Source organism: Narcine bancroftii, chromosome 9 (genome assembly GCF_036971445.1).
Source record: "Narcine bancroftii isolate sNarBan1 chromosome 9, sNarBan1.hap1, whole genome shotgun sequence".
NCBI lineage: Eukaryota > Metazoa > Chordata > Chondrichthyes > Torpediniformes > Narcinidae > Narcine > Narcine bancroftii.
In genome coordinates this window covers 115724463-115796551 of record NC_091477.1, presented here as the reverse complement: position 1 = coordinate 115796551, position 72089 = coordinate 115724463, and the positions used below count along the sequence as shown (strand labels likewise).

General features: G+C 42.4%; 3 protein-coding genes across 3 annotated transcripts; all 3 read right to left on the bottom strand.

Annotated features, from left to right (window-relative positions):
• Window positions 1-4577: 4577 nt before the first annotated feature.
• Window positions 4578-28728, bottom strand: LOC138742674 (carboxypeptidase B-like). The gene is made up of 11 exons (XM_069897405.1): window positions 28562-28728; window positions 27860-27935; window positions 27646-27770; window positions 25875-25977; window positions 21710-21811; window positions 19942-20046; window positions 19743-19853; window positions 18129-18219; window positions 15157-15356; window positions 7377-7461; window positions 4578-5749 (listed from the first exon to the last, which is right to left on the bottom strand). Exons 1-11 carry the CDS (start codon window positions 28633-28635, stop codon window positions 5565-5567), a joined length of 1257 nt encoding a protein of 418 aa, XP_069753506.1. The 5' UTR covers window positions 28636-28728; the 3' UTR covers window positions 4578-5564.
• Window positions 28729-34561: 5833 nt separating this feature from the next.
• cpb1 (carboxypeptidase B1 (tissue)) lies at window positions 34562-55614 on the bottom strand. Its single transcript, XM_069897892.1, has 11 exons — window positions 55395-55614; window positions 53844-53919; window positions 53614-53738; window positions 53345-53447; window positions 51746-51847; window positions 51217-51321; window positions 49167-49277; window positions 46710-46800; window positions 45474-45676; window positions 42576-42660; window positions 34562-34774 (listed from the first exon to the last, which is right to left on the bottom strand). Exons 1-11 carry the CDS (start codon window positions 55463-55465, stop codon window positions 34587-34589), a joined length of 1260 nt encoding a protein of 419 aa, XP_069753993.1. The 5' UTR covers window positions 55466-55614; the 3' UTR covers window positions 34562-34586.
• A 5531-nt stretch (window positions 55615-61145) lies between these two features.
• On the bottom strand, window positions 61146-64297 carry agtr1a (angiotensin II receptor, type 1a). Its single transcript, XM_069897890.1, has one exon. It carries the CDS (start codon window positions 64289-64291, stop codon window positions 63140-63142), a length of 1152 nt encoding a protein of 383 aa, XP_069753991.1. The 5' UTR covers window positions 64292-64297; the 3' UTR covers window positions 61146-63139.
• Between the last annotated feature and the right edge of the window lie 7792 nt (window positions 64298-72089).

Here is a 72089-nt window from a genome sequence, read left to right as displayed (position 1 = left end):
CTCGAAAACCACGTGACCCTCTTAGAACAGCAAACTGCTCTCAGACTGCAGCACTGGATCCATTCTTCCAAGTCCATTCATCTGTTGCTTTCCAAAACAATAATCCATTACTCCACAGCACGTCCAATTAACACCTACTTGTGAAGTCCTTATAGGCATTCTTCAAAGTTTTTGGAAAGGCATCCGGAGCCTGGACTGTCTGGCTTGAGGAGAGCTCTGGCATTTTAAATAAGATCTGTTTTGAAGTGTTTATATCTGTGTGTGACCTACGCTAAAACCCCACACAATTTATCTCCTTTTAAGGCATATCTATATACAATATAAAATATAACATAATCTGTCACACAGGTTGGAGCTGCTTTTATAATAATAAAACCCAATTATTCCCTTGCTGGTCTGAAAAGCATTCTGTTAGAAAGAAATCAAACAAGGGATGTTGGGGGAAGTCGTGCTTTGAGGGGGGGGGCGTCAATAATTTACAGACACACCACAAATTGCAAGCCGCTTGCTTGCTGCATTTGCCATGCACACTGTGTAGAGCTTATTTTTTCACATCATCGTTAAAGTGTTGGAGTCCTCGGCCCTCAGAGAATGCTCAACACTGGATTTAGTAGGAAGCCCACAGCAGAATGTGTGTGGGATTTGGTGGGTGAGTGTGAAGGGGTCACTGAACGGGAGCCTCTGAGGGACAGATGGGTCAAGAGAAGTGACATTGAGCTGCAGAGTGTCAATTATGCCTACGTTCAATGTGCAATTCTGCTCCTAAATAGCATATATGAGCTTGTTATGAGGATTGGTAGATGAGGCACGTGCCCTGGCTGCCATACCCTAGATATACCTAGATCCCCATGCCAAAATTCTGAGGGCCAACTCATAATTAAGTTCAACAGTTGAAGACAGAGGAGCAGTTGATTGTGCAATCGAGTTCAAGTTCAAGACAAAAGGGTTGAAGAAGGAGAGACTCAGCAGATAGCAGTTGATTGGACAATAAAATTCAACAGTTGAAGGACAATTGAGGTCGGATGACCCAAACATCACTATAAAAGTGAGGGTCGGTATAGCAGAGTGGTCATTGTTGGAGTCAGAGAGGAAAGGCTTTGGCTCAAGTGACTTTGGTGAACAAGGGCTGAGGTGATGGTGTAGGAGTTGAAGTAAGAAAGTGCTTACTTCATGGACCAAAAGGGATTCAGCAGGTAGGCACAGGTAGGGGCCAGTTTTAGATATAATTTTTTTCCCCCTCTAGTCATAAATGCGGGATTGGTAGCCAAGGCATGGAAATGCTCCTCTTGCAGAACGTGGGTAGTCAGAGAAGCTAGCAGTGTCCCTGATGACTTCGTGTGCAAGAAGTACATCCAGCTACAACTCTTGACAAGCTGAGTTAAGGAATTGGAGCTGGAGTTGGATGAACTCTGGATCATTCGAGAGGCCGAGTTGGAGAAAGACAGCAGTTGCAGGGACACTATCACACCTAGGAGACCTAGGAGAGTAGATAGATGTCAGTCAGGAGAGGGAAAGGGAATGGATAGGTAGCGTCAGACACTCCAATGGCTATTTGCCTCAATAACAAGTATACCATTTTGGATACTGTTGCAGGGGTGGGGGTGGGGAGGGGGAAAACCTAACAGGGGAAATCAGGTCTCTAGTACAAAGTCTGGTCCTGTGGCTAAGAAGAGAAGGAAGGACCAGAGCTGTAGTGATAGGGGATTCCATAGTTAGGGGGACAGATAAGAGGTCTGTGGAAGGAATTAAGTATCCTGGATGGTATGTTGCTTTCCTGGTGCCGGGGTCTGAGATATCTCAGATCAAGTTCACGCCATTCTCAGGAGGGGAGGGTGAGCAGCCAGATGTTGTGATCCATGTAGGGACCAATGATGTGGGTAGGAAGAGTGAGGAGGTCCTGCAAAGAGAGTTGAGGTGGAAGGACAGAACCTCCAGGGTTGTAATCTCAGGATTGCTACCCATGTCACATGCTGGTCAGGATAGAAATAGGATAATGCAGCTTAACACATGTCTAAAGACGTGGCGTAGGAGTGAGGGCTTCAAGTTTCTGGTCCATTGGGCTCTCTTCCAGGGAAGGTGGGACCTGTTCTGACAGGACAGTTTGCATCTGAACTGGAGGGGGACTAATATCCTTGCGGGAATGTTTGCTTGTGCCAATCCAGTGGGTTTAAACTAGATTTGTAGGGAGATGGGAACTAGAGTGCCAGAGCAAATAGAGGAGTGCCAGAGAGAAATGATGACGTGAAAATTGCATCCACTGTCAACGGGTTGTATGCGGTGGAAATGCTCTCAGGTGCATCTATTTTAATGCAAGGCATATTGTAGGAAAGGTAGAGAAGCTTGGATTGATACATGGAATTGTGACATTGGCTATTATTAGTGAAACTTATAATATAAGTTCACCTCAGTGTTCCGGGCTTCCATTATTTTTAGACACAATAAAACAGGGGGATGAAAGGGGGAGGAGCGGCATTGGTTGTCAGGGAAAATATCACAGCTGTGCTCAGGCAGGACAGACCAGAGGGTTCAACCACTGAGGCTATATGGGTAGAACTGAGGAATGGGAAATGTATGACCACACTCACTGGCTATATTATACACCACCCAAAAGTCAATGATAATTGGAGGAACAAATCCGTAGAGATACCAGACAGCTGTAGATAATAGGAGATTTTAATTTTCCATATATTGACTGGGACTCCCATACTGTAAAAGGGCTGGATGGCTTGGAGTTTGTCAAATGTGCTCAGGAAAGTTTTCAAAATGAATATACAGAGAGAGTGCAATACAGGATCTCCTATCAGGGAATGAGACAGGACAGGGGACAGAAGTATGTGAAGAGGGATATTTTGGGTCCAGTGATTTTAATACCATTAGTTTTAAGTTAATTATGGAGGAGGAGAAAGGATCTAGAATATGTGGTTTGGGAAAAGTTGTTTTCTGGCAAGGATGTGCGAGGTAAGTGGAGGACCTTCAAAGGTGACAATTTGAGTGTACAGGGTTTGTATGTTCCTGTCAGGATTAAAGGCAAGGTTATCAGTCATGGGGAACCTTGGTTCTCGAGGGATATTGGGGGTCTGGTTCAGAAGAAAAGAGAGGTGTACTGCAGGTATAGGCAACATGAAGCAAATGAGGTACTCAAGTATAAAAATTGCAAGGAAAACCTCAAGAAATAAATCAGGAAGGCTAAAACAGGTGGCTTTGGAAGACAATGTGAAAGAAAATCCTAAGGGTTTCTACAGGCATATTAAGAGCAAAAGGATGGTTGATTTAGGATGGAGATGAGGAGGAACTACTTTTCCAAGATGGTAGTGAATCTATGGAATTCGCTCCTCATTGAAGCAGTGACTTTAGAAAACATATTTAAGACCAGGTTGGATAGATTTTGACATAGTAAAGGAATTAAAATATATGGGGAAAAGGCAGGTAGGTGGGGATGGGCCTATCATCAGATCAGCCATGACCACATTGAATGATGGAGCAGGCTTGACGGGCCAGATGACCAACTCCTGCTTCTGTTTCTTGTGTTTCCTCACTGACTTGTCTGTCTTTGGCCTCATCCATTGCCAGTGTGAGGCACAAAATGTCATATTCCTCCAGAAAAATGTGAAAAGCAACAGCATGAACATCAATATTTTTCTAATTTTATGTAACCCTCACCCATATCTGATTCCACTCTTTCCATCTCTTCTTTATCCACTCCTGTTCTTGCTTTGCTCTGATATCCCCACCTCTCCCATTGATGTCTCCCTCTACCTCTCTCTCTCTTCTAACTTGCCTTCAGTATATCACCTCAGCCCCCCCATCTTCTCCCCTCTTTTATCTATTCCCCCCCCCCCACCTTAATGGACTTTAGTTCTGATAAAGAGTCCCTATCCTGAAACGTTGACTACTCCTGTTCTACCCTCGGTTGCTGCCTGACCTGTTGAGTTCTTCTTGCTTCTCATTGTCTGCTTAAGATTCCAACCTCTGTAGATCTTGGGGTTTTCTGCAAAGTTACAAACCAGGGAGAAGCGGGCAGAGGATTGCTTTCCATGGAATTGGACGTGGGATCACGGGAAGGTAAAAAGAAGCTCTGTCTGGAGAACCTGACTGGAGAAATCCAGAAGGCAGCATCTGCAGGACCTTATCCCTTTCCCATGCATCATTTAGTGTCACCATATAATTTGAGAGCCAAGAATTTGGGACTTGTATCTTTCCCAGAGCTGTTGCCCAGAAGAAAATGCAAAGCTTGTGCAACTTGAGTTTACTGTGCTTCCTTAGAATCACTAGAATTACTGAATAAATAACACCATCTAGCTCTTGTCAGGTTTCTGAAAGAACTGCCAATTAATCCCACTCTTCTTGCTTGTTACCCGACACGTTGCAGTTTTCTTAGAAATAAAGATGAATTCTCTTTTGAAAGTCACCATTCCCTCAGACCCCATCTCCCTCATGTATGGGAAGGAAGATATTTACCTGAGATCATTTACTGCTTTCATATGTTTCAAATTATTTGACAGCACATGACAAATTGCAACCTATGCCTGAAGTTCTTATTGAGTGGGTACATCAGTGAGAATGAACTGACAGTGGACTTGAAACAAATAAATTTTATTTTGTGCAAATCATAGAAAATGAATCAGAGACATATTTACAATGCTAATATGAATTCAGTTTTCAAAAGAATGTTGGCTTTCGGAGCTAATAAAAAAAAAATCACCAGTACTTTTTTTTGACATTGGAAATCAAATAGAAAGATTAAAACTGACACAGTGGCGAAAATTCAATACAAGACTGGTCGCTAATGAATCTCCCATTTGCTACTTGCTTAATCCCCATGTATTTCTGTCTCTTGTGAGCTCACTAAAGGAATAGTAAGAGAGAACAATAGGTCAAGTTTGGAAATAAGTTGGAGGGTAGGGCTGAGGTGGTGAGGCCCATGAGGTTGGAGGTAGGAGGTGGAAACATCAGCACAATGGACGTAAAGACTAGCTCGGTTAATGAGAGGGAATTGAGGAGAAAAGATGATGGACAAACTGACCATCGAGCTGGTGGGAAAAGATCAAAAGATTTAATTTAACTTAGACATATAGCATGGTAACAGATCAATCCTGTTGCGCCCAATTAACCTCCAACTCCCATGTGTCTTGAAAGGTGAGAGGAAACCAGACCCCTGGTAATGAAGTGGAGTTAACGTTCTGGTTGGAGAGTGGAGAACTATAGGAGTAAGGATACAAGGTGGTGGAAGAGTCCGAGTAATTGGAGCTATAGAAACAGATCCTCAAGATGGGGCTTTTCTACTGTGATCTTAACTTTGGTACACCACAGGCTCTGTCCATCCCCTGTTCCAGGGAGGAAACGAGCAATGAGACAGGCAGAGAGGGAGATGAAGAAGGAGGAAAATGAAAAAAAAACTGACAGAAAGAGAAACAGTGAGCTGAATAACAGGGAAACGGAAGATAGACTCACATTATCTTACACACCATGAACAAAAGAGAGACAAATCAACCAGAAGATCTCTGAATTCTTCTCTCATGATAAAACAAATGTGCACCGAAGCAGTTGCAGAATTTTCTTGTTCTCTATGGAAGATTGGCAATGTAAGTAGCGATATAGTTAATTGCCAACATGGTTTCTTCACATGTTGGCTTGATCTGGGATTCAGGCAACAGGAAGCCATATTTGCCTGTATCACGGAGCTCAAAAGTAAAAGAGTACTTGACCCCAAAATCAAAAGCCCAGTCATCTGAACCTCCAGCCGAAGGATCTAGAAAGGGTTGGAGTATAAGTATGAATGGTTACAGCAGAGAAGGAGGTCTTCCATTTAGTCTGTACCAGGTAAACACTGAGGTGGATCTGATCCCTCAACTCTCTCCATAACCTTTCTTCAGCAGAGCGGTCAAGATATTCTTACACAAAATGGCTTTTGCAATATGAGATAGAAATTGGGAGACCTTTTTTAAATTTAGAGATACAGATCTTTCTGGCCCGAAAGCCAGCACAGCTATGTGGCCAATTAACCTACACACTCCATACACCTTAAGAACGTTGAAGGAAACTGGAGCACTTGGAGGAAACTTATGTGGGGACAATGTACAAACTCCTTACAGACTAACCACAACACTAATCGTACAACCCTAATCTGTGGGAAAGACCATTTTATTTTGTTCTTCCTTCAGACGAATAATTGTAAAATAAAGCATGATCTCTTCGTTGGTCCCTTTCACCAGATATTGAGCAGAAATGCAAACTGTTGTCCCTGTTACCTCTGTTGGGTAGTGCTAATAATGTGATGGAGCTTTGGTGTCCTCCATAGAATGGTGATCAGGTTTGGACTCTTTCTTGGGAAGGGGATCACTTTTTTATCCAAAAATAAACTTTATTCATGATAAATTGTTTACAAAAAGAAAAGAAAACTGTTCAAAGCCTTTTCACATCCTTAGTGTCATATCCACACACTTCCATCAATGTATTCTCTGTTTAGCACCATCGCTACCACCTTTTCGTTACTCCCACCTCTGTTTTCGGAGGGACTTCCATGGAACCAATGAATATTACAGATCAGAAACAGACTCTTTGGCCCCTTTAGTCTGTGCTGAAATATTTCTCAGTCCATCGCCCTCCATACCCTTCCCAACTTATTCTTAAATATTGAAATTGACCCTGCATTCACCACTTCAGCTGGCAGCATGTTCCACACACTCCCACCATTATCTGTGTCAAAAAGCTCCCTCTAATCTTCCCCTTAAACTTTTCCCCTTTCACCCTTAACCCATGTCCTCTGGTTTGTATCTCATCTACCCTCAGTGGAAAATGCCTTCCTAAATTTACTCTATCCCCCTCATAATTAAAAAAAACTCTTTCAAACCTCCCCTCATTCTTCTATGCTCCAGAGAATAAAGACTTAAACCTGTTTAACCTCTCACTGTAACTCAATTCCTGAAGTTCCAGCAACATCCCAGTAAATCTTCCCTACACTTTTTCGAAGATTTATGAAAGTCAATATGTCAAATGCTCTCTTTACAACCCTATCTACCTGTTATACTACTTTCAGGGAAATATGTATCTGTATTCCCAGATTCCTCTGCTCTATTCTCTCCTCAGTGCCCTACCATTGACCATGTATTGGTTTGTCCTTCCAATATGTAACAACTCAAACTTGTCTGCATTAAGCTCCATCTACTATATTTCAGCCCATTTTTCCAGCTGCTCCACATCCCTCTGTAAGCTTTGAAAGCCTTTCTCCAACACCTCCAATCTTGGCATCATCTGCCCTCAGGGTCTCAGCCCCTCAATGCCCAGCTCACTGGCTTGGTCAAGCAAGCACAGTGCCTCTTTCCAACTGTTTGCTGGCAGGCATGGGCACGTCAAACTGAATAGTTTTCACAACTTACATATTATGAATGCAGCAGGACCATAGGTATATTGGGTTCCATGAAGGTTCTTTAAGGCCTTGACTGCCTTCCTGGCAATGAAATTCTGAAATAAGATCAAAGAAACACAAAGTCAAGTCACCTTTATTTAGAGTTCATACCATGCTCGCCCGGTAAAGATGCCAGAGCGTTTCTCCTGGACCATGGAGCATATTTACATAAATATAAGTTAGAATAGAAGTTAAACACATTAAAATATTTAGACATATACAGTAAAAGACTACAGTACCCTATCCACATCTATTCTGGGGATTCAGGAGTCTGATGGTTTGGGGGAATAAAAACTGTTGCCCAATCTGGACGTAAATGGGCACCTCCTACCCAATGGCAGAAAGGTGAATAGTCTACATGTGGGATGTGTGGAGTCCTTCACAATGTTTATTGCTTTTCGCCTGCATCGAGAGTTGTAGATGTCCATCATGGTGGGAAGGGATCTCCCAATAATATTTTCCATTGACTTCACTATCCTCTGCAGGGTCTTGCTGTCCGAGGTGGACCCGCTTCCAAACCAGGTGGTGATGCAGTTGCACAGGATGCTCTCGATACATCCTCTGTAGAATGTAATGAGGACGGAGGGTGGGAGATGAACTTTCATCAGCCTTTGTAGGAAGTAGAGGCGCTGCTGGGCTTTCTTGGGACAAGAGCAAAATAATAAAAATCGTGAGACGTTTGGATAGAGTAAATGCAAGAAGGCTTTTTCCTGAGGTTAGGTGAGACAAAAACCAGAGGATATGTATTAAGGGTGAAAGGTGAAATGTTTAAATTTCTTCACACAGTCAATGGTGAGAGTATGAAATGAGTGGTGAATATAGGGTCAATAACATTGAAGAAAAAATACTTGGATGGCCTGAAACATTGGTTAGAGGTCTTTACCTCCTCTGGATGTGTAAAACATGTTATACAGCTGTAACAACTTCCCAACTCCCTTTCTCTATGTTCGTTCAAAATGAAGGGAAGAAAGTGTAGGGGAGATATCAGGCGAAAGTTTTTAGTCAGAGAGTTGTGGGTGCCTAAAATGCATGGCTGGATGTAGTGATGGAGGCTGGAAAAATAGGGGCATTTCAGAGACTCTTACACAGACACATGGATGGAAAAAAAAAATAGAGGGTTATGAGGTGAGGAGGGTATATATGGGTTGGCACAACATTGTGGGTCAAAAAGCTTGTACTGTGCTGTAATTTTTAAATTTTAATTTCAACATACAGCATGATAACAGGGCCTTTCACCCCACGAGCCTGTTAATTAACCTACAACACCCAATTAACCTACAACACCAATATGTTTTGAACAGTGGGAGGAAACTCAAGCGCATGGAGGAAACTGACGCAGGCCCGAGGGAGAACATACAAACTCATGTCGCGGTTGCGTACTGACCTTCATTGGGAGCAGTGCTGACCGCCACTGATGACGTAAGCAATGCGATGCGTGGCGGTAATAGCGTGCATGCGTGGGGGTGTTAAGCATAAGTATACGGGTGAATGATCTCAGATGCAGGAGGAGGAGAGTGAGAGTGTCAAGATCACCTGTGTGTCAGTGAGCCAATGAGAAGGTCAGAGGAGCTTAGCTGGATGGTGTTTAGAGAGTTGGAGAAAGAAATGTTGTGCCTAGTGAATAATAAAAGAAAGTTGGCTTCATGGTGTGCTGGAAGAAATGAGTGAGTGTATTCTTTATTTGTTTATAAGCTGTGGTAAATCAGTGCCATCACACTGAGTGCCAGATTCAAACCCCAGTCACTGGTGCTTTAACAGTGTCGCGCTAACCATTACACTAGTCGTGCCATGGAACATAATGTTCTATGTAAACTTTCCATTTACTGTGATTTCCATCATCAGTATCACTTAGTAACACATTCCATCACTTCCTCATTCTCTGGGTGTAGAAAATTCTCCTGATTTGCCTTTTGGATTTATTCCGACAACCATTTACACCCCAAGTTTTGTTAATAGCATTGTATCCTGATGTGAAGCGTTTGGGAAGATGACTTAGTAACTCTCCCAGCGATCATACTGGGAAAGGGGTGGAGTAGAGTCTCGCTTTTTCATTTCTTCCTTACGATGAACAAGAAAAAGGAGAAAAAAAAGAACAATTGTGACACTGAAGGAGGACATCAACTCCATGTTGGATCTGAGCAGAGCAAGCCAATCAATACCATTTGCTTTTTAAAATATTTCCGGTAGCTCCCTAGAACTGTGCTGAAATGCTCTATTTTTTAAACACAAGGAAGGAGAAGTCAGCCGCTAGGCCCTTAATACGATCACAGCTAATTTAAGCTGGTCGCGTCCTCTTTTGTGCCTCCTCACCCCTCCGTCCCTCCCTCCAGAAAATACTGATCCACATCTCTAGAGAATTCTAGGGATTCATAGCTTTCTGCTAGAAGATTTTCAAAAAAAAATTTACAATATGGTAGAAGCTTATTCCAGCCTTTGAGACCCATGATGCCTAATAACAGCCCAATGAACCTACAAACCTGCACGCTTTGGACGGTAAGAGAAAACCAAACTACCTGGGGAAAACCCATGCAAGTCAGGGGGCGAACGTACCATCTCCTTACATTCGAACCTGGGTCATTGGTGCTGTCATAGCTTTGCCCTAACTGCTAACTATGTTTCCCAAATTTCTACCTCTCAGTTTTAAATGATTGTAGGTCAATGCTATCCGTCCTGATCTTAACATTTTACAGCAGCAGAATTGAGAGTGCTCTGTCTGGCTGCATCATTTTCTGGTAGGGTAACTGCATAGCAATGGATTACAAGGCAATACCACGAGGGTCATTAAAAAGGCCCAGAAGTTCTCCCTTTCTCTACTGACAATGTTTACAGGGAGTGTTGATTAAATAGGGCTCAAAGAATGACTGGGGATCCCTACCATCCATCACTCGATACTCTTGTACCTTGAAGAAGGGCTCAGGCCTGAAATGTTTGGTTATATATAGATGGGCAATCGAGTGACTCCATGAGGCAGTAGATCTATTAGCTTAGATGTTAGCTGGGGCTCAGAGAGCATCTGGCCTGGATCTGAGCAGGCTCAAGGTTTTGGGCTGGGACCTTTATTAAGGAATCTCCTGGGAGGGGTCAGAGGGAAGGAAGGGGCACTCCAGGCCAGTACACACAGTTATTACGGTGGTGTAATACCTCATCCTACCACATATATCTTTACCTCCCATGAATGCTGCATGAACTGCTGAGTTTCTCCAGCATTTTTGTGCTTTAACACCGAATCTTTGACCTGCTACCATCAGGAAGAAAGTACAGAAGCATCAAAATCAGGAATTGCAATGTTGAGAAATAGTTTCTTCTCACAGGGTGTGATATTGATGAGTGGTATTGTGCAATCTTGGATTTCTTATACATGAAACTGAATAAAAAATTTTCTAGATTAGTTATACACACTTATTTTATATTTTTTAATGTTTGTGTGTATGTGATTATGTGCTGTGCATTGTATGAGTGTGCACCGTGGTCTAGAGAAATGTTGTTTTCTCTGGATGTACATGCACAGACAGATGATAATGAACTTGAATGCAAAGTTATGTCCCCTTCTTCAAGTTTCCACTGGTGAAAACTTACTAATATCTACCCTTAAGGTCACATATGCTTGAGTAAAGTCACCACTCTTTTTTTTTACAAAAAAACTCCAAGAAATATAGGCCCAAATTATTTTGTCTCCTTTGACAGGACAACTTTTTCATCTCAGTAATTAACATGGTGAATCTCCTTTGCACTGCTTCCAAATCTTTTTTTTTAGTTAAGGTGACCAAAAACTGGTTGTAATATTCCAGGCGACACACCCTCCTCCCTCTCTATTCTGTTTTTAAACTCCAACCCCTTTGTAGGTGTGTTGATACACCACTAGCCTACTGCAGGGGGGAAATCTACCTGCAAGAAGAGGGCAGAACTCACCTGTCTGGCTGTCAATCAGCCAACCTGAATAGACCCAACTCCACCCGGCCGGATGTCAAACAACTGCCCGGGATATAATCCTGAGCTGGCCCCTCCCAAGCCAGTCACTCGGAAGCCACTAGTACAGCTACCATTGTAGCAGAGACTTTTAACTGAATAAAACCCGGTGTACAGTCTGCTTACTGCTCAGCAGTGCATCACAATAGAGAAGAACAACATTCTGCTTTCCTTCATTTGTCAATTTGGTGTCTGTCCTTGTGAGATAAACTGCAATGAAAGGACATCATAGTAGCATATAATATGTTCCTAGTTCTGCTTTGACCGATTTGGCTGCACTTGTAGCATTATGTGCAGATCTGTCCACTGCATGATAGGAAGGATGTGGTTGTGTTGAATGAAATGGATAGGCTGGACTTGCTTTCTAAGTTAAATTTATATTTAGACGTACAGCACGGTAACAGGCCATTTCAGCCCATGAGTCTGTGCCGCCCAATTTACACCCAATTAACCTACACCCCCGGTACATTTCGAAGGGTGGGAGGAAACTGGAACCCCCCCCCCCGGGGGAAACTCACGCCGACATGGGGAGAGCGTACAAACTCCTTACTGACAGCATGGGATTCGAAGCCTGGTCCCGATCGCTGATGCTGTAAAGGTGTTGCACTAACCTCTTTGCCAACCTGGAGTGTAGGGGGCTGAGGGCTGCCCCGAGACAGGTATATAAAGTTACGAGCAGACGGAATCTTTATTCCTGTGGTCAGGTGTCAAAAACAAGAGGGCAAATGAGAGGAAGGAGTTTTAAAGGGGATCTGATGGGATTTTTACATGGAGGGTGGTTGACATCTGGAACATGCTGCCAGAAGAAGTGATAGAGGCAGATACAATGAGTACATTTAAGAAATATTTAGTGAGGCATAGAGGGAACTAGGATTAGTTCTGCAAAATGCTGGGCATGGATTGACTGGATGGAAGGGTCCAATTCAACTGTACCGATGTAGAACATTACAGCTTAGTATAGGCCTGGAAGCCCATGATATTGTGCCGACCTATGTAAACCTACTCAACAGGAATCTAATTTTTCCCTGCCTCTCACCCATGACCCTCTAGTTTTTTTTACAGGCATGTGCCCATCTAAGAGTCTTTTGAATGTCCCTATTGCATCAGCCTCCTCTCTTGAATGCTCATTGTTGGCCCATGTATCTGTCCAAGTCTTTTTGAAATGTTCTAAATGTTCTCAGCTCTACTGCTTCCCCCTGGCTGCTCTTTCCATGGAACCACCCTCCTTCCATATCAAACATGATGAACCTCAGATCCTATTTAAATCTTTTTCCCTTTGACCTTAATCTATGCCCTCTATTTTTTTTTTACTCCTGTACCCTGGGGACTATCTTTGGTCATTAATGTACAGTACAAACTGACCCAAGTTGCCACAACAACCTCATCCAACTAAATCGTGTGTGAAAACACCAGAGGGAACCAGAGAGCCTCAGAGTGGAGATGGATGGGGCCAGGTGATGGGACCTAGATGACTGATTTGGTTTAGGCAAGTTTAGAAGCAAGCGCAGGAGATTAGGAAAGATTCAAATGCGCAGTCTATCAAAGGAAAATGTCGGGCAAAGACTCTGGGGCAGGGTGGGGAAATGTCAGGGAATAGGTATAGAAATGAATGGAGAGCATCATTTTCACCATGGGGTTCCTCCAGGTGCTCCAGTTTCCTTCCACCTTCCAAACACCTACGGGGTTAGTAGGGTAATTGGTCACATGGGTGTGCTTGGGCAGCACAGGCCAGAAGGGCTTGCTACCATGCTGTTTCTCTTAAAATTTAAAATTAAACTAAGATGAGCAGGAAAAGATTTTTTGTTAATCCAATGTTGGAGAGTTGGCCCATGTGGTTTGAACTGGATTTCTCTGCCAAACTATGCAAAAAATACAGATCATCAGGGACAGGTGGTGGTTCCTGGGACTGCACTGGTATTGGGGCCAAGGTTCGAGAGGGTGTTGAGATGAAGGAGGGCTCTCGAAGGGCCTTGGGTGCTGAAAGCTTCCTGATCACATCGGAGCTTTAGATCTAGACTGTCAATGGATTGAACAGGAGTCTCTGCAACTGCAGAGGCTGCGAGAGTGCTGGAGGTGAATTCACGGACACTTAGAGTCGCTGAAGGGTCTCTCTTTACTTCTCTTTCTCATTGTCAGGGCAGCAGGCAATCCTCATGACGACTATTCATTTGTCTCAAAGCAGGTAAAATTTGAAGAATATCATGTGTTATATTTTTGTGTTATTATATGACTATAAAAGGAAAACTTTGAACCTTTTTCATGAAGTACTGAGGTCAACCTGGCTCTCGTACTCATCCACTACTCCCTGAGATCCTAGTGAAGGGAATTCCTCGGGAGGACCACAGAGGCCCTTATGTAGCAGTGACATTGATTGAAGAGAAGCTCGGAGGTTGCTTTGGCTCATCATTGCATCAACCACCCTGCACAAATATCTGCCTCATTCCAGTGACCCAATGGCTGTCCATATGCTTTCTCTTCTTTACATACCATGCCAGCATTTATTCTCCCTCTCCGTCACTCCCTGATCTGGGGTGTCACTGAAGGGAGATGCAGATTCATGCCCTGGAACCCCACCAGGCAAAGATTTCATGTGGCAGGGTTCCTCTCTTTGATCATAATGGGTGTTTAGTGGCTTCCTGGTCAAGACCAGCCAAGATGCATGTGACTTTGACCCAAAATTCCCCAATTGTCTGGTACGGAGGTGCCAATGCACAGGAAAGGAAGAGGCTACAGAGAGTTGTGAGTTTGGCCAACGCCATCATAGATATTAGTCTTCATTAAGAACATCTACAAGAGGCAGTGTCTCAAGAAAGCAGCCTTTATCATCAAGGTCCCTCACCACACAGGCCATGCCCTCTTCACACTGCTATAACCAGGAAGGGGGTACAGGAGCCTGAAGATGAGCACCTAATGGTACAAAAACAGCTTCTTCCCCTCTACCATCAGATTTCTGTATGGACAATGAACCATAGACACTTCTACACTTTTTCTCTTCTTTTGCACTCTTTTATTTATTTTAAAAAATATAATTTATTCCAATTTTTTGCGCCTGTAAATCTGCTGCAAAACAACGAAGTTTGCGACACACGTTCATGACTAAATATTTTGATTCTGACTCTGAACAGTCCACAGTTAGTCCATTACACCCTGGGCACCTGTCCTGTGCTGATGGCTTCTACCTGCTGAATAGTGATATACCACTTCAGAAAGGATTAAAGGCATCACAAGGTACCTGCGCACTGCAACTTTCATCGGGGAAGAGATACAGGAGGATCAGAGCTGCACCACCAGGCTGAGGAACAGCTTCTTCCCAAGGACAGTGAGAACGCTGAATGACTGAAAGAACTGCTCACACTGATCATCTGAGACCCTCATATTCATGAAACAAAATTTATTTATTTGTATATATGAATACTTGTCCTGCATATTTATTGTTTGTCTGTATACGTGTTACGTCTGATTGAGTGTCTACACATTTTGCACTGAGGACGGGAGAACATTGTTTCATCGGGTTGTACTTGTGCAATCGGGTGACAATAAACTTGACTTGACTTGAACGCTCCCATTATGAATGTAATTAAAATGATCACCCTGCATTTGTGATAATGCTTGATGCACATTATCACAGAGTCCTGGGTGCCATTGTGGAATGGTGAACTAACAGTCAAGTTCATCATCATCTGACTGTACAACATTTTTCTGAACCACGGTGCACACACATACCCCCCACAACAATAATCTCGCTGTCCCGAATCTCACAGTAACAAACAATGCTCATCACCTACCAGTTCCTTGTAGTTGGAAGTCAATGAGTAGGTGTAGGAATATGGAAAGAGGCACATTTGAGAGTACGAATGAATTGTGATGTAAGCCTTGATCCCTTTGTATTTACGGATGACATTTGCCACAGCTTTGACCTCCAGCTCAGACTCTGCATGGGACCCACAATATGTCTCATCACATGGGTTCCTTGAGGCACCAACGGCTGGAGATAAGAATGAAAGAGACTTGACATATACAATCCAAAGTATTTTACTGTTAATTAGCTACTTCTGAAACAAAGTTACGGTTACCATGTGGAGTATGTGCTATTTAATTTTATAGGCCTTTCAGCCCAATTTATCAATGATGACCTAGCTAGTCCCACTTTCCTGTGCTCAGCCCATATCTGTCCAAACCGTTCCTATCCCTGTACCTGTCTAAATGTCTTATAACTGATACAATTGTACTTGTCTCTACCACTTCCTCTGGCAAACGTTTCCACATACCCTCTGTGTGAAAAGGTCCCCCTCAGTCCCTTTTTAAAATCTTTCCCCTCTCTCCTTAAATATACAGCCTCTAGTTATAGATTCCCCAATCCTCAGAAAACAACTATTTACCTTTTCTAAACCTCTCATGATTTTTATAAAACCTCTAAGGCAGGGGTAGCCAAACTTTTAAATTTTAATTTAGACATACAGCATGGGAACAAGCCATTTCAACCCACGTGTCCATGCCGCCCAATTAATCTACACCCCTGGTACGTATTCGTGGGCCAAAATGGCCTGTTCCCGTGCTGTATGTCTAAATTAAAAATTAAAAATTAAAAGGTTGGCCACCCCTGCTCTAAGGTCACCCCTCAGCCTCCTGCCCTCCAGGGAGAAAAGTCCCCATCTATCGAGCCCAGTGGTTCCCCCACTCACATACACCTGAAGTCATCCCTATGTGCTCTGTGGTAGATAAGGGATGACTTCAGGTGCTATGTGAGAGGAAAGAAAAATGTTGAGAATTACATCTAGCCTCTCATAATTGAAGCCAAACAGTCCCAATAATGTTCTTGTGAATCTTTTTTTCACCCACTTGACCTTCATGATACTTTCCCCGTCGCTGGTGACCAATACTGCACTCAATGCTCCAAGTAGAGGCTCTACCAATATCTCCTATATTTGTAACATGATGCGTCTGTTCCAGATCACAATGCCCTGACCTAAGCAAACACCTTCTTCACTATACTGTCTCCCTATAATCGCCCGATCTCACATACAGCGCAGAACTGAGTGACCCAGGTATTGGGCTGGATCATTCTTCACCCAGATGCCATGAACTTCTTATTGGTTATGTGACTCCCAAGGCCTTGGTCACACTTTGAAGATCAGGGGGTTCCAAACAGTGAACAGGCCATGGGTTCTGGAACTATTCTCCAGAAATCCTTGTTAGTTTACTTATGTTCTTTCAGTCAGAGCTCTGCCCTCCTGCCACACACTACCTCCAATTACCAAAAAAATTTTTTTAATTCAATCTATGAAAACTAATATAGAACATTACAGCACAGTGAAGGCTCTTCAGCTCACAATGTTGTGCCGACTTATGTAAATCTACTCAATGTTTTCTACGTTTTGAAAATGAATTTACGAAAATATTCATCTTAATAAGTTGAACTTAATTAATTATGGGATGGATGTTGATTAAAATGAAGTTAGCACAAAACAAACCAAAGAGTAAACCCAAGCAATTACACCTTGTTGTAAAGGTGATGGACCAGATATACAGTGACCAGTCGATCAGCTGTGCACAGAGTGAAACACGGATGTTTGCTGATACTGTGGTTGTAATAAAAACACAGAGATGCTGAGGGAACTCAGCTGGTCTCGTAACTGAGGAAGGGCTTAGGCCCGAAACGTCTCTAAGATATCTTTACCTCCTACGGATGCTGGGAGATCGGCTGAGTTCCTCCAGCATCCCTGTGTTTTACAATTCAGCCATCCCCCCTCCTTTCTTTATCCCCCTCCCTTCCTTTCACCTCACATATCATTATGACAGCAAGTCGGATTCGAGGACACAAATCCCACAGCTGGATTTTTTAAGTACTCTGTCTATAGATGCAGATCGCTTAGCGGTCCTCCTCTTTGTGAGTTACAGTGTCATGGAATTTCATAGCACATAAACCGAGCCTTTGGCCCAACTTGTCCATGTTGACCAGGGTTTCCTCTCAGTTGCCGGCACTCAGCCCATATCCCTCTAAACCTTTCTTATCATTGTACCTGTCCAAAGATCAATACTGAGCCCTTTACAGTTTGATTAGGCCCCCTTTCGGCCCAATTGACCTACACCCCCGGTACGATTTTGGAGGGTAGATTGAAATCAAAGCAACTGGAAGAAACCCATGCAGGCACATGGACAAAGTACAAACTCCTTAGAGAAAGCATGGGATTCGAAGCCTGGCCTGGTTGTTGTAATAGCACTGTGCTAACCGCTCCACACCCTTGATCTACCTCGATACATTTTAAGACCTCCAGCATCTCCTCTGTCATGTGGACTTTCCTCAGGATCCCACTATTGACTTTTCCCAGTCCCGTAGCTTCTATGTCCTTCCCTAGAGTAAATACAGATGAGAAATACCCAATTTGGTTCTCAGTATTCTCCTGTGGCTCCACCCCTAGATGACCTCATTGATCAAATGGCAGCAAAGTTAGAATAGCATTTAGTGCAACGTCAGTGACCCGGGGTTCAAATCTGGCACTGTCTGTAAGGAGTTGGCATGTTCTCCGTGACCTGCATGGGTTACCTCCGGGTGCTCTGGTTTTCTCCCACCCTCCAAAAGCATCTGGGGTTTGTAGATTAATTGCTACATTTTGGGCAGGACAGGCTTGTAGGCTGAAAGGGCCTGTTATCTGGCTGTAACTCTAAATTAAAATGAAAAAAAAAGTGAATTAAATCTTTAGGGGGTTCCTATGCTCTTCCAACTGTTTTAACAGGTGATCCTGCTTTGTACACTCACAGCACCACTTGGCATTAAAGTTTCGATTGGCGTCAGTGCCCACACACACAGTGCCACGGTTCCTTGAGCGTGTCTTCCTCCAGAAGCGATCCTGTGGGCGGTAACAATGACAACATTGATCTGCATTCCTCTGGCACCCTTCACTCGCAGAAGTGTCCCAAAACACTTCGCTGAAACGATTATTGAAGAAAGTTTGAATGATAAACCACACAGGGAGATAGAACAGAATACTGAAATCTCCATTCTGAAAGTGTTGAAGGAGATCTTAAAAGGGGAAAGAAGGGAAGAAACACAGAGAACAGAGGTTTGGTGATGGGTGCTATACTGAAAGAATTATGTTCAGGGATGATCCCTTGACTAGAATTTGAGGAATTTAAAAAAAATTATAAGACTTTAGAAGGCCCTTCCCACCATTGAGATCTGTAATGTCCGATTACAGCCAATTAACCAACAAATCCTGTACGTTTTTGGAGGATAGGAGGAATCCAGAGCACAAGGAGGATGTACAAACTCTTTACAGACAGCACCGAATTTGAACTTGGGTCACTGGTGCTGTAGAAGAGTTGTGCTTACTGTGAGGCTAACCATACTGCCATATGTTGATATCTATGGGAAAGAAGAAATTCCAATCACATCTTCCCTCCTCCTTCCATTTCCACCTATCACATTTGTCCTTCACCTTTCCCATCATCTCTATTCTCATTTTCCCTAATGTTCAAATTCTAGAGCTGGTAGGTTTTGATTGGATGTCTCACCCTCCAGCAGATGTCTCCACCTTTGCCCTTCCCTGTCCCATCTTGCTCCATTTGCCTCTTTATTTCTCCCTCTATCTTTGACTGCCTCTGCATCCTTATTCCATCCCTCATTCTCCCCATCTGTCCATCACCCCTTACTGGCCCCTCTCTCACCCTCTCCCACCCTCTGCATGATCAGTTTTCATGACGGGTTTCAACTTGAAAAGTCAACCATTCCTTCCTTCCTTCCCACCATCACCTCTGATAAATCCAAGGATTTTCTTCTCCTATCAGAGAGCAACCATCAGCCCTCTCCGCTGATCACTTCTCAGCTTCTTCCATACCTTGATGAAGGGCTCCAGCCTGAAATGTTAGTTATGTCTCTTTAACCTGCTGATCTTCTCTAGCATTAAGTTTTTACTTGAAATTTTATGACCTTGCCTTGGGCTTCAGGGGACTATTTAAAATGTTGTGCCAAGATCTTACCAATGCCAAACAGAGTCAAGAGTCACCCACTTTCAATTTTTACTTAACTAGATTTTGCATCAAATTCCTAACTTCCTTGATATGCAAAAACAACTTCTTCCCCTCTGCCATCAGATTTCTGAATGGACAATGAACCTATAGGACTCTACCTCTCCTTATCTCCTTTCTTGCCCTAGTTATTTATTTTTTAAATCTTGTATTTATGAAATTGTAATTTATATGAATTTTGCACCTTGTACTACACAATATTGACACTTGTTCATGACAATAAACCTGATTCTGATTCTGAATTTCCATCAAGAGGTTTCAGTGACTACATTTATTCGCAACCCTTGCAAAACTGCCACACTAACTCTCACAGCGTAAATTATTCTGACGAGGACCTGATACTAACCTTGGTCCAACTGTAGATGTAACCATCTACATTGACAACAGGAACAACCAGGAAATCCAGGTTATTCAGAAGGGTGGTCATGGAACAATTTTTTCCATAAGATTCGACTGCCTGTGAAAACATGAAATTATTAAATGATTGGTTCCTCAATCTTGACTCGAAAGTTTCACTCAACAAACTCCAGAATTGATCCACTGACCTCCTTCACAAACCATTGGCAAAAGGCTGGAGATATCCACTCCCTGGCATGCATTCCACAGTCCATGAAGATGGTAGGCTTCGTTGCACCTGTTCTCTTGCCCACCTTTAGTGAGAAATTGGCAGATATAAATTTTAAATTTAGACATATAGTAACAGGCCCTTCCAGTCTATGAGCTCGTGCCGCCCAATTGCACCATTTGACTTACAACCCCCATATGGGAGGAAACTGGAGCACCTGGAGGAAATCAATGCAGCTACAGGGAGAAACTCCTTAAAGACAGCGCCAGGTTCGAACCCGGATCGCTGGTGCTGTAACAGTGTTGTTCTAGCCCGCACACTAACCATGCCACTCTAAGAATATAAGAAAGAGCTGGAGTCTGCCATAAAGCCAGTTGAGTCCGGCTGTGGACTCAGCTCCACTTACCCACATATTCCCTATAATCCTTAATTCCCTCTACTATTCAGAAATCTATGCATCTGTGTCTTAAAGGATGTCACAGAACGCTGGTACAGTGCCAGCAATTGGGGTTTTAATCTTTCGCCATCTGTAAGAAGTTTATATATTCTCCCTAGGTCTGTGTGGGTTTTTCTCTGGGTGCTCCAGTTTCCTCCCACTTTAAAAAATGTATCAGTTACAGGTCAATTGGCTTTAATTGGGGTGGCATAGGCTCGAGGGGTAAATGGGCCTTTTGGCTTGCTGTCTATGTCTTAAGTACATTCAATGAGGCAGCCTGTACTGCTTCCATGGGCAAAGAATTTCACAGATTTACTATTCTATGGGAGAAGCATGTAAAACCAAAGTCTTTCATTTAGATAGTGCCTTTGGATGTCCTCCTCTATCTATTCCAAGCACTTTACTGCTAATAAGATACTCTCAAGGTGAAGCCACTGCTGCGATGGAGGAAATATTGCAGTTTATTATCTATAAAAAGCTCTGACTGACTTTGCCCAGTGACAGCACCTTCCACGGCCACAAGCTCCATTACTATATTGGACAAGGGCAGCACAGGTCTCCCTCTATGTTGGATACCATCAGGACCTAGTTGGCATAGTACAGGTCATTTGGCCTATCATGTTGTTCTGATCTAGATAAATGTACTTCACACCATTCTAGTCCTTCCCTATGTCACACCCATAATTCTCTATTTTGCTTACATCGATGAGCCTATCTAAGAGTCTTTAAAAATTTTAAAAGGCTGTAGAGTAGTGATTCTCAACCTTTTTCTTTCCACTCTCACACCACTTTAAGTATTCCCCATGCCATAGGTGCTCTGTGATAAGTAAGAGATTGCTTAAGATGGTATGTGAGTGGAAAGAAAAAGGTTTGAAAACCACTGTCTTAATCGTACCTCATTGACTTGTTATGTGCATGGTTTCATAACCCTAAAGGAAATGGGCCGATGACAATTTTTCTCAAGCAAAATATTTCAGTAGCAGTTGGGTCTAGAGCAGTGGTTCTCAACCTTGCCTTCCCACTCACATCCCACCTTAAGCAATCCCTTACTAATTGCTTAAGGTTGCTTAAGGTTACTTAAAGTTGTATGTGAGTGAAAAGAAAAAGGTTGAGAACCACTGCTATAGAGGAATACAGGGCCTTCAGCCCAAATGGTCCAGGCTGCCCAAGTTAATTATCTGAGCTAGAACCATTTGCCTGTGCTTGACCCTTGTCCCTCTGAACCTTTGCTCTCCTTGTACCTGCCCAAATGTCTTTTGAATGTCATGTTTGTGGGGACTTCAAAGGAGAAATAGCCAACAAGTGATTTTACCCGGAGGATGAAGATGTTGCGATGCTCGTAACTCCTTCCAATTCTGAACCAAGAGATCAGTCTTGGGTTTTCAGTTGCAATTTTAGCCATCCAGGATTCAATCTACCACAGAGAATTTAGCTGTAAGCTCATCTTTAACATTAACTTTCCAGCATTTGCTGACAACTGTTATCTTAAATATATTTAACATATTCATAATTTTTGAAAATGTTATTTCAGTACGATCAAAGTTAAATCATGTTTTTCCTTTTTCACCAGTGAAAACTAAAGCAGTTCTCCTGAAGACTATTCAAATAATTCTATTCTGTTTTTATTCCTCAATAAGTCTCCAATTTTCAACCATTTATATTTTTATTCGTTTTGCTATAAAAATGCTTCACATAATTACAAGCTGCTGAGTGATTCAAGCCTGAAGGCGAGCACTCTGCGGCACAAGGATGGCTTCTTCCCCGCTGCCATCAGATTCCTGATGACACTGCCTGACTTTTCCTGCACCATTATATTTTTACAGTAATGGTGTAAGATGATTATAATATGAATGTTTGCTCTATGATGTTGCTCCAAAACACTGAATTGCATGACTTGTTCATGACAAGAAACTTTGTTTCTGATTCAGATTCTGAATGCAAGTTTCAAGGTGAATTTCAAATGGACCACAATAGGATTTGGGATCTTCCTTTTCTATCCTCTTTGTAAAGTTTAATTAAGAATTTCCCTACAATGGTTGATTTCTTAGTGATTCTGTACAGGGGCAAACCCTTCCCTCAGTCTCAGGCAACTTGTGCTTTTGAAGAATCTCAATATAGTGAGCGTGGCACAGTTGGCGTAGCAGTTGGTGCAACGTGGTTACAGCACCAGTGACTGGGGTTCAAATCCAGCGCTGTTTGTGAGGAGTTTATATGTTCTCCCCACGTCGTATGGGGTCTCCGGTTTCCCTCCCAAAATGTATTGATGGGGGGGGGGGGTCCAGGTTAATTGGGCATTATTGAGTGGCACTAGCTTGTGGGCCGTGGGCCTATTCCCGTACTGTATGTCTAAATTTAAATAAATAAATAGATAATAAAAAATATATATATATATATATATTCCAAGTTACGAAGGCACAAGAAACTGCAGATGCTGGAATCTAGTGCAAAAATAAGTTGTGGGAACTTAGTGGGTCGGGTGGAATTGGGCGAAGGGATGTGGGCAGCTGATGTTTTAGGTTGACTGGAATAGAAAAGGGAAGATAGCCAGTATGTAGAGGTGAGGAGTGGGCAAAGAGCTGGCCAAGGATTGGTAGATCCAGGTGAGGTTGATTGGCTGATAGTGGCTGGTGGGGGAAGGAAGGGTGGAGATAGGTGAGAGGGCCTGCAGATTATAGAATCTGATCGGAAAGGGAGGTGAAAGGTGGAACTAACTAAGGGAGAAATAGTGGGTCAGTGGGAGGAGCATGTGGGTGATAGTAAGATGGAGTAAGTAGGGGAAATGTAAGAAGCTGTGTTTGTCTTAATTCAACTTCAGGGATTTTACAGTCCTCTCTAAGAGGACCTAGTTTGTGCATGTATTGAGCGATGTAATTGATGCCAAGTTCTGACCTGCACGTCCCTCTGGCTGCAATGGTTTACAATCAGGAAACAAAGAAAGGAACAGAAGCAAGATTCAAATTTCAAGATCCAAGATTCAATAGATTGTCATGTAATAAAACAGTGTCACATTACACAAAATTGCTTTTGCCTGCTGTAAGGCAGACAGATTTGCCATCGGCAAAAATTCCCTGAAGCGCATCATTACTGTCAGAGAAAAAGAAGCAAAAGAGAGAGGACCCCCCCCCCCCCACCGAGTCACCGAATGTCCGTGGATTTGCCTCCTGCACATCCGCAGCCTCTGCAGTTACACAGAGACGAGTCCAAACTATTGGTGACCGGAGTTCCAGATCCAAACCTCCAACACGATTAGGAACCCTTCAGTGCCTTCGGCACCCCCTCGCATCCCGGTTCAGATACCTGGTGCCCCTTCAGCCAGTTTTGAGCCAGTTTCCAGCGGTCCGCAGCCCGGTGCGAGTTCCCCAACAGCAGCAGCGCTCAACCCTCCGTGGGTTCCTCGCTTCGAGTCGCCAGCAGCCCGCCGCATGCATGGGTCTTTCAGCCGCAGAACCCCCCCCCCCCCTCACTGGTCCACCGCTCTGGTCACCATCCCATGGGCCGTCTCCTCTGCTTCTCTTTCTCAGATGGGGGTTGGCCTTCCCGTTTTCTGTGCCAGTGCTCCGCTCCTCTGGAGTCTGCTACCCCACATGGCTGCTGCCAATCATGGGCACCGGCATCTTGGGCATAGACCTCGTGGGTCGATAAATAAAACTACAGTCGGCTCCTTTAATGGGCTGAGAGGAGCTGATGGCAGTTGATTGGGTGGTTGGACATACGAGAACGCTGTATCTCCGTGGGTCCACGACAGCGCTACCATTACAGTGGCTCTAGCAGCGCCACCAAATAGAAAGAGCTGTCCTTCTATACTCTCAAACCTACTCCACCACAATTATGCAAGATTCTCTGCCTCAAGCCTACCTTGTGATCTGATAGCTAAGAAGAAGGTACTGGAAGATAATTAAATTTAGATATACAGCATGGTAACAGGCCCTTCTGGCCCACAAGCCCATGCCGCCCAATTAGACCCAATTGACTCTCAACCCCCATAAACTTTGAAGGGGGGGAGGATATCAGAGCACCCGGAGGAAACCCATGCAGTTATGCTTTCCTTAGACATAGCAAATTCCTTCCAGACAGTACCGAATTTGAACCCAGGTCGTTGGTGCTGTAACAGCGTTGTACTAATCACTACACCAACCGTTCCACCCCATAATGATTAAGCACAGTGAGCTTCATTCTAACCCTGTATTAAGACATTTCTCCTGACCACAATTCCTAATAATCAATCCCTTATCCTGAGACTCTGCCATCTAGTTCTATGCACTGTGGCTGGAGGAAATAGTCCCTCAATATTTGGAGAATCTTGGCCTTGTATTGGGCTACTGAACCTGTGCACTGTCTAGTTAATATCCTAATAAGTAAAAGGACAAAAAATGATGGAGGAGCTCAGCAGGTCTTGCAGGGTCCATAGTAGGTACAGATATACAAGCAACATTTTTGGGCCTGAGCCCTTCTTCAAGGTGTGAGCAAAATGTAGGCAGGCAGCTGGATAAAAAGACTGGGGGGAGGAGCACAGGCTGACAGAAAAAAGAGCAATAATTGGACATGGATGGGAGGATGAGAGAGGAAAGGTGAGAATGGATTGGGGGAGGGTAGTGGCTCTGTGAAATCAGGAGGCTGGCGGAAAGGGAATGAGAGAAGGAGAGAGAGAGAGTGTGAGAGAGAGAGAGAGAGAGAGAAAGAGAGAGAGAGAGAGAGAGAGAAGGAGACAGGGAAAGGGGAAGGGGAGAGACAGGGATAGGTTCCTAATGGAAAGTGGAGAAGTTGATGTTAATGCCATCTGGTTGGAGGTGGCCCAGTTGGAATATGAGGTGTTGCTTCTCCATTTTGTGGGTGTTTTCCCTCTGGTAGAGCATGAGACAATGGACAGACCTGTCGGCATGAAAATGAGAAGGGAATTGAAATGGGGGGAGTTAATCTCCCAATTTATGATTTGTTGAAGATCACAGCCTCTGGGTGGGGTGGGGAAATCTGAAGCAGAGCTGATATATCAAACAAACCTATCTGAGTCAGGTAGGTTTAACCTGACCAGCAAAGGGTTCCAGAAGGCACATTGGAAATGTTCCTCATCATTAAGGACCTGCAGAGAGCACGGAAGTGGTGTTGTTCCAGCCACCTTTCGACAAACCACGGAAAGGGCCGGGACAAGAATCATGGTTTTTGTAACCATGTGGCATAACTGCCGCTTTTGTTCGTTTCTTTTTTGTTCGCTGGATTGCAAAACGGCTAAAATCTGGCACTGCTCAATTCAATTTTCCTTGTTTTTTGTTCACCCAATTACTGTAGATGACAAAAAAAAAACTAATGCCTGAAATGATAAGCACATTAACAAAATGATTTGCCTCACTAGGAACATTGAAGAGGAAAAACTTCCACAAATGCATTTCTCACACATAATCTTTAACATTAAAGCTCTTCCCATCAGAATGGGCTCACTCATTTATAATCTTGGGTTTTTTTGTTCACGGTCATAGTTTTACCTCAATCCACTCATGATATTTTTCATAATTGTAGCGTGTTGAACTCAGATCCACTTGGTCAAACTGTTTTTCCATCACAGTCTTCACATCATCAATTAACACACTGAAATAAGATCAATGAGGCAACAGTATGTGTGTATTGCAAAGATTAAAGGCTACAGTTTTCATTAGTTTCACAATTCCCCCAAAATTATCCAGACAAGTGTGATTTCAGGGACATGTCCTATGGACTATAACTAGATTTCCCCCAAACTGGCTCTGGACTAGGATTAACCAATTAATCACTGATTAATCGGAGTAAATCCAATAGTGATTACCATTAATCAGAACTGATTGCCAATTAATCATGAATAATCATTCTTTAATAAAGCTTGATTTCTGTAATGAGCCATTGATCATTGAACTGACTCCACAGGAGGGTCTAGGAACAAAAGACTTTCTCTTAAGCACAATGGGCATGACAAGGCCCCACTTAACTTTACTATAAAAAAAACAGACCTTACACCAAAAATTCTGCATTTTTTTCAAAGTAAACAAGATTTTGGAAACTAAATTTTGAGGGATGTGGATAGTGTCGACTTTTTCCACTAAGCTTAGGCGAGATACAAACTGGAGGAAAAGGGTTAAGGGTGAAAGGGGAAAAGTTTAATGGGGAAACTTTTTCATGCGGAGTGCGGAACAATCTGTCAACTGAAATGATGAATGTGGGCTTAATTTTAACTCTTAAGAAAAGTTTGAACAGTATGGGAGGGGGAGGATAGTGGGCTATGGACTGAGTGCAGCTCAATGGGACTAGGCAGAATGATACGTTGGCACAGACTAGAAGGGCCAAAGTGCCTGTTTCTGTGCTGTAATGCTCTATGGCTAATTTGCAATTATTTAATTGTGCACAGGGAGTTAGATACTCTTGTTATATTTATTGGGATAATTCCATTTTCAGGATTCTTAATGAAATTATAATTGAGTAAAGACTATCTTTTTGTGGATGAAAATTATATTGCGTCTGAACACTTCCTACAGCCATGCTGTCTCATGAAAGATTATATGCCTGTTAAAAAGCAAAAGAGTTTGAAGGAATGGGGGGGGGGCACAGTTGGTGTAGCAGTCAGCGCAACGCCTTTATGACGCCAGCGATCAGGACCAGAGTTTGAATCCCGTGCTGTCTGTAAGGAGTTTGTACATTTTCCCCATGTCCACGTGGCTTTTGCCCAAGGGCCCTGGTTTCCTCCCACTGTTGGAAACGTACTGGGGGTGTAGGTTAATTGGGTGTAAATTGGGGAGCACAGACTCATGGGCCGAAATAGCCTGTTAAATTTAAATTTAATTTTAAGTAACAAATTCCCCACTTATTCCCCATCAGTGGTCACCCAGTAATTTGATCATGGTTCCCTAATCCCTAATAAAAAAATTTAAGTTGAACCGGAAGTAGGCTTCTGTTCCTCTGGGATCTTTCACCCAAGGGCCACTTTATAATTTTTCTGCATGTCTTGAGTCCCTTAATAATACATTTAGTACTGAGCCTGCACAACCCTCGAGAATTTCAGGAAATCACTACCCTGCATCTCCTTGTCTCCATCCCAAATGAGTCTGTGACCCATTTCTCCACAGCCAGCCAGAGGAAACGTCATCCTTGCATCAACAATGTTTACCTTGAGAAAAACAAATGAACTCTGGCAAACTAATGCAGCTCTGGGCACTATTGGGAACTGGATTTATGCTGTGTGTGATGCAAAGATTGTGCCCCCGAGTCAAATATAAATCGGAAACTAACTCGTGCTTCAATCCAGTCTTCTCCAACTGGGACTGAATGTCGGAAACCCAGCCTGCAGGGACCCTGAGATCCACACTGCTGTTTGTAGTCACCAGCTCGAGGGACGGCGGCTGCCAGAAATCAATCTGTGTGCACATCAAAGACACAATCAATCATTTGCTTTAATTAACGATTACTGAACATCAGTTTCCTTGGTAGCAACCAGACTTCCTACCTTTACAGTGTGAGCCACCTCTCTTAAAAACTGCAGCTGCTGTTCATTTTCTGGTTTCAGACGCAAAACCTTGTCCCTTTTAACGAGAATTAAATTTGAGCTTTATTACACGTGGTACCCAATGCCAGAGCAGTATAATTACTGGTGTTTTTACAGAGATAATATATCATGAAGTAACAGGTGGAAAACATCAGACAAGTTTTGATACAGAGCTAAAGAAAACATGGAAGATTCTAAAGGATTGATCTAAATGATAAGAGCAGTAAAACCCCTGTTATCTGGAATTAGAGCCTCAAGCAACTGGCAAAAAAAAAATCATGGAAAATAAATAGGTAAAAATTACAAGTTTAAAATTGATGCTCCCACCTCCGGCGGTTAGTTCCGCCATCACACGACACACAACCTCAGACAACTGGAAAATTCGCTGATCTGGCATCTACCAATCCCCATTGGTGCCAGATACCAGGAGCTTTACTGTATTAAGAAGCATCTTAAAGTGGGGGAAAGAGAGAGACAAATGTGTAGGGGAAGAACTTGTTGGCTTTTGAGCCTGGATGGAGTTGTGGAAGAGAGGAGAGGGGAGTACATGGAGGGCCAGAATTGGAGGAGCAAAAATGTGGGCCAAAGAAGGGGGAGGGAGGTTAGTGAGGAATTGAACAAGAGAAGAAAAACATTTTGTTAAGCAATTTAGTTTTCTCTCACCCAGCATATTGACCACCAGGAACTGTACCGACAACAACTGCAACAAAGCCCAGAAGCAAAAGGGCTTCCATCATGTTCTCTGGATTGTACAGGATGCCCAGTCAAGATCAGGTTCATTTATTCTTTGTGCAGTATCAGGAGCTGGTGTCTGCCAAGCAACATTCTTTATTTTGGGTTTTTCCATGAAATGTGGTGTGTCATATCTTTTGCAACATGCTTCTAAAGGGTCATTTCCTCTGATCAGTTATCTTTGAAGCAAAGATAACCATAGCTAAATAAAGGCATAAGTGCTCTGTTCCACAGTGTGTCATTTGGCACTCTTCCCCATCTATTCTTACAAATTCCTCCCATCTTGCGATTTCGTAGATGTACTGTAACCCGCTAAAGATTTCGTGTGCAAATAGGGATGAGGGATCACGAATGCACCCCTTTTTTGCAGGAATTATTGATTCTAGGTCTATTGCAGTCTCCTTCAGTCCCACAATTGATTAGTAACTGCCTCTCCATCTCCCATTTCCAGTCTCCAGTTAAAGTGCCATGCAATCAATAGTCTTTGCGGATTAATTTACCAGATTTTTTTGTACCAGAATTACTTGATGATCATGTCCTCATTCAGTCGTACTAGTTAACTGTGTTCATGAAGCTAATACTATTATTGGGTAGTTGATGTCAGATGGGTCATTCTAACTTCATCAGTCATGCCTGTTGTCAATACTGTTGGAATTTCTTTCACTCTCACACCAAGAGAATTATTACATCAGTTGGCAACGCAAGTAAGATTTCTGAGCTTTCATTCTTTAATACCAGTTAATATTACTTGTGGCTAAATGGAAGAATGTTTTATTGTCATATACAGTAAAACCTTTGGTATTCAGCCCCTAGGGGGATTGGTAGATGGCAGATAACTGTATTTTCCGGATACTTGAGACTCACTCTTACAATACCAACTGCATTAAGAATAAACAGTTTTAAAAAACAAAAGACAAGAATACTCTTCTGCAGTTAGACTGAACAAACTTTACTTACATGAATCTATAAACCTTAAAGCATTTTAATTTATTTTCAGACATATTCTTTGAAAACATTTAACTGTCGCTGCATCTGCAGGTTCCTCCCCCTCACTGGAGCTGCCCGAAAGACGAACAATCACATTTTAGATAATTAAACCCCCTCCCCCATCTTGACAGATAAAGCCTTTGACTGGGAAACTCTTGCTAAGCAAGGACGAGGAGACACTTTAAGCGAGTCACTCCAACAGTGTGCGGCATCGACTAGCTCTTCATCCTGGGCAGCACCTTTTTATTCAAACTTTTTTAAAATAGCTGTTATGAGCAAAGCCTGACCATAGCCCTCCACTGGCTGAATATTTGCTTCCATCTTCACCAAAGGTCTATGTGTTACTTCAGAGAAAATTTACTTTTACAATTTTAAACATATATATTAATTTAATCTTATTTATTTAAATTTATTTTCTTTATTTTTTTTGCTGGTTGCTTGAGGCTGCCGGTTGCATAATTTTGGATACCGGAGGTTAACTGCACTCAAAACATTCCAAAATCTGATGATTGCAGCTTATAACGTTTGTACCCTGTGAAGCATATAACTATATAACAAAGCGGAAACAGGCCATCTCAGCCCCTCTAGTCCGCACCAATCTAAGTGATCTCTTCTAGTCCCACCTACCTGCTCCCTGTTCCTAACCCTTCAATCCCCTCACAGCCATGCACTTATCCAACCTTCTCTTAAATGACAAAACTTCTGCAACCACCTCTTCTGGAATAGGTCTTAGTTCAGAGAGACTAGGAAATTGAGCAGTTGACTTGTATTTTGCTGTTAGGGCCACATTTGCCTCTCTGAAAAATTGGCCTCATCATCCAGGAATGGACCTTTCTTACTGCCTCAGAACTTAGTGATGTAAGTTTTACTGGCAGCCAGGCCTCAATGGAAAAGCGCCCACTTGGGCCTCTCTCCAAAACCTGAGACAGCTGGCAAAGACTTCCCTGTATCTTGGACAAATTGAAAATAATGGGATTTTAGACCCTCTGCCAGTTCTAATCTGTCACGGGGTCCAAGGTAAATGGTCAGTGGTGTCTGATCTTCAACGTTCGAAGTTCCGATTTATTGTCAAGGTACATACATAACAATTCATACAACCCTGTGAATGAGACAGAATTGGCAGTGGAAAAACTCTACTGAAAATGCTACGTATACAAGAAAGTAAATAAATAAATGTAAACAAACTGACCAAGCAATAGACAGAGGAAAAAAAAAATTAAAAAGCGCAAAAGTAAGAGTCCTTAAATGAGTCTATGAGTTTGTTGTTGAAGCTGGGGTAGCAGCTGTCCCTGAACCTGGTGGTGAGAGTCTCATGGCACCTCTACATCTTTCCTGATGGAAGTAGTGAGAACAGAGCATGTGCTGGGAGATGTGGATCCTTGATCATTGCTGCTGCTCTCTGATGGCAGCATTCCCTGTCGATATCCTCGATGTTGGGGAAGATTTTACCCATGATGTCCTGGTGTGTGTCCACTACCTTTTGCGGGGCTTGCTGCTCAGGGGTTTTGGTTGTCCCCGTACCAGACCGTGATACAGCTGGCAGTGCACTTTCCAGCACACATCTGTAGAAATTTGCCAGGGTTACTGATGCCGTACCAAACCTACACAAATCTGCTTGATTTTAAAGATATGCCTTCAGCTATTGGTTAGTAAGTTTGCAACCAGCATGTTTGTCCATTCATCTGTTTGTACACCTTTGAGAAATGAATGTATTGTGTGGTGTGACTTCTAATTCACAGTTGTCCTTGGCATCAGTTGTGAGTTAATAAAGTCTGTTTTGTTGGTGATTTACTTCTGCACTTTTCTTTTGGGAATGGTGACACTAAAGGGCCGACAGAGTTTGCAAAATGTATAGAACGAAGTCCAGGGGCTTCTGGAATAAACCACCATGGGTCATTGATGGCAAGATTATGAGAGGCAAGGATAGGGTGGACAGTCAGCACTTTTTTCCCGTGGTGAGAGTAGCAAACACCAAGGGACGTCTGTAAAATATGAGGGAGGAATGTTTAGGGGAGACATCAGGGGTATGTCTTTTACACAGAGGGTAGTGGATGCCTGGAATGCCTTGCTGGGGGTGGTGGTGGTGGAAGAGGCTGGTACAAAGACTATTTGAAAGACTATTAGATAGGCACATGGATGCAAGTTAAAATAGAGGGTTATGGGTCAGAGGTAGGGAAGATTTAGCTTGTTGAGTAGATTTACACGGGTTGGCACAACATCATGGGCTGAAGGGCCTGTACTGTGCTGTAATGTTCTGTGTTCTATGACTCCTGGCAGAGTGATAATTATTCCTGACATATTACCCTTATATCCTAGTCTGTAAACATTGGGCCTTTCCTTTTAAAACCTTGCATTATTTAGAAAATATGGTACAAAAATAATGAGTCTCATGGGGAGAAGCCTGCTACAAATTAATATACAGTACAAAAGTCCAAAAATCCAGACGTCAGAAATCTGGACCACCCGAGAATTTGGACGTCTCGAAAACTTCCGGCTTTTGCGCACGTGCATGAGTCAGCGCCACAGACGCACAGTGGCAACAAGCCACCAAATAAAAGTTGAAGAAGTGTAAGATAAGAATATTTATTTGTTTTTTTTATGTACTTTGTATTTTGTATGAAAAAACATTTCATTAATAAATAATACAAAATCTACCTGTTTATTCTCCTTAAATTTGAATTTTAAATACTGCCTGAGAATGTGGAAAATCCGAAAATCCGAACCAACCCAATCCCCGAGCAGTCCAGATTTTAGGATTTTTACCAAATGGTATATTATTGACCATGAGTTATGCATTAACATGGTCTTGTAAATGGGACTCTGTCTGATATGCTTCAGAATGGAAAGCCCATCCAAGCAGTGTGCTGGATTTCCACTAAGTTGGGTAAACGCATGAATCTTCAAGGCACAGTCACCACGGACAGATTGGTGGTCAATGGGACAAGTACTTGATTATCAGCATGGATGGAGTGGGCGGAAAGGTCTGTTCCTCTGCTGTGAGAGTCTGTGACTCCATGACTATAATTTGACAATGAAACCTGGCACAGAGCCAAATGGTTAAATGTGAAGAGGATGAGGCTGTTTGTGATACCGGAGTTGGTGTTTAGTGGTGAAGAAAAAGTGTATGCTATGTACAGATAACTTTGAAGCTACTGTCATAAATTCCATAAAAGTGCAGATATTAAATTGTTCTAAGGATTGAGTCAGATACTTGTATTTCTTTATATCTTACTTAGAACCATAGAAAACCATAGAAAACTACAGCCCAGAAAACAGGCCATTTGGCCCTTCTAGTCTGTGCTGAAACATAATACCATTAGTCGCCCTGACCTGCACCGATTCCACTACCATCCAGACCTCTCTCATCCATTTATCTCTCCAATTTATTCTTAAAACTTAAGTGAGCCAGCATTTACCACTTCAAATGGCGGCTCGTTCCACACTCCTATCACTCTCTGAGTGAAAGAGTTCCCCTTTCACCCTCAAGCCATTGTCTCTTGTATTTATCTCTCCTAATCTAAGTGGAAAGAGCCTACTCGCATTTACTCTGTCTATACACCTCATCATTTTCTAAACTTCTACGCTCCAAGGAATAACCGATTTAATCTTTCCCTGTAACTTAACTCCTAGCAACATCCCAGCAAATCCTCTCTGCACTCCTTCAATCCCACCGACATCCCTCCTGCAGTCTGGCATCCAGAACTGCACGCAAAACTCCAAATTTAGCCTCACCAATGTTTTACACAACCTTTAGAGATGATCAGTTGGATGTCCACCCCCCCTGCCACCCCAACATGATCTACCGGATCATTGCCTGAAGAGGATCCTTTCCAGCCTGCACACAGCATCTTTCAGCTGCTCCCGCCGGGAAAGAGATACAGGAGTATCAGAGCCAGAACCACCAGGCTGAGGAACAGCTTCTTCCCAGGGGCAGTGAGAATGCTGAATAACTAAATGAACTGCTCACACTAGCCTTTCGAGATCCTACTATTTATAAAGCAATACTACTTATTTTTATATATGCATATTAGTTCTGCATGTGCATTGCTTGTCTGTATGTGCGTCATGTCTGGTTGTGTGTTCACATGTTTTTGCACCGAGGATTGGAAAATGCTGTTTGGCCAGGTAGTACTTGCGCGATCGGACATGGAGGATACTGACCTGGCGCAGGGGGAAAACATGATTTGTGTTGATGTGGAAAGATGGGCTGAAGGGTTATTTCTGTGCTGTATGGTGTTGACAGTATTACTCAAATTTTTCCTCAAACCTGCAGATTCCAGCCCTGGCAAGTTCCTTGTCAATTTCCTCTCCTCCCTGTTCAATCTGTAATGTGGTTATAAAGTCATACAGCGTGGAACAGGCCTTTTGGCCCAACTCACCCATGCTGACCAAATTGGTATTCTGGGCTAGTCCCATTGGGTGCCATTTGGTCTAGATCCTTCCAAGCCCTTTCCATTCTTAAGTGTCCAAGCAACTTTTAAATTGTGTCTGCTTCCTCTGGCAACTTGTTCCTAATAAGGATTACCCTCTGAGTGAAAAGTTTGCTCCACTCAGGTCCCTGTTAAATCTCTCCCTTCTCACCTTAAACGCATGATCTCGAGTTGTAGAATCATCTGCTCTGGGAGAAAAGAGATCACTTTTTCACTGCATTAATTTATCCATGTCATAAACCTCAAGATCACCCCTCAGCCTCCTTCGCTCAAGGGTATAAAGATCCAGCCTATCCAGCCTCTTCCTTTCACTCAAGACCTCTAGCCTCACCAACATCCTGTTAATCCCCTTTGTACACTTCCCAACTTGTTGATATTGGTGGGCAACTATAACTGGGCTCTCTTCCTCTCAGTGTGGTCTCACCACCACCAAAGGTCTCACCACCACTGACCCTGATAATGTTGACCTGCTTGTGACAATAATAATAAATGAAGGATTGTCAAATTCCTTTATTTTAATTGACCATTTGGTCATAATTTCAATACAAGTGTTTGGTAATATAGTCAGCTATGTATTTAATGGCCAACATTGTTTCTTCACAGGTAGGCTTGATCTGAGATTCGGGTAACAGGAAGCCATGTTTCCCCGTGTCACGGAGTTCAAAGGTGAAGGAGTACTTGATACCCTCATCGTAAGCCCAGTCATCTGAACCACCAGCTGCAAGGTCTGTAAAGAAAGATCACATGAAAGAACTGTGAAGGCGGCCCACTAACACTTCTATTTTCTAAAACAGTGGTTCTCAACTTGCTTTTTACCCCACTCTGTGGTTAGTCAGGGATCACTCAAGGTGGTATGTGAGTGGGAAGAGAAGGTTAAGAACTACTGTTCTAAGAAGTCTGAGATTTCCTTTTTCAATATTTTTATTATTAACATCAAAAATTACAGAGTATATAAGGATATATGTTAAAAGTCAGAAAGATACATTGCACTTAAATCATATCATTTCATTCAAGGAACCCCACATTTTCAATCAAACAAATTGCTTTTTATTAATATTTTATTATAAATAAAGAAAATCTAAATCCACTACCAAGAAAAAAGCCAAAAAAAAGGCAGAATTCTTATCAGTGATAAATGACCTCCTCATTAGTCAACACATTCTACCTTCACCTACACGCCTTCCACCTTCTCCACACCTCCCCTCCGGCGCTGTTGTCCCCTCCCTCCCTTCTCCACCAATCATCTCCTGCCCTGCCATCCACCCCTTCCCCTCCCACTCTTTTATTCTGACGATCACCGACATTTTCTCATACTTCGATGAAGGTCTCAAGCCTGAAATGACAGTTCTGTAGCTCTGCCTTTGCTAATAAAGGACACTGTTTGACCTGCTGAGCCTTCCCAGCGTTGTGTGTTTTTACATTCTACCTTCATATCAAATTGAAGATTATGAAAGTAATTCAAAAAGGGTCCCTACAATGTTTGAAAATTTGAATTCAAATTGGAAATTGAACATTTAATCTTCTCTAAATTTAAACATGACGTGACATCACATAGCCACTGAACATGAGTAGGTGGAACAACATCCTTCCATCTGCCTGTCTAGCCATGAGAAATAAAGGCTAATACATGCAAATCAGATGCCATTAAAGTTATGCCACTCTCTCCAACAATACCAAACAAGGCAATTAAAGGATTAAGCTTAAAATTAACTTTAAACAGTACATAAAATGTTTGAAATACTTCATTCCAGTATTTCTCAAGGCTCTGGCATGTCCAAAACATATGAATTAATGAAAGATCTCCATTGTGGGGGGCGTGGCAAGATGGTGTGGAGGGCAAGCGTGTAGTTCCATCTTTCCCCAGTTAGACTTCTAAATACCTGATTTTAAAAGTTGTGAAAGTAGTTAAAAATAGTATTTATAGACTTTGGAAAGTGGAGGATTAATATAGCTACAAACGTGAATAAATCAAAAACTCAGTTACGAAAGAAACCACCTTATAAAAGTGTTGAAGAATTGAGGCCTACCTACCAAGTTGAAGCCATTGAGTCGCTGACTGGAGTTCCCAAGCCTCAAAGGACCCCTGCTCAGATGAGTATTACACCGGCGCCGATCGCGCATCTGCAAGATGGCGCCGGTTCTGTGATGAGCTCGGCTGGCACTGACTCGCGCCCCCGTGAATCCAGGTGCGCAGGCAGATCAGCCGAGCGGGGATAGACGCCCGAGCCCGCAGTTGTGCCTGGTGGTCTGGGGGAACGCAGTGTAGCGTCAGAGGATGCACCTGCGCGGTTGACGACTATTCCGGGCATGCGCGGTGCGTCGCAAGTTCGGGAGCTGTTGGAGAAGGTGTGGGTTGTGGGGGAATCCAAAAGACGGTGGGCTGGCGAGGTTGGCATGCTGTTGATGGGTATCCAGGCCCGCAGCCACACTGGAAGAGGATTTACTGTTTCAGAAGAGGAAGAGAGCCCAGCGTTATTGGAATTAACACAGGAAGAATATATGGGGGCTGGGACCAGAGAAGGTAGGCCTCAAGGGGAAGTGATGGAACTGGACTGGATTCTGTGTTTACAATATTGGAAGGGAATGCTCATCAAATGGAAAACATGTCAATGCTGATGTCTACTCAGATAAATCAACAATTTATGGAAGTGAAAACTAAAATGAACAGTATGTGTGAAGAGATGACCTCTATGAAGAAAGATATGACTGTAGTTAAAAGTGATGTTAGTAGATGTATAAAAACAGTAGACACTGTACAGGATAATTTTAAAAAGATTGAAGAAGACTTTTTTGAATGTAAGAACCAAGTGGAGCGTAATAAAGAAAAAAATGGAAAAAGTGAAGTATTCTTTTGTGGATTGGGGGATTCAGAAGAAGGAATTATTGAAGAAGATTGATTCATTAGAGAATCAAGGTCGAAGAAATAATGTAAAAATAGAAGGTCTTTCAGAAGATAAAAGGTTCAGATCTGGTAAAGTTTTTTAAGAAATGGATTCCTGAGGTACTGGGCGAGGATTTTTTTTCGGATGGTTTGGCGTTAGATCAGGCACATAGAGCACTGAGGGAAAAACCATTTCCAGGTCAACCACCAAGAGCAGTTTTGATTCATTGTTTGAAATATCAGGATCGAGAAATGATACTGAGAATTGCGGTGCAGAAGGCGCGGCAAAATCAGGCTCCAATGATGGTTCTAAATAACAGTTTTTCTATGCTAATTTGAGTAATTGAGTCATTGAGTCATTTGAGAAATTATTAGAAGGCGCCGAGAATTTAATTCCGCTAAAGAAGTATTGTGGCGAAAGGGATATAAATTTGCTTTTAGTTATCCGGCTGTATTGAAAGTTTTTTTATGGGAACTTTCAATCCCAATTTTTTGAAAATGATCATGATACATTAATTTTTGCAAATTTGTTGCCAGATTTGCGAGGAACTGGATGGTCATCACCATTGTCACCTAAGAGGAGGGTAAATGGAAATGGAAATGGGAAGAATGCGAAACACGGAAAGAATGGAAAGAAAGTTGAATTGACGCAAAGTCTTGATATTGAGGACCTGGAAACATCACTGGGACTGGAATCACTGGGTTGATTATATTTGATTAAGTACTTTGTGAAAGTCTGACTGGGGTGGGGTGACACTGAGATCTTTAGTCATCTGCCACTAGTGGGTTTTACCACACCCAGATTTTTAGGGAGCTACTACTTTTTAGTAGTTTGTTTGGGGATTGTATTTTTTTTTCTATTTCTTTGACGTTTTAGAATTTTATTGAGGGGGAGGGTTTAGAATATTAATGGAATTAGAAAGGGGAGCAATATTTTATAGTAGTGTGATATATTATTAGATTGAAGAAATGTCTAATTTGAACATTTTTAGTGTCCAGGGTATGAATAATCCAATTAAGCGCAAACGAGTTTTGGCTTATATAAAAAGAATGAAAGTTGATATTGCTTTTTTGCAAGAAGCACACTTGACTGAAAAAGAACATTTGAAATTGAAGAGATAGTGGGTTGGTCATGTATTTTCTTCTTCTTTTAATTCTAAGGCGAGGGGTGTAGTGATTTTAATTCATAGGAAATTACCGTTTGAATTAGAATCATTTGAAGGAAATGCCGGGAGGGTTCTGATGGTGAATTGTAAAATTTTTGCTGAATCATGGACCTTGTTAAATATTTACGCACCTAATGTAGACGATGAACGGTTCATGTCGGAAGCTTTTTTATTGTTAAATCAGGCCAATGACAATATATTGGTTGGAGGAGATTTTAATTATGTTTTGGACCCTTTATTGGATAGATCTCTGAAAAGTATAAGGAAATCAAAGGTGGCATACAAATAGGAGCTTTGATGAAAGACTTGAATTTGGTTGATGTTTGGAGGAGAGTAAATCCTACAGAGAAAGACTTTTCTTTTCATTCGTCTAGACATGATTCATTTTCTAGAATAGAATTTTTTTGGTTTTAGCACACTTGCAAGGTAGAGTACTACAGGCTGAATATAGAAGCCGGGTTATATCAGATCATTCCATGTTGTTTTTCTCCTGTGTATGTCCAGAAGTGGTACAATCGTCTTATAGATGGAGGTTACAATGCTACTGAAGAAACCAGAGTTTATTACTTTTGTTAAGGAGCAGATTACTTTGATTTTGGCTGAGAATGTTAATTCAGTATGTAGTAATTTTGTTCTGTGGGATGCTTTGAAAGCATATTTGCGAGGGCAAATTATTAGTTATACTACGAAAGTTAAAAAACAACATGTGGTGGAAAGTTTAGCATTGGAGAAACAAATTACTGAGTTGGACAAGGAATTTCAGAAAGATGTTACAGAAGATAAAAAACTTTTATCGAAGTTGAAATTACATTATAATACATTACAAACATCAGTATGAGTGTTTAATTTACCAATCTAAGCAACGTTATTATGAATTGGGTGAGAGAGCTCACAAGGTATTAGCATGGCAATTAAAAATGGAACGGACATTGCAAACTATTAATGCTGTTAAAAAGAATTCAACAGTTACCTATAAACCTCAGGAAATTAATGATCAGTTTTAATCACTTTATCAAAAACTATATACTTCAGAGGGAAAGCAGGACGTTGGTTCTATTGAATCTTATTTATCTAAATTGAAACTACCTGTTTTGGGGAGGAGGAGGTTAAGGAATTGGAAGCTCCATTTTCGGATTTTGAGATTAAAGAAGCTATACAGTAGATGCCGAATGGGAAGTCGCCAGGGGATGATGGATTTTCAGCTGAATTCTATAAGGTATTTTATGAAGATTTGTCCTCTGTATTTGGAGATGTATTGCAGCAAATAACTGAGGATCAGTTGTTACCAGAATCTTGCTTGAGTGCTATAATTACGGTGATTCCACAGAAAGATAGGGATCCATTGAAAGTATCTTCGTATAGGCCTATTTCTTTATTATATGTAGATTATAAAATTATAGCGAAAGTGTTAGCAAATAGACTTGCTAAATATTTACCTCAGTTGATACATATAGATCAAACAGGCTTTATTAAAAATAGAAATGCATCGGATAATTAAGGGAGAAATTTGATATATCTGTAAATTATTTATTTGTGTATTATCAGCTTAGAGCTTTGATAAAAGATAATTATGGTAAAGAACTGAATTTACCTATGTTGACGAAATTTGAATCTTTGATTTCCTCTATACCAAAGAAAGGTTGTATTTCAGATATGTATCAATTGCTACAAGAAAATATGGATAAACCGAAATGGGAGAAATCTAGGACTAAATGGGAAGGTGATTTAACTTATATTTTTTCTAAAGATAATTGGGAGGTTATGTGTCACGACAGTGTAACTAAAGTGACGAATGCACAATATGGAATGGTTAATTATAATTTTTTACATCAGCTATATTTGACTCCAGAGAAACTGAAAAAATATGGGTTTAGGAATTCGGACACTTGTTTTAGATGTGGATTATGTATTGGAACTTTTTTACATGCCATTTGGTCTTGTGTTAAAGTACAACCATTTTGGGAAGGAATTAGGCTGGTTTTGGAAAAATTATTTAAAATTAAATTACCATTAGACCCATCAGTTTTTTTTATTGGGCTTTATGGTTTCTTTGAAGGGATTGGGGTTGGATAAATTTCAAATTGCATTTGTACGTTTAGTGCTGTCTGTAGCACAAAAATGTATAGCTGGTACTTGGAAAGATAATCTGGAGATTAATATAGTATGTTGGCCTAATGAATTGAGGGCTTGTATTATTATGGAAAAAATTACATGCAACTTGCATGCTAATTATTCCTTTTTTGTTAAAAAGTGGTCTTCTTATTTGGAGTATATGAATTTGGAAATACTTTGAAATACTGTCTATATTCTACTTTTTATTTTTACATTTGGCTCCCCTTAAGGGGGCTGGGTTTAGGAGTGGGAGGGTGGGTGGGGTTTTTAAAAAATTTTTTCTATATACAAATTTTTTTTCTGTTATGTTTGATTGTAAGTTGTTTAAAAATTTTTAAATAAAGTTTAAAAAAAAGATTTCCATTGTTGCATCTATCACAATGAGGAGATACACCCACATAAAAAGTTAGATAGTTTGATTTTGGCATGTGAAGCCTATGCTCTACTTTAAATTGTAGGCGAGAGTGGCAGGCACATAAAGACGAGGTATTAATCAATTTGAAAATTGCATTCCAAATTTCTTCAGAAATTAAAAGCTGTAGGTCTGAGGAGATTTGGTATGTCATCAAAACAGATGCACTGTGGAAGGTGTACTGATTGGTTGCATTACTGCCTGGTTGTGTAGTTTGAATGCTCAGGAGCAGGAAGGTAGCAAGCATAGCCAGGTGCAACACGAGCTTTGGCCACCTGCCCATTGCAGACACTGCCTCAAGAAGGTGGCCAACATTTATAAAGGGCCCCATCACCCTGGTCTCAACTGCCTTCAGAAAGAAGACCATCATCTCTAGGATGAAGAACAGTTTCTTTCCAACAGCTATCAGGATCTTCAGAATTAGAATCAGGATTTATTGTCATGAACAAGTCAGGCAATTCGGTGATTTACAGCAGCGTCTTAGTACAAACATTCATATTATAACCATCTTATGACATAACTATAAAAAATAAAATAAAATAATAATATTAGCGCACGGAAAGTAAGGCAGTGTCTTTGGTTCATTGATCATTCAGGAATCTGACTGCATCGGGGAAGAAGCTGTCCTTGTGCCGTTGAGTGCTCGTCTTTAGGTTCCTGTACCTTTTCCCCGATGGTAGCAGAATAAAGAGGGCCTGGCCTGCGGGGTGGGGGTTCTTTGAGGATAGATGCTGCTTTTTTAAGACATCACCTCCCTATACTACCAAACCATAACACTCCTCCAGATATACCACTAAAAAAATCTTTCTTCCCTTTTGAAACATCACTTTTTTGTTTCCACTAACTCTAAATATTTCTTTACCTTTTTTGTTTATTATCCATTTCTGTCACATGGTATGTTGTAAAAATGCAATGTGAGAGAAACTCAGCAGGTCAAACAGTTTACTCTATATTGCAAAGATAAATATCTTTAACCAACATTTTGGGGTTGAGCCCTGCATCAAGGTATGACAAAATCTGGACAGGTACCTGAACAAAATGGTTGTGGAAGGAGTGGGGAGGAGCACAGTCCCACACCAAGAGGTAATAGGTGGATAAGGGAGGGAGGGCACAGCAGCAAACAGGGGATGGGGAGATGGCTATGTGAATGGAGAGGGTAGGGGGTGAAGAGCTGGAGGAAAGAAGACAGAGGCAAAGGGAAAGGGAAGGGAAGGAAAAAATGGAGAAGCTGATATTAATACCATCTGGTTGAAGAGTGCCAAGATGGAAAATTAGGTGTTGCTCCTCCAATTTACGAGTGGTCTTGGCTTGACAGTGCATAAGGCCATGGACAGACAGGCCAGCATGGGAGTGGGAAATGGCTGGCCACTGAGAGATCCCTCTCACTGAGGTGGACAGAGCGAAGGTACCCAATGAATTGATCTTCCAGTCTGTCCAATCTCTTCGATGAAGAGAAGGCCACAATAGGAGCAGTTGAGGACTCTTCCAGATTCACAAGTGAAGTGTTGTTTCACTTGAAAGGACTGTTTGGGGCCCCAAATGGTGGTGAGGGAGGAGGTGTGGGCACAAGGAAAAGATGCCAAAGTGGTGATTAATGGGAAAGGATGAGTGGACAAGGGAGTTTATGGACTGCAAAGAGGGGAGGAGATGGGAAAATGTGTCTGGTGGTGGGATCAGAAACTACAGAGGATAATGTGTTGGATGTGCTGGTTGGGTGGTAGGGGAGGACAAGGGGAATCCTGTTTTAGCTGTGCTATATAAAGTACACTGTTTGGCCTGCTGAGTTTCTCCAGCATGGTGTTTTTACTTCAACCACAATTGTGGTAATTTATTCTTTTATAATTATGTACCTTGCCTGCTTGTGTGGCTGCAGTGAGAACTTTAGACCTATTGTAGATGGTACTTGTGTATATGACAATAAACTCTCACACTAATACTCAGGAAACAAAAAGCTTACAGATGGTGGTTGCTCCAGGACCGTAGGTGTACTTCGTCCCGTAAAGGGACTTCAGACGGCTGGTGGCTTCTTCAGCAATCAAATTCTGAAATACAGGACAACAAATACTTATTCCCTCTAGTCATTTACAAAGGAATCAGAGTCAGACACTAAGTAATTTTCCTGCTTCATCTGTTATACTCAGTACTAATTAAATGTCCCATGAATGAAGGGGATTCAAGAACTCACTGCTTGTGTGACCATTCTTTTTCTTTGTAGGGGCAGCACCTTTAGCATAGCGCAATGCTGTTATAGGCCAGCAATCGGGAGCGGGGTTCGAATCCCACGCCGCCTGTAAGGTGTGTGTACATTCTCCTCGTGTCTGTGTGGGTTTTCCATGGGGGCTCCGATTTCCTCCCACCCTCCAAAATGTAGTGGGGTTGTAGATGAATTGGGTGCAATTTGGCGGCACAGGCTCGTGGGCCATGGTGTATGTATAATTCTACTAGGAAAAAAAATGTTTTATTTTTGAAAAAGAAAGAGATCGCACAAGCAATGAGTTCTTGTGAACTTGTGGCTGGAGTCAATGCCCTTCATTCATGTGATATTTTGTTAGTACTGTCCATAAGGGACAAAGTAGGGCAATTACATCCTTTTTCATCCTTAGTGACATATCATTACTGTACATTTTAATTTGGAGATACTGCAGGGTAACAGGTCCTTCCAGCCCATGCACCCACGATGCCAAACTACACCAATGTGACCAATTAACCTACAAACCCCGCTCATCTTTGGAATGTAGGAGGAAACCGAAGCACTCGGTTGAAACCCACGCAGACACAGGGAGAACGTATAGACTTCTTACAGACAGCTCCAGATTCGAACTTGGGTCATTGCTGCAGTAATATCGTTGTGCTGTCGGCTAGGCTAACTGGGCCGCCCTTTTCTGTATGACCAAGAGTCATGCAGTTTTAGAGCATAGATATGAAATATTTTAAATGACTTTGACCCCATGAAACTCATGCTGCCCAATTTCACCCAATTAACCTACCAACCTCATATGTTTTGGAGGGTGGGAGGAAACCTGAGAGCCCAGGGATAACCGGCGCAGGACAACGTACAATCTTCTTACAGACAGTACTTGAAATGGATCTGAGTTGCTGGCACTGTAATAGCGCTGCAGTAAGTGTTACACTAACCATGTCTTCCATTGGAATCAGGTCCTTTGGCCCAACCTATCAAGAGCAACTGCAGGTGCTGGGGAAGTGGAGCAATGCACAATATACTGGAACTCAGCTGGACAGACAGCATCCATGGCTAGAAATGGTCAGTCAATGTTGGTGGCAAGGTTGGTGTAGCAGTTAGTGCAATGCCTTTATAGTGCCAGCAATCAGGACCGGAGTTCAAGTCCTGTGCTGACTGTATGTTCTCTTCATGTCTGCATGGGTTTTTTCCGGGGGCTCCGGTTTCCTTCCACCATTCAAAACATACCAGGGGTGTAGGTTAATTGGGCAACATGGACACATGGGCAGAGATGGCCTGTTCCCGTGCTGTATGTCTAAAAAAGAATGTTTCAGGTCTGGATCCTTTATTGAGACTAAAGTGTAAAGAGTGTGATTTTACATTTTGTAACACACAAAATGCTGGGAGAACCTCAGCAGGTCAGGCAGCATCCATTGAATCAATGTTTCAGGCCGAATACTTCATTAGGACTGGGAAGAAAGAAGGTAGAAGCCAGAATAAAAGGGTCGGGAAGGGGAAGGAGCATGAACTGGCAGGTTACAGATCAATACAGGTGGGAGGGGGGAAAGAAGGAGGATTGGGAGTGGTGGTGGGGAATGGGTTAAAAAAAATAAATCAGGGGGTGATTGGAGGAAGATGCAGTGCAAAAAGGAAGAGACATTATGGTAAGCGAGAACAGTAGATGGTGAAGAAAAAGGTGTGGGTGTCAGACAGGTTGAGAGGGAAGGGAAAGAAGGAAAAGAGAAGGAAGAATAGGGTCAGAGGAAATAGATCAGGGAAAGCGGTTGGAGGGGGTAGAAAGCAAGTGGGGACAGCATATAAGGTATTGCTCTTCAAATTTGCACGTGACTTTATATTGGCCCCCATCCCTCTAAACCAGGGGTTCGCAACCTTTTCCTTTCCACTCACATCCCACTTTAAGTATTCCCTATGCCATCAGTGCTCTGTGATTAGTAAGGGATTGCTTAAGGTGGGATGTGGGTGAAAAGAAAAAGTTTGAAAACCGTTGTTTTAATCGTACCTCATTGGCGCGATATGCGCACGGTTTCAGAACTCGAAAGGAAATGGGCCAATGACAATTTTTCTCAAGCCAAATATTTCAGTAACAATTGGGTCTAGAGCAGTGATTCCCATCCTTCCCTTCCCACTCACGTCCCACCTTAAGCCATCCCTTACTCATCACAGAGCACCGATGGCAGAGGGATGACTTAAAGTGGGATGTGAGGGGAAAGAAAAAAGTTGGGAACCACTGGACTAAACTTTTCCTACCCATTTACTTGTCTTTTAAACATTCCTCCACCACTTCTCCTGGCAGCGGGTCATGCATGCCCTCTGTGTGAAAAAGTTACCCCTCAGGTTCCTTTGAAATATTTCTTTCTCTTTTTTGAAAGGGTGGGGAAAGAAGATGCAGAAGGATCAAGAAATGGAGCTTTTCCTTCCCATCCCTCTGTCCTTGCAAAACATAACTCATCATATGATCTTTGTCAAATGGTGTTGTGATGGGACAACGAGTAGCAGAGGCAACTGGCTTCATGATAGTGATGAGGAGACTTGGTAACTGGAGGAGAGTGAGGCAATTCAGCGTGGAGAGCAAATGAAGAAATGCTGCTTCCAGACCACCAGCGATCATACAGAGGAGTTAGGCTTGTAGCCATCATTGAAACTTGTGACACTTACCAGTTCCTCGTGATTCACAGGTAAGTCATACGTGTAGGAATACGGGTAGAGGCACAACTGAGAGTACGAGTGGATGGTGAGATAAGCTTTGATGGTCGTCATGTGGGAACGCATGAAGTCTGCAACAACCTTGACCACTTTTTCAGATTCTGGTTGAGGGCCACAGTACGTATCATAACACGGATACTTTGATGCACCGACAGCTGTCAAACACAATGGGACAGTTAGTGTGTGTGTGTGTGTGTGTGTGTGTGTGTGTGTGTGTGTGTGTGTGTGTGTGTGTGTGTGTGTGTGTGTGTGTGTGTGTGTGTGTGTGTGTGTGTGTGTGTGTGTGTTCTTGCTCTCTAACACAACCCTCGCATTTGCAGTAAATACTGGCAGCATATGAATGGTCAGTCAGTTTCCCTGATGAGAGGGGTGATGTTTCCAGCAAAATATTCCTGGAGGATACAGGTGAACCTCTCACAAAACCATCTACTATCTTTTATTTCTCTCCTCTTTTTTTTTAAGAAATGGGCTCTTTGACATTGCGTTTGGTTGCTACTTTAATATCTCCTTGTGGGTCCTTGTGGGATCCTTTACTGCATTAAATGTGCTATAGAAGTTCTTTTCCTTGTTGGCGAGTGCACATGTGGATGATCGGGCTTCTCATTCAGCACCCATAGTGGACAGCGAGAAAGGCTTTTAATGCTTGCAGCAAGAACTGGACCACCTGCAGACAAGTATGAATTGTTGCACTCTGGGAGGACAAATCAGGGCTGGATTTATGGTAAATGGTAAGACATCGCCGAGTGCGGGAGAACAGAGGGATCTGGGAATGAAGACATATAGTTCCTTAAAAGTGCCATCACAAGTAGATACAGTCATAAAGAGAGCTTTTTGCACACTGGCTTTCATAGATCATAGAGTACAGGAGTTGGGACATTATGGTAAAGTTAACTTAGACATTAATGATTAAAAGTTTTTACAAAAAACAGGAAAGAAAAAGAAACCTATCTGGTGTGTGTGTGTGTGTGTGTGTGTGTGTGTGTGTGTGTGTGTGTGTGTGTGTGTGTGTGTGTGTGTGTGTGTGTGTGTGTGTGTGTGTGTGTGTGTGTGTGTGTGTGTGTGTGTGTGTGTGTGTGTGTGTGTGTGTGTGTGTGCAGGTCTGCATGCCTTAGGAAGGCCCTCAATCCTCATGCTTTCATACCCAATCCTTTTAGCCAAGCTGTGAGATGAATGCTGTAAAACACTTACTGCACCATCCAGCATCCCAGTTCCTGTTTGGGTCAGCTCCTCGGCAGTAGCTGCCAGCGATCCTCGATCTGGTTTTTCTCCACATGCGATCCTTCAGTTGAATGGGTAGCAGACAGTTGAAGGTTAAAGATGACAGATCTTCCATTGTCCATCAGGATACTCAAAGGGGAAGCATTTGTAGGTCATTGAGCAGAGCTTCACTGGGCAGCACTTGCCATGCATTGACATGGATAATGAGGCTGAAAGGCCTCTGTTTGTGCTTTGTGAATCCAATGGGAATTTCCCAGGATTTGATAAGATAAATGTTGAATATGGAAAATGGACACAATTTCCGTGCAAGTCATGGGAAACAAACTTTAAATCAGGCAGCAAAGTACATGGTTGCTTGTCAAAGGACAGCAGTGGCTGTGACAGCAATGGACTGTTTCCACATAAGTTACCTGAAGAATCTTGCAAAGCACTGTACTTATCTGATTAATATTCATGTGTGTGTCTTGAACTGCCATTCTCAACCACCCCAGGGGCCGCAGCACATTTAAAAGCCTTGTGATTTTTTTAAACCTCAAAAAAAAAAATTTTTTTCTGCTTAATATCTAGTTGGTTGGAGAGAAGTTTGGAAAAAACCAACTGAACTTGACTGCTTCACAGGGAAGAGGGCCCATAAACTTTGAAGAGTCCTAAGGGGGACATAAGCAAGAAAAAGATTGAGAAAGGCTGGTCTAGGAACCTTTTAAGTGCTACCATTGTGTCTGCTTGGACTGTGAGACCTTGCAGAGGATAGTGAAATCAGCAGAAAAGATCACTGGGGTCTCCCTTCCTACCATGAAGGACTTTCACAACACTCGATGCAAACGAAAGACAATAAGCATTTCTCCCTTCTGCCGTCTGGTAGGAGGTACTGAAGTGTCCAGATTGGACACTTGAACTCCCAGAACATTTGGGGATGGGGTACTGTGGACTGTTAATGTACAAATCTTAAATATTTTAAATGTGTTGAACTTCTATTCTAACCTATATTTATGTAAATATATTCCATGGTCCTAGAGAAACGCTATCTCGTCTTTACCGTGCGAACATGGTTTGAACGACAAAATAAAGGTGACGACTTGCTTCAATAACTATTCCCAGCAAATCTTTGCAAGCATCCACCACTCTCTGTGTAAAATGAAATGACCCCACACATCTCCCTTAAACCACAACCCCCTCCCTCACCTTTAAAGGCCCGTCCTTTAGGGTGAGGTGCTTTTATCCTGGGGAAGAGATTCTGAGAGTCAACGCCTCTCATTATTTTATAAACATTTATCAATTGGCCCCTCAGGCTCTACTCTCCAGAGAAGACAAAGCAAGTGGTTGACCTCTCTCCAGAATCATACCCTCCAATGCAGACAACATACTGGCAAACCTCTTCTGGACCCTCCCTCCTGCAATAGAGTGACCAGAATTGCACACAATATTCCAAGTGTGGCCCAAATAAATTTTACATGACTTCCTTACTTTTGGACACAAGAACCAGGAGAACCATAGAACATTACAGCACAGAAAACAGGACCTTTGGCCCTTCAAGTCTGTGCTGAACTATTTTTCTGCCATAGAACATTACAGCACAGAAAGCAGGACCTTTGGCCCTTCAAGTCTGTGCTGAACTATTTTTCTGCCTAGTCCCAATGACCTGCACCTAGACCATAGTCCTCCATACCTCTCCCATCCACCCACCTGTCCAAATTTTTCTTAAATGTTAAAATTGAGCCTGCATCCACCACTTCAGCTGACAGCTGGTTCCACACTCGCACTACTCTCTGTGTGTAGAAGTTCCCCCTAAACGTTTCCTTTTTCACCATTAACCCATGTCTTCTACTTTGTATCTCACCTCATCACAGTGGACAAAGCCTACTTGCATTTATAATATCTCTTTTTTTTCTTTGGCTTGGCTTCGCGGACGAAGATTTATGGAGGGGTAAAGTCCACGTCAGCTGCAGGCTCGTTTGTGGCTGACAAGTCCAATGCGGTATGATATCTATACCCCTTATAAATGTGTCTGCCTCTATTAAAATTCCCCTCATTCTTTTACGCTCCAGGAAATAAAGTCCTAACCTGTTTAAACTTTCCCTGTGACTCAGTTCTTAAAGTCCAGGCAACATCCTTGTAAATCTTCTCTGCACTCATTCAGTCTAATTGCTATTTTTTTCCTGCAATGAGGTGACTAAATTTGAACACAATATTCCAAATTTGGCCTCATTATGTGTGTGTACGCGCGTGCGCTACTCATCCTCCTGCCCTATTGATAGAAGAGTCTGCATTGAGGTCATCAGTCACCTCAGAACATTGAATAACTTTTGAAGAAGTATTGACCAAAGAACTGTTACATCTGTGTTCCAAAATATCAGGGCCACATAATAAGTGAGGCAACTTAATAAAACTTTTTGCATCTTGGAATATTGTGATGGCAGTTGAACTTACCGTTGACCAGCTATAGGAATAACCATCAACGTTGAAAACTGGGACGACAAAAAAATCCATGGTGTCCAAAATGTGGGTCATGGTGGGATCCGATCCATAAGTGTTGATCGCCTAGGGTGGATGGGCAAGTCTTGCATCCATTAAATACATCTTCACACTGAATAGAGTATTAACATTAAATTGCCATTTATCACCTATACTGATTAATAATTATTTCATTCTCAAAGCTTTCTTTTGCTAGAAATAACTCGCTGTGTGAGACAAACAGCAAGTTTGAATTTTTCAGTTTAAAAAGGTGTTAACACCACTGGCTATAGAACTCCAGTTGGAATAATACCCTCCATCCTTAGTCTGCTATGGCTAAGCCAATTTTGAAAGCAATCTACGAAGTCACAATGGATCCCTGAAACCTTAATCTTTTGGATCAGCCTAACCTGACGGATGCCGTCAATCATTTTACTTAAGTCTACGTTGACACCATCTACTTCCACTAAGATGTCCCATTCAGTTTTGCGAAATTAAAGTCACATACTATTACAATCCTGGAGTTAAACAAGAAAATCTCCTGATGCTGAGGTCAAGTGCAAGACCAAATGTTTCGGAGAAACTCAGAAGGTCAGGCATCATCCATAGGAATTAAATGGTAACCAACATTTTGGGGCCTAGGTGCTTCATCAAGAAGGCCGTATTTCCTGACAGAGGGCTCGGGCCTGAAACTTTGGTAACCCTATGGATGCTGTGTGAACTGCTGAGTTTCTCCAACATATATGTGCAGTGTGCTTTTGCAATCCTGCTGCTTTCACGTCTTTCCATGATCTTCTGGCACATTTGTTCCTCCAGCTCCCTTTTGCTATTGATTCACAACCCCACCAAGCAGGATCTGAGTACCAACTCACAACCTCACTTCACAGCATTTATGTTGTGATCTCAGATACTGCATGCGAGGATCTCATTAGTTTTGTAGAGACAAATGTTGCTCACAACCTGAACATCCTCTGGAAGGTATGTTTCTGAGTTCAGAACTCATAGTTATGGAATGTAGCACATTACATTAGAACATAGAACATTACAGCACAGAGCAGGCCCTTCAGCTCTCACGCTGTGCCGACCTATATATTCCTACCAAAAAAGTACTACCTCATAGCCCTCTATTTTTCTTTCATCGATATGACTAAGAATTTATTAAATGCCCTTGATGTTTCAGCCTCCACCACCTTTCCAGGCAAGGCATTTGAGGCACCCCACAACTCTCCGAGTAAAAAACTTGCCCCTGATGTCGCTGCTAAATTTCTTCCCTTCATTTTTTAGTGATATTCTCTGGTGTTTGCTATTCTTGCCCTGGGTAAAAAGTGTAGGCTGTTCGCCTTATCCATGCCTCTATTAATCTTATAGACCTCCATCCTTCATTCCAAAGAGAAAAACCCTACCTCTGTTAACCTTGTCTCCCAAGATAAGTTTTCCAATCCAGGCAACATCCTGCTAGATCTCCTCTGCACTCTCCCCATAGCTTCCATATCCTTCCTGTAATGAGGTTACCAGAACTGAACACAATACTCTAAGCATGGTTTCACCAAAGATTTGTGGAGTTGCAACATGACCTCTCACCTCTTGAACTCAATCCCTCTATTAATGAAGCCCAGCATCCCATAGGCCTTCTTAACTATCCTATCAACATGTGCGGAGACCTTGATCGGTGTCTTGATTTGGACACCAAGGTGCCTCTGTTCCTCCACACTTTTAAGCATTTGACCATTTACCCTGTACTCAGCCTTCTTGATTGACCAAAATGCATCACCTCACGCTTATCCGGATTGAGCTCTGCATCCTGTCAACACTCTCCACAACTACAAAAACTGCAAACATGTTAAAGTGAATTCTGTTGATCTGGTAACAGATATGATCGTCTACAGAAAAATATTTAACTGCTGCATTAATATTATATTGAAAAAAAAGCTGACAATCTTGGACAAATAGAGCAGTTATATCATAAATCATCATATTATTTTTCACATCTATATACAAATTTAAATATCTAAATATTTATAGTAACCTCTTTCACAAACCACTGGCAAAATGCTGGAGAAATCCACTCTCGAGCGTGTATTCCACAGTCCATAAAGATGGCCGGTTTAGTTCGACTTGTTTTCTTGCCAATCTATGACAAGGAATGAAATAAACAGTCATTTCTTTTCATGCCACAGAAACCTGTCAACCTTGCAGTTGGCAACGAAGAGTGGCTCTCTTCCCTCCTCCAGTCCCATCTGCCCCCATTTTTTTTGGTGGAGTAGCACCAGCAAGGTCACCCCAACCCTTCCAATGCCTTGCCCACCTGCCATGATGCTCATTCTTCAAAACGCTGGAAGAATCATTTCATTGAACATATCAGTTCCACTCTTTCCAGCAATACAGGTATTAATATCATATATTCTTGGATTGGTTCAGATACTTGGATTTTCCTTTATGGGACATGGATTTTTTTCCATATATTTTTAACAGCTTAGATTTTCCCCACAAAATTTGATCTCTGTAACTTCTGCATTGATGATTCTCTCTAAAAATATTCACCAAAATAATTCTACCTTGATGATGTGTAAAGGCCGTCCTTCATAGCTGGTTTCATTTAGTACAACAGACAACAGATTTGGGTTTCTTTGAACAGTGTTGAAAATCCAGGCGTTGATCTGTTTTAAGATGAAAATAGAACTTTTTAAAAAGCAAGGTCAAGATATAGACATTAGCCTCAACACTCATTATCTGACATTCCATACACAATTCAAATACTTTTATAAAATGTTAATAGATAACTCTTTATAACCATATAACAATTACGGTATGGAACCAGGCCATATCAGCCCTTCTAGACCACACTGATTTAAGTGAACTCCACTAGTACCACCTACCTGCTCCCTGCCCATAACCCTCCAACCCCTTCACATCCATATACTCATCCAACCTCCTCTTAAATGAGAAAATTGACTCTGTTTCAACCACCTCTTCCGGAAGGTCTCTTCCTGTCCATGCCGCCCACTCAGCCACCACTCTCTGAGTGAAGAAGCTTCCTTATGCGTTACTTCTAAAGTTTTGTCCCCTAACCCTCAACTTATTACCCCTCATTCCAATCTCTCCTACCCTCAAGGGGAAGAGCCTATTCACATCTACTCTATCTATTCCCCCCATAATTTGATATACCTCTATCAAATACCCTTTGCTCCCTGATTGTGGAGTCAAGTTCTATGCCTAAGATTTAAACATAACAGTTAACATTAGAGAAAGGGTAGAGAGGAGACAAAAGAAACGAGTCTTGCCTTTTGATCTACAACACGATAGAAGCCGATTCCAGTCATTTAAAGATGTGCCACTCAATTTTATTTATTTTTTATTTAGCCGTTCAGCACAGTAACAGGGTCTTCCTGCCCTTGCCGCCCACTCACACCCAAATGACCTACAACCCCCATACGTTTTGAAGGGTGGGAGGAAACTGGAGCACCCAGAGGAAAGCCATACAGACACGGGGAGAACGTACAAACTTCTTACAGACATCATCGGATTCGAACCCTTGTCACTACAACCCCGTCCCTTTTCCTGAATGACATTCAAGATTCAAGATGTAATAGTATGCTATTACATGAAATTCCTTTTTGCCTACCCCAGTTGTTCTCAGCTTTTTTCCCCCACTTGCATACCTCCTTAAGTAATCCCTTACTAACCACAGAGCTCTTATGGCATCTTATGGCACAGAAATAGGTCTTTTGGTCATACTTGTACCTACCGACCAGTTGCCTACCTGAGTTACTCCTATCTTCGTCCAAATTTCTCAAACTTTTCCCTGTCCAAAATGTCTTTTATGTATGATCATTCTACCTTGTTCTCCTATTTCCTTTGATACTTTGGTCCAGATACCTATTACCCTCTGTGTAAAAGATTGTCTCTGAGAGCTCTTTAAATCTCACCCTTTTAGTTTTGAACTCTGCTATCCTGGGAGAGGGTCTATGCCCCCTGTGATTTTTTTAAAACTTCCGTAAAGGTCAACTACAGCCTCTTACACTCCAGGGAAATGTCCCTGTTGATCCAGCCTTTCCTTATGAATCAAGCCCTCCTATCCCAGTAATTTCCTCATGACCTTTCCTGGACCCTTTCTAACTTAAGTACATCCTTCTAATGAGCACATCAGAACATACCGTTTGCATGTCATTGTACTTCACGTAACTGTGCGCACCATCTGAACGCTCCTTGTTGTCAAATTGCTGTTCAATCATTGTTTGGACATCTTCAATTAAAACTCTGGAGATGGGTAGTGGAGAAGGTTGGGTGGTAGTGGATGGGAAAGAGGGAGAGGTGGTCAGGGAAGAGAAAGAGGATATTAAATTGTTACAATTGTGACAGGCATCCACAGTGGGACTTTGGTGACCTATGTGGCCTGAAACATTGGTTGGTCAAAGAAACATACTCATATTCGAGCCCGCTCTCCTCCAGAAGATTTTGAACCTTTGCTGCATCCTTGGCGCTCACCCGGAAATCCACAGTGGCATCCACAGTCACTTGGTCGAAAGAATCTGGTTGCCATAAGTCAATCTGGAGAAATAGAGTAAGAGAAAGAGAGGGAGAGATTGAGATCTTTAAATCATTTCCCCCCCACCGAGAATCACTTTTGCAGAGGTTGAAAAGTTGATGTCATACCGTGGCAAGGTAAGCCAGACCTCTCACAAAGCCCACACTCTTTTCACTTGTTGTCTTCAGGCGAAACACCTTCTCCCTTTGCAAGGGGAAAGAAAAGGCAGTTACATCTGGTGAGAGAGAGTCCGGAAAACGGGAGAAGTAGGGTAAAGGGCTCTTCATGTCTGCCCAGCTTTTCAGTACCTATGGGTCAGCCAGTGTCTTATCTGATCACTGGGCTCCAAACTCTATTGGTCTTGGAGTTAAACAGGAAAGTATGCAGATGCTGGGGTTGAGTGCAATACACAGAAGAACTGGAGAAAGGTGATGCAGCATCCAGAGGAAGAAAAGAGTGAACAACGTTTCAGGCCTGGGCACTTCGTCAGGTTACCCTTTACTTCCTAACGATGGTGTTTGACCTGCTAAGTTTCTCCACCACTTGACCTACAGCATCTGCAGGCTTTTTATAAAAAAATTAAATTTAGACATACAGCACAGCAATAGGCCATTTCGGCCCATGAGTCCTTGCAGCACAATTTACACCCAATTAGCCTACACCCCCAATACCTTTCAAATGATAGGAGGAAACTGGAGTCCCCTGGGAAATCACATGCAGACATAGGGAAAACGAACAAACTCCTTACAGACAGCGTGGGATTCGAACCCTGATCCCGAATGCTGGTAATATAAATGTGTTGCGCTAACCACTACGCAAACCGTGCCACCCGGTTAAATGCCATTCAGCTGTTCCACTGCAAAGCCTCTTTGAGGGATGCCTTACCCTGAACACATTCTTATACCTGACGAAAGGCCCAGGCATGAAACGTTGGTTACCCTTTACTTCCTAAGGAGGCAACATGACCTGCTGCTCTGCTCATTATCTGCTGGTTTCTGCCATAGAGATCCACTTCCTCCTTAAGTAAGGAACTCAGCAGCATCTCTGCCTTGATTTGTCCACTCCTTCTCCTGGAAAAGCGGCCTCTCAGTGTCTACCCTGTCGATCCAGCCAGAATCTTCTTGAAGATCTCCATGTGACCACCTCATCCAGAGATTATGAACCAATTCTGTTCAATGCTTTCCCATGGGACAACCTCCACATGCCAAGTGGTTCAGTGCTTGTGACTCCTTCCCTGGATTTGGTGGCCAAAGTGGCACTCCAGGAGTGGCCTCAGCAAAGCCCTGTATAATTACAGCCAAAGCTTCCTTGCTCGTGCTTGAATTCCCCTCCCCCTCCCTTTCAGAAGAGGCCAAGTCTCAGAAGCAAAGGGGAATTTCGCTTAGCCCAGTCATTCTCAAAAGGGTCACAAGGAGACTAACACCCACCCCACCCTCACCCCGTGGCCCACACCACATCTAATTGAAAGCCTGGTTTGGTTTTCACCTCTTGTAACATAAATATTTTTTAATGCTTTTTACGTAGTTGGTCAGAGAGAAGTACAAAAAAATCTTGACTTCTTTCCTGGGGCAGGGACCTGTAAACTTTGAGCAGAATCCGAGGGGGCCCATAGCCAAAAATAAAGGTTGAGAATCGTTGCTTTAGACCAGTACGCTCTTTCACTGATGAAATGTACTTACCCATCGAATCTTTGTGAACGTGGACCAGCCAAGACGGCTGTAACCAGCCCAAAGAGGCAAAGAAGCTTCATCTTCTCACAATCCAGCCCAGCTTGTGCTTGCCTTTTTATATGTTGGGGTTTCGCAGGTTCATTCAGCTGTTACCTGTCTTATCAGTTTGCTATTTGCTGACATGGTGGAAATTATACTTGCATGTCCTTGAGATTTATTTTGCTGTGAGGATTAATGTCCCTAATCTTCATAATGGGATGGAAACTGACACCTCATGGGAGGCATAGTCCCTCTCTCAAGATAGCAGAGTCCAAAACTAAAAGGGTGAGATTTAAAGAGATCTCAGAGACAATCTTTTCCACAGAGGGTAATAGTATTTTATCAGCTTCTGTCTGGGTAGCCATTTCACGCACACGGGATGGAAAACAGGCATGGTTTAGCTGCAAGGTGCACTTTTGAAAAGTTCTTCTTTCCAGAGGTTTCTCAGACCAAACTGACATCCATTGAAATGCATATAAAATACCCTGCAGATGCTGGAAACCCGTAACAAAGCCAGAATGTGCCAGGAGTACTTGGCAGGATGGGCTGCATCTCTGGCAACGGAAGCTGGGTTAAGGTCTCCATCCAAGACCCTACGTTGGAACTGAACAGGAGACAGAGGAGGCTTAAAATTTGCAAGGAGGGTGGGGAAGGTGGACATTTCTGATAGGGTAAACCTGGAGTGACCATGGGAATAAGTTCTAGACAGTGTTTCTGATCAACAAGTGAGTGGGAGAAGGAGAACAGAGACAAAAGGATATGGGAGTTGTGAAAGGCAGAGCAGGAGGACAGGTCATTCTGGATATGTCCTTGAATCCCAGAGAAGAATGAAAGGAAGTTTTTTGGGGAGGGGAGCGGTGGGGGGGGGGGGTGTGGAAAACAAGACAACCAAATACTAGAGATGAATGATTACTACAGATCAAGAGACCAAGATATCTGATGTTATTGAATTTAATGCTGAGTGCAGAAGGTTGCAATGTGTTAGATGCAAAATAAGCTACAGCTTAGGAGGCCACAGACCAAGAGGTCAGAAGAGGATTAGGGTGAGCCAGGCAATGGGAAGCTCAGGGTAGCACTGCCAGACTGAGATCACCTGCCAATTGGAGGAACAACTCCTCATCTTCCATTCTGGGAACCCTTCAACTGGATGGCATTAACATCGACTTCTCTGGTTTCTGTTAAACCCCATCCCCCACCACTTCTTCCCCCTGTCGCCTTTCCCTTAGGTCCATCTCTCTTTCTTTTCCCTTTTCCCTCTGTCTCCTTTCACAAAACCACAATCATTACTCACCTTTCCTCTTATCATATCCTCTTGTCTTAACACCTTTTGTTGGTCCAGTCTCCTCCCCCTCTCATTCTTCAGTCTTCATTCCAACGCCTTCCTGCTCTTTGCTAGTACCTTGAAGAAGGCCCCAGGCCCAAAATGGCTGAGTTCCTCCAGCATTTCTGTGAGTTTTTAACTGAATGCAGGTGTTCCACAAAGCAATCAGCCGATTAGTGTTTGCTTTCCCCAGCGTAGAGGAGACCACATTGGCAGCAGTTAAGACTCAATATTGAATCAACAACTTAATTTGAGGGGGTTACTAGGCAAATTGATGATTACAAATTGGTCGCTGTGCTTTAGAAGGGTTTTTGGAAAGGTTCCACACAGTATTATGGTTCAGAAAGTTAAAGCATGTGGTATCCAAGGTGTTTTGGAGAACAGGATCCAAAATTGGTTTGGTGATAGGAGCGTTGGAGGGGTGTTTGTTTGACAATAACCAGTGGTGCAACTGTCGGGATACATGCTGAGATTTACATCATCGTTGTGGTACAGGTAATATGGTATAGCACATTTCCTTAAACAAGAATGAGATAACATTAGTTAGGGGAAAACTATGGTTTAATTAATCTCATCTCTTCTCTTCTAAAAAATGCCACAGGGTTCTATGTGTCTTTTTGTCAGGCAGGAGGTTTCATCTGAAACGTGGCATTTTCGACATTGGTATATTCCTGTAACTACACAAATTTAGTGAGATTTTTCAGGCTTGAATGGGAATTAAACTCACGGTCTTTGATCCATCACTGACACACAGAAGCAAGCGAGCTGGAGATTATTGCTTTGGTGCTTCTCTTAACACTGGCAGTATCAGGTAACTTTCTGGGCATGACATCTTGCTTGCACCTATCACCCTCAAAATCAATTCAAAATTCCTGATGAAGGGCCCAGGCTCGAAACATTGATTATTCTTTACTTCCTAGGGATCCTGTGTGATCTGCTGAGTTCCTCCAGTACAACTGTGTAGTGCACTGCATTTTCCACAATTCCCCTCGGAGAATATTTCGTTGCCCAAAGAGCTTTGGGTCATACTCCTGAAATTTGGTGGATAAATACAAGGTCTTTCTTACAATATGGAGCAGAGGAACTCAAATCACAGAGGCAGTCCAACCATTCACAATTGTAGCACAAATAATTATTTTTATTGACGATAACTGGTGTTAATAGGAGGACAACTTTATTTAAGAGCAGTGTACCTACAAAAAGACGATATTGACCTGGCGTGAGAGATGATCAAATAAGCCAGCTTTATACGCAAGTAATTAACAATGCCTTGCTGTTGAAAGCATTTTAAATGGCAGAGTGTACTGTGGTGAATAATGCTACATGGCGTGAACATTGTAAGATTACATTCTGTAAATCCTTAAGGTTTTGTCGGGTGATTTCCCCAGATCAGCAAACACATTGACTTGTTTCTATTGATGCAAACGTTATCAGGAGTGATAATAGGACTACAGTATTGAGTTGGATGGTTGGAGCGAATAGTGGAGCAGGCTTGAAGGGCCAAATGCCCTCATATTGCTCCAGTTTACTGTTTCTCTATATATTGACATAATATCGTGCATACATCATTTTCCTCACTATTCATTCACAGGCCATGACCTTGCTAGTGTTTATCATATGCTGTTAGACGTGGTGTTTTTCCAATGGTGGATATGTAATAGAGGGCATTCTTTAGGGGGGCGGAATTTACAAGCCCACGTGCATGCAGGCAGGATTATTTTAATTTAGGATCATGGTTGGGATCGCAGGCTGAAGGATTGGTTCCCATTTGGTACTGTTGTGTGTTCCATTTCTGGGCAGAATGGCTTGCGCGGCAGTCAGGGCCTGCTCCTGCTGTTCGAATTTGGTGCTGCCTATAAAGATTCTGTGCTCTCTCCCCATGTCTATGTGGGTTTCCTCCAGGTGCTCCAGATTCCTCCCATCCTTCAAAAAATACGTACTGGGGTTATAAGTCAATTGGGTATAAATGGGCAGTACAAGCTCATGGGGCCGGAAGGACCTGTTACCGTGCTGTATATCTAAGGTTAAAGTTGTTCCTCATTTCTTTGGCAGGGAATGAATTTCGGGAACTGTAGCTCAGAGAATTGGCCGATAGACAAAACCTGTTATCCACTTGGATCTGCTTGATGAGGCCAGCCGACAAATCAGCTTGCTGCTTTCAGTTGTTTTTGGAGGAGAGAAGAGCGAAAAACTAATGTCTTTAACAAACTGTTACATTCTATTCCCTTTCTATTGTGGAATGTCACACAACTTTAACTCACATCGGTATGATGTAACCATGTCCTTTGAGCATGCAGACATAGAGATGAGCAGAGTGGCCTCCTGTGATGTGTCTTTAATGGATGAGCCTGGCAAAGCTTCCAGCAGCACAAGACTGTTAAAATTCAGCCACATTTTACATGCAGAATTTGTATAATATCTAATAGAAGAGCTTTCCCAATCTTGCTACCAGAAATGAGAGCAATTGGTTTCCTGTGTTTTTTCCATCCTGGATATTCAGGCCACCTCTGGGATTACTGGTACAAGTCAGACGAGCCTGCCTGAATGAGTGGCTTCACATTTACTCTCATTTATTTCAACAAATTACCTGCTCGGCTGCAGCAAATAAGAATTTTGTTGCATAAACTTGTGTAATCGTTGATACTGTGTAATAGTCGACCCCCTCTTTTCTGGGTCCAAAATCGCGTGCTCATCCGAGCTCCCGACGTCCCGACTGCGGATCCTTGCCCGGGCTGCCCACCCAACGAAGCTCCTGACACGCCAATTGTTGAACCTCACTCCAGCTGCCTGCCCATCCGAGCTCCCGCTACCCTAGCCATAGACTGTCTCCAAGGCCCCAGCTGCCCTCTGATCTGAACTTCCGATGCCTTGAAAGACAAAGGTGCTTACCGTGATCAAAAATATAACCTGTGTAAAAATCGTACCCCCAAATTTGACCTGAAAAATGCATCCAAAATTTTGATGGTTACACGTATGGAATGTAGATTGTACAGTTTATATGACAATAAACTCATTAAGGCTAGCATAAGCATTCTTGTTATTTTCATAATAAAAACAAGGTTTTGCAGGTTGCGCAGGAGTACATTTGGAATTCTTCAAGAGTACTCGTGATCCCAATGGAAATTAAACATATGGTCGGTTTTAAGTTCCCCATGCCATCGGTGCTCTGTGATTAGTAAGGGGATCGCTTAAGGTGGGATGTGAGTGGGAAGGGAAAGTTGAGAACCACAGCTCTCGACCCAATCGTTACTGAAATATTTTGCTTGAGGAAAATGGTCATTAGCCCATTTCCTTTGGAGTTATGAAACCCTGCACATAACGAGTCAATGAGGAACGATTTTAAACAGTGGTTTTCAAACCCACATGCCAACTTAAGCAGTCCCTTAAGAGCACCGATGGAACAGGGAATACTTAAAGTGGTATGCAAGTGGAAAGGAAAAGGTTGAGAACCAAGGAGTAGATGATCACATGGTTTCCATTAATTTAAACTGATCTCATTGATGATGTAACATCACATAATGTCAGAGAACGATATACTGAAGGCAGAGAAGAAGACTGAAGACTGAACACAGAGAAACATGACCTCCTGGAAACACAGGACTTGTATTATCTTTATCACAGGAGATTCACAACATAAGTGGGATTTAAATAAGTAAGACCACTTCTGACCTCCTCTAAGAAGTAAAATTTCCAAATCCTCTGGATTTGAGTCTGTGTTCTTCTTATTAACAGAAGGAACACCCAGTGGTATTTTAAAAGAAGATAGCCACTCTAACTGGTCTTTTAAGAAAAGAGAGGCAGCCTCATTTGTGCCAGAAGGTGGTCACTCCTGTTTGAAGAATATCTCTCTGGAAGACATTTCATCAAGAAACTTGTGTGCTTTAAGAGATCTGAAAATATAATGTTTAAAAGTGCTTCATAATCACTTCTGAACTGCAATTTAAAAGGATCCTGAAGCCGACTAGATGATCGAAACTGAAGTTTTAAATGGACTTTCAGAATTAAATTGAAACTGAAACTGTAACTTTAATACATGCGCGCGCGCGCACACACACACACACACACACACACACACACACACACACACACACACACACACACACACACACACACACACACACACACACACACACACACACACACACACACACACACACATTTGCACATAGTGGTTTTTTAAAGATGGAGATAAGTAAAAAAGACTCTCCCCCACTCTTTTGATCAGAGAAAGAAGCCTTTTCTTTCCCACTCTCATTTTTCCTGTTTTTCCAGTTCTTCTCCCCACCCAGCCATCCCTCCTCCCCCTCATTGCTGCTGTCCCCTCCTTCCTCTCTCCACCTATCTTGTCTTGCCTTTACCACCCCCCCTTCCCCCCCACCAACACTGTTGTTTGGGCGCTTGCCAGCATTTTATCATACTTCGATGAAGGGCTCAAGCCCGAAACGTCGATGATGTATCTTTGCCTTTGCTATACACGAAGGACACTGTTTGACCTGCTGAGTTTCTCCAGCATTTTGTGTTTTTTACTTCAACCATGGTGTCTGCTGAATTTTGTGCTTTACCAGTAAAAAATGTTATGTTATTAATGGTTGAATAAAAACTATTATTTTGAATTTACTATTGTCTGGTGAATCTTCCATTGCTGTTTACTTGTTAGTACTAATAAGGTTTTATTAGTTCGTAACAGTTAGGCTTTCCCCTTGGGGCTCCACTTTCCTCACACATCCCAAAGATGTGAGGCTTGGCGTAATGACCGCAAATTCCTCCAGGTGCAAAAGAGTGGCAAGAGTGTTGCCAGGCAGAGAATAGATTGTGGGGAAATGGGAATAATGGGAATGCTCTGAGCTTCAGCAGGAACTCAGTGGATTGAATGGCCTCCATCCATGTTGTAATGTAATTCGAGAATATAATATCTGCTTAGGCAGTGTAGCGTCAAATTTTGTCTGCCAACGTTCCTGTGAATCATCTTGGGATATTAATATTTTGTTAAATGTGTCATGTAAATACAAATTTATCGTCATGGTCAGTTAATACATTTCAACAGCAACAAAAAAAACACCAAAGACCAGATGGAGTGAAACAGAAACATCTGCAGACACTGTGGTTGCAGTAGAAACACAAAAATGCTGGAGGAACTCAGGCAGCATCCATCGGAGGTAAAGATGGCCAACATTTTAGGCCTGAACCATTCTTCTAGCACGCTCATGTTTTTTTCCCCAAGGACCTTATCATATTCTTGAACCAAGTTTTCTGTCCTTGGGCTCCTGTATTTGGCAAATAGTGAAAATGCTCAATACTTTCTTTGTCCACATTTACATGGGCGTCACCACATATTTTCTTTGGAAGGATCAGAGGCCAAGATGCTTGCAGACTTGTGTAAGATCTGCTCAGTAATGCAATCTTAAGTCCTGGGAGCAACCAGGGTGATGATTGGTGAATGATCACTCCACACTACGAATGGTCCTGGACCTCTGGAGCAGAATGTATGAGATTGAATCCATGGAGGGAACCTTTGTAATCAAGGCCACCATGTTACTTTGCGATCAGTTCAATCTCGCCGTTAATCAGTGATGGAATATGAGCGCCCTTTGAATTCCTGGTGATGTCCCTTGAGGGAAGGCAACTTATGCCTCTCTGATAGAATTTTGCTGGCTGAAGAAATGCTGCAGAAGGTTCTGGATTGCGATGGTTCCATTAATTCACACGCTGGATCATTATGAACGATGGGAGAGCTGAGTGCATTAAGATCCAGACTGGTAACTACATAATTGCCCTTGAGAAGATGATGATGAATTTCCGATTTGAACTGGTTTTGCCCTTCTGATGAACGCTCTTCCACGGTGCTGCTGGGGAGAGAGTGTATTGTCACGGAGCCAGTGACAATAAAGCAATAGAGACTCATCTCTTAGTCCAGATGAGGTGCAGCCTGGAGGCAAACTGGGGTGAATTAGTTAGTGTCCCTAAGCACCTCTTGTTTTGTTCTTCCCCTTTAGAGAGGTCAAGTGTCTGAGAGGTGCTGTGAAGGAGCTCATTTGAAAATAATTTTGCAAAGAGAAACAAACATCCTGCTTCCCATGGCAGATACATCACTTCAAAATATAGTTAACATGCGCTGATGGACTTCAACCTCCAGTTACACAGTCAGGAATTGGCTGTGGACTAAGTGCTACAGTTTCTGTTTCTCCTTGCCACTGTGGCTGGATTGACAGCTGAAGGGGTTAGTGGTAGCCATTTTTAGCAGCCTAGCTTTATGTATGAGATTGAATCCAGGGAAGGAATCTTTGTAATCCAGGGTCACCATGTTGCTTTGTGATCAGTTCAATCTCGAAGTTAATCAGTGATGGAATATGAACGCATTCTGAATTCTTACTGAGGTCCCATGAGAGAAGGTAACCTACGCCTCAGTCGAGGCGTCTATCCGTTTTGTCATTGACTCTATAGTTCGATATGACAAAGAGCTCACTTTGGTCGATAGACTGGGGTATCGCTTGATCTGCGGGGGAATGCATCTCAAGAAAAGGAAGAGATGTTCTCTGAAGTTGTGGCCAACACAACTGTAGAGGATAGGGTTCAGGCAACTGTTGAAGTAAGCGATGCAGATGGTGAAGGGGATAGAGGTATCGACAATTTCTGATATGTGGCAGTCTTTAATGACCCGTAAGCGGGAAAGAGTATCCAAGAAAGTGAAAATTTGGAATGGAAGCCAGCATAAAATAAATGACACAACGACAGCTACAATGAGTTTAAATGCTTCATTTCTTGCTGGCTTGCTTCTTCTAATCTTGTAAGTCTGCACCAAACTCTTTATGATTAAGGAATAGCAGAGCAAAATTATGAAAAGTGGTATTAGAAAGCCCAGAAGGGTTTTCAGCAAAGCCATGCCAAAGATCCACTGGTTGTGGTACTTCTGGGGGTAGTCGAACGCACAAATGGTCCGATTCAAGCTGTCGTAGTGAAAGACATTGCGGTAAAGAGTGGCAGGTAGGCTGGAGAAAGCCGCCAGTAGCCAGACCCCGACGCAAGCCACCCGAGCGTGGACCAAGGTGCGCCTGGTCCTCGACCTCATGGGGTGGACTATGGCAAGGTAGCGGTCCACACTGAGGCAGGTGATCAGGAAGATACTGGCGTTCAAGTTCAACAGCACCACGGTGGCGCTGGTCTTGCACAGGAAGACTCCAAAGGTCCAGCGATACCTCAAGGCAGTGTAGGCCGCCCAGAAGGGCAAGGTCATCACGAAGATCAGGTCGGCCAGCGCCAGGTTCAGCAGGAAGATGTTGGCGACCGTCGTCAGCTTCAGGTAACAATATATAATGATCACGACCGTGCTGTTCCCCAGAACTCCAACCACAAAGATGATGGTGTATATGATGGGGATCATAAGGAAGATGTAATTGTGCCTTCCTCCTATCGGGCAACCAGTGGCATTGGCCTCCATTGAGATAGACCCCAGCGAATCATTGGACAAAGTTTCTCCCATGTCGCGGCCAGGGTTGGAGAACAAGCTGTGAACGATGCTGGTATTTTCAGTCATCTGTAGCCAACTCATGCCCTGGACCTGCAAGGAGAACAAGACTTCATGTAAATAAATTCTTAAGGATGAAGGGAAACTACATTGACAGCCTTCCTAAAGGCAGCTTCCAAAGAGCAAAGAGAAGATCTTTGGTGTGTAGTGCCAGCGACCGGGGTTCAAATCTGGCGCTGTCTATAAGGAGATTGTATGCTCTCCCCATGTCCCCATGTCTGTGTGGGTTTCCTCTGGGTGCACTGGATTCCTCCCACCCTTTGAAACATAATGGAGGTGTAAGTCAATTGGGCAGCATGAGCCGAAAGGGTTTGTTTCCGAGCTCTATGTCTACATTTAAATTTAAAAAAACCAGCTACTCATTAGTCAGAAGGGCGCAGCGGAGCCTACACTTCCAAAGGAAGTTGAGGACCCCACCTTGACCATCTTCTACAGGAACACATTTGAGAGTGTCTTGTCTGGCTGCATTGTTGGGTGGTACGGTAGCTGCAAGACATTGGACCAGAAGTCTATGCAGAGGATCATCAGGAACCATTGAGCAGTTCACTGGGATCTCCCTTTCCTCTATTGACAACATTCACCAGGAGCATTGCCTAATTAGGGCTCATCACACAGCCTCTTTGACCCATTACAACTGAGGAGGAAATAGGAAATAGAGGAGCATCAAAATCAGGATTCTAGGCTGGGAACTAACTTTTTCTCACAGGCTGTGAGATTAATGAACAGTATCCTGTAACTGAATAAATCATCCCAAAATATTTATATATTTATTTTTAATTTTATCTTTACGTATTTATGTTATTATTATGTACTGTGCAATTCAAGCTCATTTGTCATCCAATTGTACGAGTACAACCCAGTGAAACAGTTTCTCCGGTCCACGGGGCAGAACAGTGCCAAACACATACCACGCACGCAGACAAATGATACATATGTACATATATTAAAATAAATATTCTTAATAGATAGTCAAGCCACAGAGAGTTGTTCAGCAGTCATTCAGTAATCTCACTGCCCGAGGGAAGAAGCTGTTTCTCAGCCTTGTGGTTCTGGCTCCAATACCCCTGTACCTCTTCCCCGATGGGAGCAGCTGTATTGAGATTTTTGTGAACCCTCTTTCTACATGGATGTGGGTGGAGGACGACCCCAGTGATCCTCTCTGCAGTTTGTTGTGTATGTGTGTGCACTGCGGTCCAGAGAAACGCAGTTTCTTATGGTTGCATAAGTATAGTCAGATGATATTAAACTTGAACCTGATCTGACTCGATTTGACTAAGTATGCACCAGACTCAATGGGTGACACAGTGGCAAAGGAGTAAAGCAGCTGCCTCACAGTGTCAGCGTCCTGGGTTCAATCCTGTCCAGCAGAGCTTTCCGTGTGGAATTTGATAATGATCGTGAGTTTCTTGTCATACACATTGTACGAAATCTTACTTGCCAAACTGGTATTTGCAAAACAAAATTATAATGACAAATTTAATTGGATTAAAAAGAAAATAAGAACATTACATAATAATACATATTCGAGGTAATCCTCGTGATAAAAAAAATGTGACATCACATAAGGACTGCCTTCATTATTACAAGTGGTGTTAGAGCAGTCCCTGATTTGTGTAACAGGGGGAGGTTCAAGAGCATGATAGTTGTTGGAAAGAATCTGTTTTTAAATTTAGACATGAATTTTAAATTTAATTTTTAAATGTAGACGTACAGCGCAGTAACAGGCATTTTCGGCCCATGAGCCCATGCCACCCAATTACACCCAATTAATTTACAACCCTTGGTACGTTTTGAAGGGTGGGAGGAAATCAGATCCCCCTGGAAAAACCCACGCAGACACAGGGAGAACATACAAACTCCTTACAGACGGTGTGACATTCAAATCCCGGGCCCGATCACTGGTTGCGCTAACCACGTTCTTGAACCTAGAGGTGCTGGTTTTCAGGCTTCTGTATCTTCCACCTGAAGGTAGCAGTGAGAAAAGGTTGAGGTTGCATTGATGAGGGTCCATTGCATGTTCTCCCCATGTTCGCTTGAGTTCTGTCTGAGTCTCTGGTTTTAACCAAAGAGATGTGCATCGGTGAGTTAATAGGCCACTGTCAATTACTAGTGAGAATGGATTGAAATTCACAACTCTCTGAAAAGAGAGGAAAAGAGATGAAACTAACCAGACTGTTCTTTGAAAAAGATGACCTGAACCATCTTTGCTCTGGATGTGAATGTTTCTTCATGTACCCTGAATTAATGAGGAAATTAAGGGTCAACCACACTCCACCAGACCAGGCACATGGAAAAAAGAACAACCCAGGAAGAGGTCCCTCATGGTACACTGCCCAACACAGATGCTTCCTGCATTGGGCACAGTTAAATAAAGACAGTAGTGAACAAATTGATGTTTTACACTGATCCATTGGTTTCAAGGTGAATATTGAGAAAAACTAACAACAAAAAACTGACTCCTTGATTTAATTTAATTGGTTGAATTTCCATCTCACGGCTGCCAAGGTGGGATTTCAGCTCATGTGTGTCGATCAGATGGAGGGCACTGACTACTGGCCAAGTGATTTACCACTACGAGACTCCAGCCCCAAATTGGCCAAAAGCGTAGTGGTTGGCACGGCGCTGTCTGTAAGGAGTTTGGACGTTCTCCCCATGTCTGCGTGGGTTTCCTCTGGGTGCTCTGGTTTCCCCTCAACCTTCAAAAATGTTCCGGGGTTTGCAAGTTTCTTTGGGTGTAATTGGGCTGGACAGGTTTAAATGGGAGGAATCGGCTTCTACAGTGTGGTAAATAAAATATTTAAATTTGACTACTAAATATAATCAAATTGACGTATTTCCGTGCTTCAGCATTAAGATGTGGTGAGAATTTATGCCACATTAAAGAAAGTAATGCAAGAATAAATTAGGTCAGTATCAGCTCTTGATTTATCAAGGAGATACACCTCCACTCCGAGGAGTTAGTTAAAAGGTAAAGGATCCATCTTGTCATGTAATACGGCATTTAAGATGTAATATACATGATTTTTGTTTACTTTTGTCGATGCTTGTGAACAACCTAAGGTTGTTCGTTGAAATTAATATGTGAAATACTACGGTGACAAGCAGTTCAGAGTTCAAACCCACAGCTGTCCAGTGGAGAAATCAATACATCCCCCTGTTGTTCCATGCTGCATTCTTGGGCTGCTGAGACAGGACGCAACGTTGGATTGTTTGAACAAATGTGCCAAGCATGTCTGGCCTCAGGATTAATGGGTTGGGCTGAGGGTGTACAATTAACGACTGGCTCACACTTTGGCCACCTTGGTGTCAAAATGCCCAGATAATTTATAGATCACACTTGTGGCATAAACAGAGCACAAATTCCTCTCTACAAATCAACCCATTTACACAGCCTCAGGAACGTCTGTATCCATTAGTCAAACAAAATGTAATGTTGATGTGAAAAAAAATTATATTTTTCTTTTATCCACAAATTCACCATTCATCTATTTTAAATAATGTTTTTGAGTGAAGAAACTTCACGATTCAGGAGGACAGTGCCGGATAACAGATAATCAGAATGCCAACTATTTTCCTGATATCTCCTTTCTTCTGATTTGATTTCCCTGGACATATCTACTTCAAATAAAAAGGAGCTGCTGAACACGCAGCACTGGTCTGGAGTGTCCTACCGCCTGATACTAAGACCAATACACTGGCTTTAAGCAGCCTGTTAAAGGAGCCAAAGGTGTTCGTTTTTAATTCCTGCACCCACCTATGCTGGGCAGTGCACCAAGAAGTGTTGTGGATTCTAGGAGAGCAGTGAAGTGGTGCAGGGCACCAGAAATGGGGTGAGCACACCATGTTGAAAAGGAGAAGCATAGGAGGTGACCCAACAGGAAGGTAACCATGGCAGCAGACCAGTGAGAGGCTCAGCGGCTAAAGGTCCCAAGCAGGCTGTGACCAGAGGACTCACACAGGCTGCGGGCACTGGAGACTAGCTCTTGGGAACCAGGTATTGGAACTGGATTCGAGAGGGTGCTGAAAGCAAGAAGGGCTCCCGGAGATCCTTGGGCACTGAAGGCATCCTGATCGTTTGGATCTGGAGTTTGGGTTGCTGATGGATCGAACAGGGGTCTGTGCATCTGCAGAAGCCGTGAGAGCAAATCCACTCGGTGTCTCCGAAGTGACTCTTTTTTGCTTCTCTTTCTTCTTTTGTTAGAGGGCTGTGCAATGTTCATGGCGACTCTTTGCTTGCCTTATGGCAGACAAACGTTTATGCATATCATGTATATTCCATACGTTAAATCTTGGAAGAAGGTGAACACAATTGTACTGATGGCATTTGAAAAGTTTTTAACCTGTCTACTCTGTGGCCAAGTGATACAATGGGTCACACACAGTTCTTACACACTCAGGGACTAGGTGATTCAGTGGGTCACACAATGTAGCTCTGGAACTGGGAGATACACTAAGTTACACACTATTCTTACATTTTCTTGGATTGGATATTTTACATTCAAATATTTTGACTCAATTATGGATGAATACAATATGAGGCCACTCGTCCCTTCATGCCTTTGGCAGTTCTTTGAAATAGTGATCCAAACGTCTCTTCCCTCTCTGTTTCTATAGCCAGTGGTATATTCTCCTTCTAATTGAACCGCATATTTGATCTTTTTAAAAATTTTCAGCTTTGAACTTTATAAAACAGATTGCATAATGATCTCCTTCAGCTTTGCTCAAAAGAACCATCTCATTCCCAATAATCTGGCTAAAAATAAACATCATATGTAAATGCTGTACACCATTATTAATCCTTGGAGTCACTACAAGCTGCAGACTTTATGTTGACAAGTGAACACAGGCCTCCATTCTCTTGCTGTCCATTGACCCTTTGCTAATGTGATCGATGGTGCCTCTTGGATGGACTCTATAACTTTTAATGTGTTTTCAGTCTGTCTGAAGCATTCCACTCGGAGGCCTCTCTGCCATTTAGTTGATCTGGAGAGCTCAATGTGTCAGGAATGTGAAGGAACCCCACAAATGTGCCACTCCACTGGCGATGAATGAGGGAAAGTGCCTGAGCCAGCGTTCAAAGTTAACGCTTTCTCAAGGGCCCGTAGCAAGCGAAAGGGTGGAAAAACTGTGATGGGAAACAGCTGAGTAAATCTTGTACTCAATAAGTCTGCACTTATTTGGGAGAAAAAGGCTTCACTTAATAGTTCACTTATAAAAAGCTACTGATATTTCAGCGCAACCTGACAAAGTAATCTCAAGTATTTCCGAAGGATTAATCATAGATTCTCTAAAAAAGTGTAAAGTTCATGAAAGGAAAAACTTGTTTTTATTTCATGTGATCCCAGTGCATCTGTTGATGCAACTTTTACAGTATTTTTAATGTCAAGGTTCACTAACTGCTCCGTACACTGTCTGAACAGGAGAATGCACCAGATTTGTTGGCTTCCTTTTATTTATACAACTTGATTATTCTGGGCTTTTATCCTGCATTAAGTAATTATTTAATGACCAAGAGCTGGATTTTTCAATGCTGATTTAATGTTAGTTTAGGGGCCGTATGAAATTCGACTTCACTGCCACCAATGCCTGGTTGGTAGGTGCTGTCTTCTGCAGTGGAATAAACCTTTCAGAGTCCATGTTTAGTCAATTGTGTATGAAACAGGGTAGTTACTGAGGTTATTTTCAATTGAATTTAATGATACAGGACAATAGAAGGTCCTTCCAGCCCATGAAACCTGTACAGTCAAATTACATCCAGTGAAGGGAGGGTGGGAGGAAACCGGAGCACCTGGAGGAAACCCACGCATTATTAAAGGGTCTCTGCTGCCTTTCACAGGATCATAGATAAATGTGTTTTCGAGTTGTGATATTAAACTGCAAAGGCAGGGAAAGATGATAATTCTCCTTTTGCCTGCTGCACCATTCAATAAGACCACAGACAAACTTATGTCTCATCCCTTTTCTCACCTGTTCCATATTTCCATTCATTCTTTTGTCTTCATAGATCTATTACATTGGACAATGAAGATTTTTCTTCCTGAATAGTTCCGGGTGTATTATACGGACTTTGCGATACTGATCACCAAAATCACCTTAAAATTTAAGGTTTCTTTTTAGATATAACCTATTTTTTGTGATCTTTTCTCATATCTTGTCTATTTCAAGCATACAAAATGAGGAAGTGCAACGTGTCATTGAAAATTCATTTTCTTCATTTGCACTCGGACTTCTTCCCTGCTGATCTTGGCGCAGTCAGTAACGAATATGGTGAAAGTGTTCAACAGGAAATTGCGACCATGGAAAACTGGTATCGAGGCCATCAAGGCTGGCCGACTATTGATGGACACTGACACACTGACATGAGAGGCATCAAATGCTGAGTACAAATGAAAATTAGCAGAAGTTCAGTTGAACTAACGCAACATGTCAGCATCATTATGCGATTAAACAGGGTAAAATCAATAAAAGTTCATTTAATGTTTCTCCAATATCCTACATGATACAGCAAATCTGAAATTGCTTTTGTGTTCATCTTGAAGTTGTCTATCATAATCCACAATTTTCTTTTCAGGAAATAAACCCTTTGAAAAAAATTGTTGTCTAGTCTTATTCCTCTGTAATGTATTTGTGTTAACCTTTAATTTAATTTTAATTTTTGTGTTTAATTTAATTTTAAACTACATTTCTTTTATAAAAATATCTTAGTAAATTATAGAGTTAAAATATTGTATCTATATTCTTAGTAAGTTAGCTCTGGGTTGGTATAGGGTCACACACAGGTCACCATTGTTTTCAGAGAAGAGAGTTCATTCTCGGAGTTGATGCATCTTGGATGGACGGAGCTAATGGATTTCAAGTGGCTCTTAATTATTCAAGAACTGCTGAGGAAGTCATCTGTTTTTTATCAAAGGCGCTTAAGCCTCTTGAACAGAGATGAGCTCAGAGGTTATGGTTCTGAGAAGGGAACAGAATTTTGGTAGAAATAAAACTAATGGTCATGTGGTTTCCAAGAATTGAGGATGACTTCACCCATGATGTAACTGTCACATCACTTGGAGAAATATAGTACCAAATTCAGACATTTAGTTTTCAGTTTTGGAACCATTCAGCTTGGAGTTTACAGAGGTCAAAACCCTGTGACATACAGGGGTTTAAACCTTGTGAAAGGCAGGGTTGAGTTACAGTAACCAGATTGGTGCTGTTTGTTGTGTGTTACTCCTGGAAGAAGGGGAACACAGAATCAGTGGCTATTGAATTAATGAAATCACTTTGCTGTCTCTTTAGGAAAAGAGGACAGAATTCTACTGGGTCTATTTTTATGTTTGGCCAATTCATGTCTGGTTTGTGACTTCATTGTGGAAGAAAATAGCGACATTCGCTGTCTTTGAGAAGATGGCTGATTCTTCATGTGGAAAACATTTGTAAGTAAACGAGGCCTGAGGATATATTTTTATAAGCACTTTACATTATTTAAGACCTTCAGCAAGACTAAAATGATGCTGAACATTTAAAGGTTGACTTTTCATTGTGGGGCTTTGAATTATATACAAATACACACACACACACACACACACACACACACACACACATTTGTGCATAGTGGGGTTAAGTTTAGAGATAAGAAGGAAACTTTATGTTATTAAGAGTTTAATAAAAATGATTATTTTGAATTTCCCATTGTCTGGTGAATTTTCCATTGCTGTTTCTTTGTTAGTGATACAAAAACCCTTTAGTTCCAAACATAATTAAAAGGCTGTTAGTGCATAACACTTCACTTTGAATATTCCCAGAGCATTCACAGCTCTCTGAAGTTGGGAATTTC

Bases quoted from the DNA above. Each gene is read 5' to 3' on its own strand.
- LOC138742674 (XM_069897405.1), bottom strand. From the start codon at position 28,635: ATGATGGAAGCCCTTTTGCTTCTGGGCTTTGTTGCAGTTGTTGTCGGT. The intron at 25,978-27,645 runs GTTAGTTTCCGA...ATCTTATTTCAG, and splicing joins AAGACTGGATTGAAGCACGA to TGTGTTAATTGATGATGTGA. The intron at 18,220-19,742 runs GTTAGTATCAGG...TACCGCCCACAG, and splicing joins ACATCTACAGTTGGACCAAG to GATCGCTTCTGGAGGAAGAC.
- agtr1a (XM_069897890.1), bottom strand. From the start codon at position 64,291: ATGAGTTGGCTACAGATGACTGAAAATACCAGCATCGTTCACAGCTTG.
- cpb1 (XM_069897892.1), bottom strand. From the start codon at position 55,465: ATGAAGCTTCTTTGCCTCTTTGGGCTGGTTACAGCCGTCTTGGCTGGT. The intron at 53,739-53,843 runs GTATGACATCAA...CTATTTCTCCAG, and splicing joins GTCTGGCTTACCTTGCCACG to ATTGACTTATGGCAACCAGA. The intron at 51,322-51,745 runs GTAGAATTATTT...TCCTTGTCATAG, and splicing joins GGCCTTTACACATCATCAAG to ATTGGCAAGAAAACAAGTCG.